Source organism: Chenopodium album, chromosome 12, assembly GCF_948465745.1.
Source record: "Chenopodium album chromosome 12, dcCheAlbu1.1, whole genome shotgun sequence".
In the NCBI taxonomy this organism is placed as follows: Eukaryota; Viridiplantae; Streptophyta; class Magnoliopsida; order Caryophyllales; family Amaranthaceae; genus Chenopodium; species Chenopodium album.
This window is the reverse complement of record NC_137845.1, coordinates 35,122,911-35,194,999: the sequence shown is the minus strand read 5'-3', so window position 1 is coordinate 35,194,999 and position 72,089 is coordinate 35,122,911. Positions and strand designations below refer to the sequence as shown.

Below are 72,089 nucleotides of genomic sequence, written 5' to 3'. Positions count from 1 at the left end.
TATTCTAAATTTCTATGGTTTTGATGTCTACTAACTAGGCAACTAGTACGGATGACTGGATGATGAGTAGGTGAGCCAAAGTTCTAATGCTAAGAGATTATGTCATGTGAATGGTCATTGTTATTAGTTCAAGTATCTTACTATCTTATATAATTTTCTTTAATTAAGTAAAAACCAACTGTTATAACTTATAAGGGATAAAGCTACAACATTATGGTGATTATTACGTCGTTTGACCCTTTGATTACATTTGTTCTTCTCATATTTCTCCTTCCCCTCCACATGAAAACAAAGTATAAAATATTTTTATTTTTATTTTAATTTTATAATTTTAATTATAAATTTTAATTACAGTAAGTGTTGTGTGTGGCTAGCTACACGGTATGCGCAATTTCTATGGTACCCTATGTACTCCAGGTTGCTAATGTCAGCAATTTAATTTTTTTTTTTTGGTTTATTATGATGTATTTCTTGTTTCGATTATAACTTTTAGTTTATTTTTGAATTAAATACATATGATATATTTTTACGAAGCTCTGAATTAACTCAAAGCGTCTAGTACAGAATATTTTATGGAAAATTAATATTTATTTTATATTTTTATAATTTTTAATTAAATTTGAATAACAACATACTCTATAAAAACTAAAAAAAATAAAAATAAAAAAAAAAACTATAAAAGGATTAATAATCTTCTTTATGTTATGAATATATTTATGGATGCCCATTATACCCTTGTATTATTCTAGAACTTTCTAGATTTTAGGGTTTATTATTCTCCAAGCAAAACCTATCAATTGTATTGTTTATATATATGTATACCTCCCTTATATGAAATATAAGTAGATACTCAGCTCATTTTATTCTCTCTCAATCTCTGATGTTTTCCCTGTATTTACAACACGTTATCAGCACCAGCCCTATCCGATTGAGCAAATGAAATTAGCATCATTAAGGTTAGTGTTTATTTTAATTTTTTTCTAATGAAATATAAGCAACAATCACATAATATATTACAGATCATATATTATTGTTTTGGGTCAAGGTGTTTCATCATTAGGTGATTATATATTATGGCTTGACTTGTTAATTGTGTGCGTGGGATCTAGATGATGGTCAATCGGTTGATTAATTTATTTATTTATTTTTGTGAATGTATTTTCATGAAATTGTACTACAGTAGACCATATCAATCCATAATACGGAGTATATATGCTTGTGATCATGCATGTGATTTTTCTACAATACTTCATACCGTTAGGTTCTTTATATTGGTTATTTCAAAGTCTTTCATTTAGTTTTTGTTCTACTTCTATTTATACTCTACATCAAACTTGTGCATCTGTTTTGTTTTTCTTTCACCATACTGAAATTAATTATTTACAACTTATCATGTTTTGGCAAGCGCTAATTTGTTTACACTTGGTTGGGTTTCCCACAATTAAATAAATTGGGTGTTTGAATTACATCCATTAATGAATATTATTATAATCTCTATTTTGTGATTTATTCTTTGTGAATTTGTTATGTCGTCTAGTATTTGATATTTATGTTTAGAACCCATTCCGTCAATATTACTATAGAATCTGTGGATCTAAATTTCAATTCCTAATCACTGCTATAGAGTATGTGCCAAGTTTATTTTTTTTAGGATCTGAATAACATATATTATTATTGAGTTATATGCTTCAATAGGCGTTGGTTAGTGGACTAATTAATTCCTTAAGTTTCTGAATTAGTTGTGAGGTTCTAGTATGAGTCAACAATAAGATAAATATTAGTGGGTTTATTTCTTTTAAGCATTTTTTTCTTATTTAGTGGAGTCATGCTCTTATTATTAAGTATTTAGTTGGCTTAATTTTAGCTATGTTTGTTTTGTGATATTGGCCTATATAAGGCATTGAGGTTAACTTAATTAAATATGAAGCATTATCCTTTTTCTACTATATCATACTTTGCTCTGCTACTCCGTTATTCCAACAATTATAATCAGGATTAAGCTTATTTCATTGAGTTAAATTAATACTATGCATTAACAAAGATACTTATCTTTTTTGAATTCATTATTAAATTGATTATTATGGATGTTATGTTATGATTTTGTATGACTATAATTTTATTATCTTACTAGAATATATAATATTCTCTTTTATAGCAATTTATGTTGAACCTGGAAAAACTTGAATTTGAGGTCCTTGATGTCACCGGAAAGAACTATTGTTTGATTATATTTAATGATTGCTAGCAATTTGAATCATATAATATACAATCTTAGTTTTTCATTTTACTTGGTATGAGGTACATATATTGCAGAAATATACTGCATATTTAGCTACTTGAAGAGGATAAATTTAATTAAAGTTTGTATACTAATTTTTAAATGACTAATTCAATTTTCTGGTGATTGTGATATTAGTTGTACAATTAGTGAATTTACGTATAAATGCATGATGTTATATTTTAATGATTACATGAATATTTATTGTTGATCACAAATCATGCTAGTTTTTATTTGGACGGTGAATTTAAACTATAGTCTGTATTGTGATGAGCTAACGATAATGACTATTACATGGATACTTATAACTTCGTATGATATAGGTAAGACAATAAAGTAGTGTACAACTATTAAATTACAGGTTAATGCTCTATAATGGCATGCATATTCGTCTCAAATTTTTTTTTGGTTTATAAGTTTCAAATATCATGTATATGTATTATAATTAATCTTAACTTGGTATCATGATCATATACTAATATCCTTATAAGTTGATAACATTATGAATCGTACTATGTAAATATATTATGTTGATTGATGTGTGATTAGAGTCAATTATTATATTATGTGACTACTTGAAAATTGGATTATGGGAATGAAAGTAAATTGAAAATGATGTGCGGACATGAAGTTGCTTAGATTTATAAAGAGTACTCACACTCATGGAGTCAAAGTTCCTTGAACTTATAAAGGGCCCAAAATCCTTAAAAATAATACAATGAAATGTGCATGATCTGCAAAGATAAAGCATGCTGCTTAGATATCCACTACATACTAACGTGATTCTATGAACACAATGTCATGAAATAATACTATAAAAGTTTAGAAAAGTTGACATAATATCTTTTAATTTGGTGGTTATTATAGATACCACACTTTGGGTGAGTATTAATGATTCATAGATTACTAGATTCTTATACTCGAAAAATGAATGAGAAATAATTATATGATTGAGATGATATATGCATGTTTTTGTGATGAATATAATTCATGCAAAAGTTATACGATTCGTGAGTTAAACATGATTGCACAATATCTATTTGAGCAAGAGAGAGATGACACTGTGGGAAACTTACTTGTAAAATATATTTATTATGCACATACTTATAAGAAATTAACATAATTGAGCAAAAGTTACGAGTAAGAGCAAGTTTATAAGAATAACTTTATTATGCTTGATACATGCATTGCTAAAAGAATTTATGCCTGAAAAGGTGGATGAGATTTAAAGGTTGTTGGATTTATTTCATGCCCCATGTGCAAAGATTAGGGGGAGATAATATTTCTTACATTATTTTATGTAATCTTTGCATTAGATAATAAGATACATTATGGTCAGTTTGACACATACATTAGCTTTAATATCAACGATATATTTCATAGAAGTGGCCACATGTTAATTAGGTATTTTAAAATGATACCATCCTGAAGATGGATATAAATAAATGTCATTGATCATATGTTATTTATAAATTCTCTAATTAAATTTGATGTCCCAAAAGAACAACATCGATTGTTGATGAACCTGTAGCTTGCCTCAAGCGTGATAGATCAATAGTATCTAAAGATAATTAAGTATTTTTGCAAAGGAAAGGAGCGGGCCATTATTGACAATGAAAAATTTGAGGAAGTGATAAACTACATTATGTTTCCAGAATAAATAATTTCAATGAAATTCTTATGTTCCATGATTATATACAAGACTTCAGAAGAGTATGAAATACCCAACAAGATTAGCATGTATCAAGTTTATAGTTAAAACTTCAGCAGAGTATGAGTAATTATTGAATAGAAAAATATTAGTTGATTGTCTTGTCAATTGTATAAAGAAATACATGTTGGTGTTTTAATATCACATCACATTCATGGCCATGTATAAAATAAGTTTAATAAAGTGATCACTAGTGTTGGAAAACTGACCAGAGTTCAAATTTAGAAAAGTGACTGAATGTGATAATTAAATTAGGCCATCCGGGTTTAATAATTACCCGTCATGAAAACTTGAAGTTTCACTTGATATGAAAGAAATAGTGTGCTGACACTCGCTTATGTTAGATATAAGAAATGAATTAAATGGCAAGACATAACGTTGAGATTAAGCTATATTTAGATTGTGATTTAATAGTTTGTTTGGAAGAATTTTCAAGAGATTATATGTTAGTTTTGAACAATTTACATGTGAACAAATAATAATAAGTGGCCAGAAGCTCACTAAAACAAGTTGTGTGTGTAGAGATTTTGAGTAACTAGATGCTCATTATTAAAGTATTTGGAGAATTAGAAGATCTTCATATATTGGCTTTACAATTTACATGCAAGTGATTAATCTCTTGATTGGGGCTATTTTATGTCAGTACATAAGAGATAGAATAAAAAAAATTATACAACTGCACAATTTATGACTCCCTATTAATATTGATCTCTAGAAGAGAACAAAATTTCATTATTCTCGAGAATAGATAGAAATTTGCTGAATATGATTATCCTGTGAGATGAAATTGTTGCAAGTGAAATAATATTCTAAGTTGGTGAAGAATTTCCCTAATATTTAAGACATTTTACCAACTTAGGGGGAGAAGAATTAAAGTAAGTTGGCAAAATCAAAATATTATAATTAGGTGATCCCTCTACTGATACTTTGTAAAGTTACCTTTTAACTTTTATATCAAGATATGTTGTACATTTATGATTTGATTTGTATTTTGTTATGACTCATGTTGCATAGCGTTGAAGATACATTTTGGTCATACTATGTGTATACATTGAGATAAAATCTTGCCAATTATATTTGACACCTGAAGTGTAGGTCGTATGATTGGTTCCAAAATAAAGATATGATATATGGCAAGATAGTGCAGTTAACACTTTTAATAGTGTGATAGTATACAAAAACCATAGTGTATGAAATACCCTAAAAGTGGTATAGATATCTGAATTATTACAATAGATGGCCTATTATGTAAGAAAAGTTATGATGATACTAATAAGAAATGTATTCAGATATCATTGTCAAAATAGCATGCAAATAAAAATTGTATCTTGAGGAATTATATGATGATACTGGTATATGATGGAACCGATAAATAATACGCATATGCTGAAGGAGTGGACTTGTGAATAAGGGATCATAAGTATATGTCCATTTTGATCAACATAAAATGATCAAAAGTTTCTTATGGACCAGAAGTCCAATGAAATATGGATTTTTAAATCAACACTGTACAGTGTTTGCACTTTTGAGTCTTTTAATTAATGTGCATGTTTGAGTTTTAGATTCATGCATTACTCATTATATGTATAGGATGTAGTTTGATGCATTACTCATCACATATATATTTTGTTTAATATTTTATCATGAATTCTACATTTCATATTGCATGCATTAGTTTCTTACAATAACTGTGATGCATGTGAATGTTCATTCAAAGTATAATAAGACATATTTACAACTTTGATGATAAATTAGAAAGAGATATTTATATTCCAATGGGCTTATAATTGTGATGAAATTATTGATGACACTGATTTAATTGCACGTTATGAATCATGTAAGAAGAGTTCCTTAAGAACTTACATACGACATATTTAAATATCCAGCCCTACAAAGTTTATATCTTGAATATTGCAATTATTGTCAAACTCTTGAAAAGTCTATGTAACTACATCATTGACATCTCAACTTGAAGTTTGAGAATATGAGAGTTAATGAGATTTACTATTTGTATTTGCAAGAGAGCTATCATGTCAATTATGAAACATCTAAAGAATATCAATGGAATACGTATGTGTGAGAATGTTTTCTTATGGTCTAGAAGAACCATGATTAGCGTATATAATTACATGTATTATATTATAATTCATGTGAGATTTAATAATATCAAGTTTTGTCATCAAATTATTATTAAGGAATGTTTGATCAAATAATAATCATAAATTTCTATTATTCACGACCTCTAGAAGAAGGTGTAACCGCATAAGTTTAACTATTAAAGTAACTTTATTCAAATAGAGGTCTGGAATGACATAGAGATAAATCCATACATGGTGAAATGAAGACACTTCATATGTTCACATGAAGACTTGAAGATGCAATTTAAGTTTAGGAGGATTGAAGATCAACAAGTGATATTTTACTACTTATGAGAAGATATCTAACATATTGGATTCATTGCTGCGACACTAGAAGATCTCAAGTTATATATTCATCAAGGGGAGAAAATACGCGCTACACTCTTTTTCCGTTAACCATGGTTTTGTCCCACATTGGGTTTTTCTGGTAATGTTTTTAATGAGGCAGCATCGCAAGCGTATTACAAAGAATGTTGTACTCTTTTTCTTTCATTAGGTTTTTATCCCATAGGGTTTTTCCTAATAAGTTTTTAACGAGGCATAGTCTTCGATAATGAACATCCGAGGGGGAGTGTTATGAAATATATTTATGGATGCCCATTATACCCTTGTATTATTCCAGAACTTTCTAGATTTTAGGGTTTATTATTCTCCAAGCAAACCCTATCAATTGTACTGTTTATATATATGTATACCTCCCTTATATGAAATATAAGTAGATACTCAACTCATTTTATTCTCTCTCAATCTCTGATGTTTTCCCTCTATTTACAGCACTTTATAATATCTATATTTATTAGAGTTATAATTACAAATGTGTATTTCATCATTTGGATTTGACAAAGCTGACGATTTTTTTTTAAAAAAAAAAGAGTTAATATAAAAAGAAATACACAAGTTAAAGCTAAATAACACAAGTAAAATAACAAAATGATTAATATATTAACACTAGATTTAAGCAAAATAACATAGTTTTCAATTGAAAATAACACTGTGTGTTCAAATTAAATAATAGCACATGATTAATACTTTGTATAAAAAAAAATAACACAATCTTTGGTTAAATATAATCCAAATATATATATTAGCAACATGAATGTCTAGATATCTGCTTAGAATTTAATGGAGACCTTTCTCTCTTAGATTGGATCCAAGATTATATCCGACTTTTTATTAGTCAGGATGGCCCTTCTAGTACTCGCTTAGGTACCTTCGTTGGTACACTTTGGAGTCTGTGGTTATGTTGGAAATCCAGAATCTTTAGGGATTCTCCTGCTTCCCGACCATTTGCTTCACAGTTTGCGGAGGTTATGGACACGCATATAGTCTTTATCAATAAAGATTCTTCTAAAAAAACCCCTATGCTACTGGGGGTGATGGTGGTGTCTCTCCTCTGCCTGGGTTTTACATTGCTTAGCTTGGTTTAGGAACCCAAGGGACACCTTTACTCTCTCTGGAAATAGATGGGTCTTGGTCTAAAGATTCTCAACAAGTAGGGATAGGATGGTGCTTTCATAATACTAACCCATTGGATGATTGGATCATGGGTGGAAGTAACTTCGGGGTTTGTACCTTAACATTAGATACGAAGGCTCTGGCATGCATGTATGGGTTATAGTGGGCTTTTGATCGAGGGTTTCATTCCCTCATGGTTTTTACGGATTCCTATAATCTTGTTGCTCTTCTTCGGGGGGATGGTCATGGTAACGTTGATTACCTTTAGCTCATTCGCAAGATTAAACAACTTGGCTCAACCTTTCAGTATTGTAGTATACACACGGCGGATCATCAATGCGTTCATCGAGCTCATCAAATAGCTGGAGAAGCTACGATTAATTTTATTTGCTTTAGCAATAATATGTAATCTATTTCTATCCGTTGTCAAAAAAAAATTAAATTAAATTAAAAAAACATTAGGAATTAGAAAAATAGCACAAGGCATACTTGTAGTGGCCACATATAAGAATTCGTGGGTTTCAAAATGATTTTTGGGAATTAATTTTGAAATTAAAAATTATTTTTTCAAAAATATAATAAATAATTTTAGAAAATACAAAATGTATTTAAAAAATAAGAAAAATGATTTTATTTTATTTATATTTATTTTTTGTTTTGGACAAAAAATAAATAAATAAAATACTACGTACGGTTAACCCTTGTCCCATAGTTCCTATATGTTTAGAAACATATAGGATGGCAAATCTGTTAATATGTAGAAGTTGGTGTAAGGAAGTGGGCCCAAAGATGCCAACATGTATAACGGTGCAAGAAGCTAATAACGAGAAACGAAATAAGGAGCGGGAAAACAAAAAAGTAAGTATTCATTTTTCTCTTTATTTCTTTTTTATTTTTTTGGTTTTTCTCGAAAAACTCTGAAAAAGAAATAGAGGGGGTGGAGTTGAAGGTACTGTACTTGGAGGAAGGCGAAAGCAGAATTTGATAAGCAATTATCGGCATTAATAAACTTGGAGTAAAATCGATGAATAATTAATTTGCAACTCCAACTGAGAAGATGCGAAATCAATTAGTGGATATATTGGGAGTGGATTTAGCTGAAGGCATGCGTGAAGTTAAGGAAGGTGGTCATGGTTGGGCAAGGGAGCTAAGGTTTGATAGTGAAAATGTAAGTATTCATAATTGCAGTTATTTATAATTGTTATCTACTATTAATTATCAATTGATTGAAGGAATTTATGGTTAGGGTTTGTCGAATGTTCATACTACTGTAGTTAAGTTGGTGGTTCTGTTGTTAATGAGTAATGGATGTTTTATTCTGCGATTGTGCGGTGAATGTAGCAGATGTAATATATTTAAGTGGTGTTAACATGATCAATTTTTATAAGTTGCTAGTAAAGAACAGTCACTTGGTGAAACATGTGTAAAATGCGAAGAAGTCTAGCTTAAAAGTATCCCAGATGTATAGTTGTTTTGCACGTGAGCGCAATGGAGTGGAGGAGATGGCCTTTACACAGAAGGACTTGGAGAATATAGTGGCGAACAAGAAGAAACTTCATCTTACGGAGCGCGATGCTAATGGGATGATTGAGTACTTTAACAAAATGAGTGCAGACAATCAAATTTTTTTTCATCTATGTAGGTTTGGGAAGGATGGTGCATTGCAGGATGTTGTATGGGTAGATGCGCGTAGTAGAGCATCATATGAGGAGTTTGGCGATATAGTGTGTTTTGATAGCACCTACTTGACAAATAAATTCCATCTTCCTTTTGCGGTATTCATTGGGGTCAACCACCATGGGCAAAGTATATTGTTTGGGTGTCTAAAGTACTTCATTTAGTGGTTGTTGTTCAAAGATGTATGTTAAATGAATTGTTGAAACATTGAAGGATGACTATGTTGTGGAGTTTTTGTTATTTTATTTTACTAGATTGCAGGTACTTCTCTCCCCTTCCCTTCCTATACACACACACTCACACACACACACACACACAGGTTTCTGCCCCTCCCCCCTGTCCCAATTCTTGTTGGTAATTTCCATTGCTATTTGTAGTTTCACAGTTTGTTGTCTTAATTTTCCAACATTTTGAGCTTGTAACTATGGTATTGGTGGTGATAGATTTGTGTGTATGAACACCACAGTATCAAGATTAGCAATTAATTCACACAAACTTATGATGTTGAGTTGTGTAGGAAATACACACAGACTGCACTTACTGCCTGACTCTCAGTGTACCTCCCCACACACGCAACATTGCAGGCACTGCCACAGTCCATTCTCACCTACATGATTTTATACTAAGATTGTACTTTACAGGTTTTTATATGTGACTGGATAGTTGGACAAATTGTTGTTTTGGAGAACAGGGCTGTATGAGGAAAGGCACATGTGGATCCCTGCGTATTTGAAGCATTTTTTTTTTGCGGGAATGAAAACAATGCAACGTTCGGAGAGTTTCAACCATTTTTTTTAAAGGATATGTTGACAAGAACACCACGTTGTCTGAGTTTGTGGTTCGGTATTGTGATGCTATGCAGATTAGAGCAGAAGCTGAAAGAATAGCTGACTCAAACACACTTCGTTATGTCAGGCATGTAGTGACTGATTTCCTAGCGGAGGCATTGTTCCAAAAGTGCTATACAGACGCCAAATTCAAAGAAGTGCAGCGGGAGTGCACAAAGATTTTGTATTTGCGTTGCTTAGATCAATTTGAAATAAGGGGTAATCTGATTGAGTTTGTTATTGAAGACCATGTTTGGATAAGGCCTAAAGTTGCAAGGAAAGAGAACGTGACTAAGGTACGGAGATGCTATAGGGTGTGTTTTGACAGGATCACATATGAAGCTGAATGTGATTGTAAACACTTTGAGTGTCATGGGATAATTTGTAGGCACATGATCCTCGTGTATGACCTTAGTGGGTCTCCATTGTTCCTAAGAAGTACGTTCTGCGTTGTTGGCGGAAGGACGTTCAACGGAAGCACACATGAGTAAAAGTCGCTTACCATGATCCATTGAAGACAGATGAAGTGAGGCAGTATCAAAAACTTATGGGTACTTATGAACCCATTTGCTCTTAGGCTTCTACTTGTAAGGAAGGTGTTGAGGCTGTGAAAGAGCTTTTGCAATTGATGGATGTGAGAGTTGATGAGGTTTTAGCAATGGTAGCCAAAAAGTGTGAACAATCGAAGAAGGAGAGTGATAACACTGCTGACGCTGAGACTGCACCTGGTATTGTTCGCACACCTTCTTCAGTTGGACAAAACAACAGACCTGATGACACAGATACACCTATGGTTCAAGGTTCAGGATTGCCAACACAACAGCACACCACGTAGTGCTTTGCAAGGCAGTTGTGAAAGTTCATCCCCCGGGAGGATTAAAGATCCACCCTTACCCAAAAAGAAGTCACATCGAACTACAAATGTACGGTATCCCTCTTGCACAGAGAAAAAAGGGAAAGAAAATGCTAACACAAGGGAAAAAAATGCAGCAAGGGCAAGGGCCAAGAAGGTGATCGAGGGTTAATAGGTCGTTAGGACTACTAACCTAAACCAAATTAGAAATTTAAAATACCTAAACTTACACCGAACTAGTTAGTGGTAAGTATAGGGTCGAACCACAAAGACTAAGTGTATCAATTTATGCTAATTAGACTAGTAGGATGGTCGAGATATAGAGAGAGGTACAACTAAATCACTACTTAAAGCAAACCACTAAAACTAGGGAAAGTGGAATCCAATTACATCAATGCATTCAACAACAACATTGCAATTAGATGAAAATGACCTCAACTAGGAACAATCAACACACTCAACTCACTCTCGCACAATTAAGTATGCTAATTATCCTACTAAACTAATTCACTCTCGTGCAACTAGCCTAGCATAGGTATGGAAGAATTTAGACTCTCAAACAACTCACTTTCACACAATTGATTTAAAGCACAATTAAAAACATAGAATAAATTAGCTAGAAAGGTTCTAATCCATATAAGCATCATCCATACTCAATAATCAAGAACCAATTGCATACTAATGATAATAAATTCTTCAATTCATCAACATAACCTTCATCCCTTTCCTTAGAATAAAATCAAAGGGCTAACATGATGAACAAAAGCATAGAAAACAAGGTAAATCAAGAATTAAAGCTAGAATCAAACTATTAAACTAATTAACAACTTTAATCAACAAAGAAATAAGCAAAAACAAGAATTAAAGGAAAGCAGTAAAGATGAAAAAAAGTTAGAAAGACTCATTGAATATATGAGAAGAAAAAATCCACAAATTGCTTCTTCAACCTCTCAAAACTCCATGAATAATCCAAGATTTCTCTCTCTAAAACTAATCCAAAAGTAGAGAGAGAATCCTAATCCAACCCTAAGAGAGAGAAAATAAAAGAGGCTAAACTAATCTAGGGTGAATTAAAAGTTAAGAGAGTATTAAACGCCCAAGGGTATTTATATTACAAGCTAAAATAAACAAGAAAATAGGAAAATTTGCTGAAAACCATCTTATAAAAACCAAATTTTGTTGAAAACCATCTTATAAATTTTTTTTGTCAAAACACACTTATTTTAAAAAAAAAATTTGTCAAGGTACACCTGTTTTAAAATTATTTTTGTTAAGCCCATCATTTCCCCGGCTTCCCACTAATTACTTACATTTTCGGCCTTGACTAACATATACACCTCACGTGACTCACTTAACTCCACTTTTCTTTTATTCCCCCCGCCCCCCTTTCCCTCGATTCATTCCCCTCTTCGTCACTCCTCTTCATCATAATTTGGTTTTTATAGCCTTTTATACAATTGCACGGAATATGTAAGTGACGAAGGGGGAATGAATGGAGGGAAAGGGGGGAAAAATAATAAAAAAAAAAAAAGTGGAGTTAAGTGGATTGAAAATTGGTAGCAACTTGGCATATGGCAAGGGAGTGAGGGAGTTCGACTTTGCTTGTTAGAACATTTGACCTTGGAATTTGGAATATGACTTTGATTATAACCAAGCCTCGACCCGAACGTTCCTACAAACAAAACCAAACACGAGGTTAGATCGACATATAAAATAAAAATAAAAATAAAGTAAAACAAAGTAAAAAATACTAAAACTAAAAGAAATAACAAAATCAAATGAAAATATAGAAAATAAAGAAAACAAGCTAGAAACTAAAAGAAAATAATGGAAGGAGAAAAGCGAGAAGATTATTATTAACAAGAACCAAGACTAAAACATAAGAGAATAAGAAACATAAATAAATTACGAAATTAAACTAAAAAAACACTAAAAATTATCAAAATACTCAAATTAAAAGACAAAAGACGAGAATAAGCAAATAAGTGAAATAAAGACTAAAAAGAGAGAAATTATTCAGAAAATAACTAGAAAACAACACTAAAAGGACCCCTAAAAGTGACATAAAAGTCACTTATCAGAAGGCCGTAGCTGCGGCTGCCCAAACAACTGTGTCATTGTTAAGTAATGAATACATTCGATCAGTTTGAGGAATTCAAATGAGAGATGTTGATGGTTCCTTAAGGTACTTCACTACTCGGAGTAGAAACTTTGGAGGAGTGTTTGCAAGTCTGCTAGGAGTAACTCCACCTTACAACAGTATGACTCCAGGTTCCCATCCCTTATAATGTAGCTTATAGATGATTAAAATATATATTTTTCACGATAATCTTGTACTAAGATTGTACCGCTTATTTTTTTATTCTTGTATTTGGTATTCTTCCTATTATGTAAAATGTACTATTTGCAGTCTGACATTTAACGGTTATTCAACTGTATTTTCCTTGCTTGTGTTGTTTAAAATTGGTTGCTAACACGGGCGTAATTCAGTGTTACTTTTGCGTTTCAATACTGTACTACACAGCCACAAATGGCACATTTTTTGTAGCACAAAGTACCTATTTATTGGTCCACCTATAGGATACTACTCTATATTAAATGGTATATTTTACCAACTATTTTGTACTACTGTGTTCATAACAATACATAATTCAATCATGCAGTAGGAGTCCTCATGTGGCCAACAGAAATGAAGGACCCTTTAAAATGCTGACAACTATCACTCATGTAGTGGTCGTTCGATGGTCGTATATCATACGGTTACTATGCACAAGCATTCATATCCCGGTTGTATTTATCTTCAAGTTGTAATGACAACTATTTGGAATATTGGTTTCCAAAGTAAATCAAGAAATTTGGAAATCAAGATACATGTTATTGTCCTATTGTGTAATCACCCATGTGGCACTTGTTTTGAGGTGTATTTCGATGATCTTATTATATCGAACTGTTATAAGTTTGCAGCATTCATCACCCACGACTATTTGTCTTCAATTTGTAATGACAACTAATGTGATTATTTGTTTCATAAGTAATTCTATTAATGTTTAAAGCAAAATACATGTTCTTGTCCTATTCTGCAGAATGTCACCTAGTGAGCACTTGTTCAACACATGTCCTTACTCGTATGATGTTATGTGCATTAATATTCATCAACAAGGGTTCATTTGATCAATTTCCATGTTATTATAACAAGGGAATGTATGAAGGTCCTATATGAGTGGTATTTTGTTTTTCAACATATGTACCACTACGTAACAAAAGGGACATTAATTCATTCGAAAATATACCACTTATAAGGTCACACTCAAGGGTACCACTACACCAAATTATTATACCTAAGGGTACCGCTTATTTCGTAACGGTACTTATTAGGCTACAGTGGTACATATATGTCTAAGTTATTGAAAATAGGTAAAACTAAGGAATTAGAAAACTGCATCGACTTCTAATGAAATTACGTAAAAAAGTATAAAAATTAGGAGTAAATTAATTTATTCAAGAAAAAATTGATAGGGAACATGACAAAGGGAAAATAAAAAAGAACAAACAAGAAAACATGAATAAAAACAAAAAACTACTCAACGTTTCAATTCGTTTTCATTTTCTTTCATATACTTTTCTAAGGCTAGATGTTGTGCCTTTTGTATGACACAGCTTTTTGCAGAACCTCTTGCTACACCGTGGGCATGTTCTACTAGAGTCCGGAAACTGTAATATTTGATTTCTTCCTCGGACAGAAGGGGCACCTCAAACCCGACGTCGATGACCGTATTTTGCACTTGCCGTCAACCAAATCTTTGCATGGTTTTTCTGAACACTCCTCTATCTCAGACTCACTGTAATCTGTTTCTTCACTAGAACTCCCCATTTTTTACTTAGTTTTTTCCTTGTAAGATACTCTCTAAATATGTGAATCTTTAGTCTTAACACATTGATTATTTATAGAAAGGTTAGGGAGGGTTGTTGCGATTAAGAGACAATGGAAAGTCATATGTGCATTAGTTGTCCCCAATGGTACAATGTATCATTTTCGGTGTAATTTTGTACCAATGTATCAATTTATGTTCCCACTGGAGGTGAAATGCATTGAACGGTACATCCTAGTTTTTTGTAATCCGCTGTTCACATACTCAAAATTTTAGGATCAAACCATGATTTTATGAATTCTCCTCTGTTCACACTCATATAGTCAATCGGGTACCATTAGACGTAATCTCATACCACCAAATTCGAGATGGTATATATGATTTGATTAATGTACCAAATTATGCACGCTGGTATAACAAATCTACAGTTCTATGTTCACACACGATGTCAAATTCATTGAACATAACATCCTTGTTTTTGGCAATCCGCTTTTCACACACTCAAATTCCATTGATTAGAATCAGCGGTGTAACCTGTTCACACACTCAAATTACATTAAGGGCCTAAGTCAATGGTAATTTTATGATACAAAAATGCACCACAGAAAAAGAAAATGGACATTAAAGAATGCAAAAATGTACCATTCTAAGGGTCACACTCAAGGAATACCACTGCAAGTCTTGGGTACCACTGAACAATCTTAAATCAATCGAAGTATGAAGGCAAAAACTTAGTAGTAATCCGCTGTTCTCAATAAATGTACCATTGAGATAGAAAGGGTACTACTGAATATATAATGGTATATTTTACCAACTATGTTTGTCTACTGTGTTCATGACGGTACATAATTCAAACATCAATTAGGAGTCCTCTTGTGGTCAATTGAAATGAAGGACCTATTAAAATGTTGATAACTATCACTGATGTATGGGTCATTCGATGCTCTTATATCATACCGTTACTACATACAAGCAGTCATAACCCGGTTGTAGTCTTCATCAAAATCAATTTACAAATACTCGGAATATTGGTTTCCTAACACTAGTACATAATTAACCTTAAGTAACACCCAAAAAGTGTTACAAAATGAGGTAAAAGTGTTATTAAAGACTATAGGTAACACTTTAGTGGGTGATACATCTGCTCATGTTACTTAAGGTCTTAGGTAGCACTTTGGGTAACTTATGGTAACACTTTTAAAAGTGTTACTACATCCCCTCATATGTAATACTTTTTTATATTATTAGTATCTTTTTTAAAGTGTTACTTTTTACTTCTTACTTCTTATGTAACACTTTCTTTTCTTTAGTAACATTTTTAATTATATAGTAGCACTTTATTTGACTTTGTGTATCACTTTTACGAACTAATGTAACACCTTTTTGGTTATTAAGTAACATTTTTCAATCATATTTTGACACATAGTAACACATAATTCGACATTATGTATCACTTTTTGCAAAGTAATGTAACACCTTATTAATTAATATTTAACATATTTATTATTATTATTATTATAAAAAAATCACAAATTTGGTACGAAATACTTCACCACAAGCTATATTCATTGTCAATAAAACTAAATTCAATCTTTAACTGATGAAGGTGGAGTCAGATACAAGAAAAAACAAAATGAATCAAAACTTAGTAGTACTCCATTACACTATTATTGTACAATTAAAAAGAAAAAAAAAACTGCAGAATAGCTCCAAGGAAAAACTAATGGAATCAAGTCTTTCTTTATCTTCTACTAATTGCTTGAAGGTTTACAAGTATCTTTGTCTTCAATTAATCTGCAAAATAAGCAAAAAATAAATAAATTACGCTCATATTACAACTAAATTAATCAAATAGTCTTGTGTTTGAAATATAACATCAATTGTTTACTCAATGGAATAAAAAATCAATTAAAGGAGCCAATATAATAGAAATACTATGAGAGTGAGACGAGGGACAAGATCATATTAAATGATAAACCTGCAAGTCGTAAATGGGGAACAATTTTCCTGTTCCGAGATAATACTGCCTCAAATCCATTACAAACTCTTTCATCAGAGTAGAAACTAAAGAAATCTTGATCATGTGTTGATGTTGTCAAAACATGATGCACCTTTTTGATTAAAAAAACAAGGAACTTATGACCAGAGCTCAAGATGGCACAAAAAAGAAAACAACAAAATGAAGAATTGCATATACCATCTCCAAATCCATATCATGCAATTAAATTACAATCATCAAAAGCAGCCAGTGACTTTCCTATTATAGATATTATATTGCTTAACATGTCCTTAAGGATTTAGTCCTCAACTTGATTAAAATCGACCCTTACAATTTGTTCACAACAGAAGTATAATTGAACCCTGTAAGGTCCTAGTTAGAGCTAGTGCTTAAAGATTGCTTAAGAACTGGTAAAATACAATTATAAAAAAAAAAAAAAGAGTGAAACCCATACGGCCATACTAATACTTGGGCAGGCGTATTGGCGATTGTTATGACAAGTTAATTCTAATTCTCAATTACTTTTTTACGGTCAATTAGTTAAAAATACATGAACAACAATTAGTTCCAAAGTTTTTAACTCACTTGAAATTTTAGCTTGGTTAATTTACCAATTCCAGGTCTCAATGTATATATATAGATGAGGTGTAAAATTGAAACTTATAATTCCCCTAAAACCTATAGGTATCTTAACGTACTCCTTAATGAAAGTATGAATGTTAAAATTAGCAAGCAATTACTGGCAAGCTTCATAAAAAATTAAACCAAAACAGAAACCAAATTGACAAATAAATAGATTTAACTACACTAATGATATGCGAAAGAAATAAGCAACGAATAAAGAGGGGAAAGAAATAGGAGAATACTTACGAAATCGGCGTATAAAACTGGCTCATGGCCGGAGACTGAAGTTTGCTAGTGAGGTTGATTAACAAGGTGATTTGAGGTCTGAAAAATGAAGAAGGTGGTTCCCTTTAGATCAATACATTAATTACATGATACAATATACAACTCCTAATTCACCTATTTGTCCTACAACTTGTAGGTTCCCTATTGGCATTATCATCCACTTGCCAATAGTTTAAATCAGTCATGTAACCTAACAACTGAGCGCTTGACTAGAACTTATTATACAGCATGCTAAACTCATCATACAACTAAAAATAAAAAAAAATACACAAAAAAGATCAAGCAAAATCATGAAATTATAGGTAAATTGCAAAATATTTGCCAATTGATCATCTTAACCCCACAAATTTAACCGTGGAAAATGTGGCAGCCAATGCAATTATCACAAATTTCTTACAAAAGTAACAAATAATCAGGAAAAGTATAAAATAATCGAGATAATGAAAAATAAAAACCCAATTCCATAATTAGAGATTAATATTAGTAAGAAAAAAAAAGCAAATCTTGCCAGGATTGTTGAATTTGGCAATAGCAGGAATAGCAGCAGTAGCTTAATTATCAAACACCATTTCTCCGATTATAACTTGTATTGCCTTGGATTTCTACATCTCTTTCGCCCACAAGTACTTGGATTCGACAAGCTTATAATGAGGAATCAATTCAGAAAAAAGATTAATTAAATTAAAAATTAGTCAAGTTAGTCAACAAAGATAAAATCATAAGGTAAAACAAATCAGCAGTAATTGAAATAAAGAAAAAAAAAAACAAATATCCCAAACTCAGCTAATTAGCTCAACCAATTCAGATGCATGCAAAATTTAGTATGAAAATAGTGAAATTAAACATATTAATAGGCAATGAAATTAAGAAATAATCAATAAGATTAGAGAGAGGGAATTGAAACCCTAATTTTAGCTAAATCAAATTCTTGTTGATAACGGAAGGGATAGGGAACTGAACTCCCTAACTTAAACTTTGATGTGGAAGCCGCCAATCGAGGAGGGAGGCTAGGAGGATGACAATCGTTGTCTTTAGGGGTGGCAATAGTTGTCTCCTCAACTTTGAGGTGGAGCGAGATGAAGGGTGTAGTGGGCGGGGCCTACAGTGGAGCACCGGGAGCGAGATGGGGGTAGCGGTGGATTGGAAGCCGAGGAAAGCTTGAGGGAGGAATACGAGGGAGGAAGAAAGTTGGGAGGTTGTGAGGGTCGATTTTAATTAGGTTGAGGGAGGAAGAAAGGGTGTGATTTATATATTTTTTTAATCAGGGTGCAGTTTTGATGGGAAAAAAACGGAGTATTTGATTAAAAAAAGAATTTGTCATATGAAATGAAGTGTTACAACCAAGTGTTACCTATTATCAAAGTGTTACAATCAAGTGTTACCTATTATCAAAGTGTTACAAAAAATGTTACCTATTATCAAAGTGTTACAAAAGTGTTACGTAAAAATCAATCAATCATGAAATTTTTAAAGTGTTACCAATAGATGTTACTTAAACCTAATTTTGTAGTAGTGTAAGTCAATCAAGAAATGTTGAAAGCAAGATACATGTTCTTGTTCTATTGTCAAAGCACCCAAGTAGCACTTCTTTCGTAGGTGTATTTTGATGATCTTATTATATCGAACCATTATAAGATTTCATCATTCATTAGCCACTGACTATTTGTCTTTAATTTGTATTGACAACTATTGGGATTATTCGTTGCGTAAATACTTCTGTTAATGTTTCAAGCAAAATACATGTTCTTGTCTTATTACGCATACCGTTACCCAGTGACCACTTGTTTAGGATATGTACTTACTCATATGCGTTTGTATGTACTAAACTTCATCAACAACGGATTCACAATAATCTTTTGATTAATTTCCAAGTTATCATAATAATCGCATATTTGAAGGCCCTAATTCAGTAGTACTTTGTTTCTTAATAAATGTACCAATGTGTTAGAAAAGGGACATTAAACAATTCTAAAACGTACCTTTATTAAGGTCATACTCTAGGGTAACACTGCACCAGATGATTATAATTAAGGGTATCGCTGACTTTGTAACGGTACTTATCAGGTTACAGTGGTACATGTATGTCTACGTTATTTGAGGACGAGAAATTCATTCGGTTTTGCAAATACTAGGCCCCTTGAAAAAATCTGGCGCGTAAAGGCACTAACTTTCCCTCCATCAACAAACACTACCCTCCCTTATATATACCCCCACTAAGAGGGAAAGAGGGGTAGTAATTATCAAGCTCCTTGCAAATTACCAACTAAATTAGAAACCTCAATGTCAACTATGTCCTTAGCCTCTACGGGAAGCCCATTAATTCGTCGTCTGTGTGCTTCTTCGGATATCTCATAGATATTAGCCAAAATTTGCAATTGCTTGGGAGATGACTCAACCCCCGAGGAGTTTCGGATCTCAATGTCGGAGATGAATCCAAAGAGGTCGTATTACAAATGTCGCCACTACGGGTACTGGGAATGGGCTCTAGAATCAAACCTCGTCAAGGACGATCCACCAAACAACATTAGTGGCATTGTCCATAGGGTGGAGATGTTAGAGAAACAACACGTAAACATCGTTAAAATTTGGCTTACAATCTTACTAATTGTTGTGTTCTTTTGTTTGAAATTTTAATTATATCGAACACTTTACGTTAAACGAGTGCCACTGGTAGTACGTATGTATGCTTATTCACAATATTGTAAAATTTATGAAATATTTAATTATCTACTTAATGGTCGCACATTTGTTAGTTTAAATACAATATGAAACATATACTTAGTTCCATATTAACAACAGAACAGGACTTTTGCATTAGTACATTTATACAGAGGTAAATGTGCCACTACACACAAAATAGTAATAACATTAAAAACAGTGCTTCGGTTATGTACCACCTTATATTGGATGGTACATTAAACTTTGATACCTGAATAACACCGAACTACAAGTTTAAAGACAAACTAAATAATCAACTAGCCATAGAACTTAGTAATAAAAAGAAGTAACATTAAATTCAAAAGGAGGAAGACGCAAAACAGTAGTGCATAACTAGTAAATGCATGACATATCAGCAATCAGTCGTCGTCCAACCCGAAATCATGGTATCCTTCCCACGGATCCACGTATGGGTCACCGTAATCAGGCTCATGTCCGTCCTATAGGTCTCCGAAATCTGGATTGCTCTTGTTATCAAACCTTTGCTTCACCGCGGTCAACCGATTGACATACCATGGTGGGTAGTCGTCATATTGAAATGGCTCCCTGGTAATGAGATCCAAGTGTTGCATCTCATCGTACCTATTTTCAGCCAACTAAATACATGCATTGCTCCTCACTGGAATGGATCATATCAAAAGGATCCTCATGGGAGAAATTCATCCACTCTACAGTGACATGAACCACGTCTTTGTCGTAGTCCGACGTGAAATCATGGCCAAGTAGTAGAAGACCGAATTTCTCACCTTCCTTACAATGGTTGTTAAGCATGTACTCCACATTTGCACACCAGTCATAGTAAGACATAAATAGCTCCCAAAACCTAAGCCAATGCCTACAGTAGTACGAACTTCGCAAGCAATCTACCATTCTTTAATGGAAGTCTCGAAGGTGAACACTAACCGCTATCTTGTGTGCATCAACAAGGTAGTGCATGAAACAATATGCCTCCTTGCAAAAGTATCCGAAACCTCCTATTTTAAACGGCGTAAGGAATGGGTACTCGGGGTGGAAATTAATCCCGATTATGGGATTTTCAAGCCCACCACGAGCTATCGTCGATGATTGGTGTGAGAACATCATCTCTTTACCTCTTTCTAGGTAGGTAAAAGTCTCGAATGACGCCATTTGGATCGTGATACCCATTGTTTTTCATAAACTCCAACCGCTTCATAAGTCCCCTTGGGGTCTTATGAGGCACCACTTTGTTTTCATCCACCACTCTCTTTCCTACCACAACCCTCTTGCTTCCATGGCTCCCCATTTTTTTCTGATAACTACTATTGTTTACAATGAGTTAACAAGGCATGTATGAAGTAAATAGACCAATATCAACGTTTCTTACACTAAAGAGAAGCAATAAATTATCTCCTAACTACTTTATGTTTGTGTCGGTTTTCTATCTTCCCCAGTGGTAGATTAAATGTACCATTAGGATAGAAACAGAGGGAAATGGTACAAATAGTGTACTATTTGATTCTATACAGTGTTCAACCACACAATTACTTGTTTCCTTTTTTTTAACAAAGGGGTAAGTCATAATTAGGTAGTTGGAATTTTAGTCACATTATAATATAGGAATAGATTTGTTGCATACTTTTGTAGTTGAACTTTACAATTCCTTTGGTGTATATAATATTTGGGGTGGTACATATTTATACCGTTAGGGACTGCTTGTGTTTGTTATGACAAGACATCTTTGTCCCCTAGTGTTAGTAGCTGAACCTTTACTACGTAGGGGTGGGTGAAAAGGTGACCGTAATTCGAGGTGAATAAAAACGGGTAAAAACATACTGGGGTTGGCCACGGTAAACATTAGTTAAACTAAATAGTATACAAGTGGTACATATGTATACTATTTTGTTTAACTAATGTTTCAGTAGTACATATATATACCATTGAATTGTAAGTATGTTTGTTTTGACAAGACAGCACCTGGAAGTCTATTTCTGCTACGTATGGGTGAAACTTCAGCACGGTTAATCACTGTAAATTAAAGGTTTTCAAAATTTAAGTTTTCCCTCCACTTATTGTCTTCACCTTCCTTCCTCAAAGTTTAGGATATCATATTTGACTAAGTCCCCTACATAGCTACCTTCAACCCCTAGCTCTCCAAAATCGCCTATACTACAATGGCCACCTTCCGAGTTCCTATCACAAACCACCAGATAATTGTCCACCCAGACCAAACTATTATGTATTTTCAGAAAGTAGTGAGGGATTTCAATGATATTAACCTCAATCTAGTCAAATACTTCAAGACCACCGAGCATTTATTGAATGAAGTCTACCACCACGTGTCAAACCTTAAAGCTAGACTTCTGCAAGCTATGTGGGCCCCAACTGATTTCATGGAGCTAGAAGACAGTAGCCCTGCTCTAGCTCATGTACCACTCGTAGAGGATTTGGTAGGTTGCTATAATGAGGGGGCAGTGGTGGCCATTTTTTGGGTGCTACAAGCATTCTACTCATCTTCGTCCGGGGATACGATACCAACCGAATTGGCTGAGTAACTTAACATGAAGCCCACTCTCAACTACGACTCGGCCCCAATCTATAGTTTTCCTATGAGTTGGCGCTTCATCTTTGTTAGTTCGTATACAGACACCCTCCACCTAATGAGGGTATGTGATCCTCATACCAATATTAGTCTGCAAGTGTCGGGTCGCACTATGACATCGAAGGTGGATCAGTTACTCCCTGTTCGTAAACAGTACCACATTGTGAGTTACAGAGGGCGGTATCTGATTAGTGGCCGTGACTATAAAGTGATCGACCAAGGCACGAGCGTGATATGTTGGAAAGCCAGAGGATGCACAAGGGATTCATTTGTTGATCACTTCACTACTCTGTATCAGATTTATAAGCCCCTTTTTATTGACATATTAGAAGCTCGTGTCCGGAGCAACATTGCGAAAAATTGGCTTCTCCGTGATCTTCCAGGGGAATACCATTTAGAGTTTGCTGGTCCGGATGGAAACCCTAGAGGTATGTTATTGTTTTGGAAAGCTAATGCTATCACGCTCGACTTCTTGTACAGGGCTAATGTCCGCAACAGAATGGTTTTGGATGTTGTATTTAAGGTTTGTAGGTGTCTTACATTTATGTAATTGATTGTAATTTGTTATTCCATCAAGTAACACCATGTTTTATTTTTGTTATAATGAAGGCAACAGTTCACCAAGAAGCGACAGTCCCAATCCCGCAGTAACATGAGCTCAACAATGACCCATGCAGCTCGGACGAGGAGCCTGACCCTAACAACTTCTACTTCAACTCACGACTGGCTTTCGACGACTAAAACCACCACATTGGACTTGGGAAGGACCTTTGATGGTCAACCAGCAGCGAGTACTCAGAAATGAAGAGGGGGTTCGCGTTAGTATCTCACTAATTCTATGTTCTATGTTCTATTTCTAGCTTGCTTAACATTTCTGTCCCTAAGACTTCTATTTAATATCTTAAGTTTATTTTAAATTTAAGCGTTTTAAGTATCATTGTATTACATTGCACTTCTTTGACATTCGGGTAGTAACATTTAATTTGGTTTTCCACATATGCATACTTTACAAGCTAATACTTTCTTCACTTGAACTGATTTCATAAAATTAAAGTAACATTACCTATTATTACATTTAGACCTGTAAGTTTTTGTTAAATTGTATCGCACTTTCACGAAGTTTAATCAAAGCAGCTACACAATCCCTGAGCATTTACTGAGAATTTTCAAAAGGTATATAGGTCATAAGTGGTAAATTGACAATTACCATAACTGTTTTATGTACCACTGAAGTACACATTTGTAAACCAAAATCCAGTGGTACATTTTTTCACATCATATTATCCCTGAAATGTACCACTTGATTCTGTAATGTGATTAACCCAAAACATTCAGCAAAGTAGTCCCCAAAATAACATGTTTTCTTCACCTAAATTAGTTAAATCATCTACCAACTTCCTTAGGAACAACCTAATTAGTTCACTCAAAGCAACTAATTGTGGCGAGTCTTCCGTACAGCAGGTATGAGTTCTTCAAGCTTTTCTTTGAGGTCGTTCGCCTCACATAGTGCATCATGTAGGTACAAATTTTTTCTTGCATGATGAATCTTGCCCTGGAATGAATCAAATGTAATATTTTAAACACCACTAAAATAACATATGGCAGCAACCAAATAAACCAAAACCACAACAGTTTTGTCCTCTCCACACTGAAACGAGTCGTGAATCTCCTTGCACAGTACTTGATAGCTTCAAGCATGAAAATACCACAGTAGGAGCTACAATAAAGCAAAGCCACATAAATTAACTCAAGGTTTTCCAATTGCTTATGTGCTATAAATGTAAAAAATGTAAGTATACAGATTATTCTAAAACAATACTCACGCATTACTAGGGCCTATCGACTCAAGCGAGCATTTTCTCCAGCTACTGATTTCACCACATTTCCAGGACGGATCACTCAATTTAAACAGCACATCGATGCCACTTAACTGAGTACAAAACACAAATAAGGTTAATCATTACGTGAAACATTCAACACATGAAACATCTAATTCCTTCACCATAAACTTACCAAAACACCAAGCACTTCCTCATGCTTATGGAAAGGATCAGGGTATAAGGAATCTATCATGCACAATCTCCTCGCCTTAAGATCAATTGTAATGCACCACCAATGTGCATCGTTTGGTAATTTAGGAGGGACTTCAAGAATGTGCAAACAACATAAACACCCGAGTCATGTGCAAACAACATAAACACGATTCCCAATCATTCTCACATCAGAAACACAATAAACAAGTTACCTGACATCTCATATCCCAACTACTTACTATTTTGATCTCTGCCAGACTGTGGCTTACAAGCACTTTGTCGTACTTCTTCGCTATATGCTCTTCCTTGTTCTTCTCTTTCAACAACAAAAAATGCTGCACCAAAGACATGAACTTAAGCCCCTCTGCCAGAAACAAAATATAAGCCAACAAAAGTTAATAGACCAAACGGCATAACACAATAAAAAAAAAAACTTTCTTACTACAAAGTTGGGATCCAACATGATACGCTTGCTATACTTTACAAATCCCTTAGTTGCCCACAACTTTGTATATAACTTGCTAGCCACCCTCACATACTGATCCCCAACCCTTCCTTTGGGATGCACAACAGTAAAGCAGTCGCGCTGAGTGGCTGTGTTGTCTCCACACGATATTAACACAATTCCAGGACTGCCAACCAAAACAAAAACAAACAATTACTATCCAAAAAATTTGTTTTATCGTATTCATCTACAAACATAGATGAGATCACAGTGCTCCAATATTCAAAGGCATCTCTTCCATTTACTGAGCATTTTCAAAAGGTAAACCAAGTGTTAGAATTTTACCATAATGAATCATTTAGCTCCTTCCACTGACGAACGTACTGTAGCATCCGAGTCTCGAAGGTAGTATGTCTTCTGGTGTCCGAAGCCTTGGTGTACATACTGGAGCATGCTGCTAGAGTTGGCTTAACAACCCTCTTATCCGCAATCCCATCCCCATCCATAATTTCCTCTCCTTCTGTTTCCTCATCAAATGATGAGTAACTGGTCTCACTTCTGTCCACAAAAACTCTTGTGCCCCTAGTACCTAACAATCCAAGCACAACATCTCTAACTACTTCATCTACCTGCATTTCCTCCCCGTCATCGGAACTCAAACCACCTGTATCCTCAATCATACCATTTTCTACATTAACATCCACCTCATAGTCACCCATTCCTGTGCCACCCAAACCCTCTGGGTCAACACATAAGTCCCCATTTCCCCCATCTCCCAAACCCTCTGCCTCAACACTTGGGCAAATATTAGAAACATTTCCACCATCTTCCACCTGATTAATCCCAGCAGATTGGTCCTTACACATTGCATCAGTACCATCCTACATTGCTTGCTTAACTGTTTCTTCATCAACTTTACCTCCCTATACAGCACCAACAACCAAACTCTGTTCAGGCACCCCTACATCCTCAACAACAGTGTTCATTTTAATGTTACCACCATCAGTAGCACTCTTACTTCCAGTAGCATCTGAACACCTACAATCTGACTGCATCTCTCAACCGGTTTTCTATTTAATTTGGCAGTAGCAATGATTGATGACAACATATCATGAACCGACTTCAACAGACATGATACTTTGATGTCCATGGCAGACATCAAGTATGGAGTTACTCGTTCTATCACCCATTCCACCACCTACAAAGCACACAACTAAACTAAATCAAATACGCAATGACCACAACAGTGTCAAGGAAACAAGAACTAACCTTAGGCTAACCAATTCAAAACACCAAATTAACTAATAAATTTACTACCTTATTTGTAACCTCCTCCACATCGACTACAGGCTTAACCCTTGAAACTACAGGATCAACATTTGGAACTACAAGATCAGCCTTTGCAATGACAGTTTCTGATGCAGCACTCTCTGCTACTCCACTTTTTGATAAATCATCAATTTTTAGCAACTCCCGAGGCACTAAGGGATGGTCCTCCCCATAGGCGATATCCAAAGACTGCACAACGTGAACACAACATCAAACCAATACATCATATGCACAAACACAAACCAACAACATAAGTTTAAGAAACTCACCCGAAGTCGACCATAATCACTGGAATCATATTTGTCATCAACTACAACTTTGTTAATTTCCTCTTTGAACCATGCCTTCAGCCTCGGTGTCAAGCCCCAAGACATAGGAATGCGAGACAGATGATCAATATAAAAGATCTACAAAAACATAAAGATCTAATATATGAGGCCACTTACAACAACACAAAACCACCATAAATTCAATAACACATACTTACTTCAAGCACTTACCAAAACAAACAAAATACATCCACCAGACCCCGCAACGAACCCCTTCTCTGCAAACTTCTTCTGGAACCTCCTTGCTGCAGTGCATATCCACTTATGCACCAAAGTGCACCGATCATAGTTCGCAGCATCATCATACACCAGCAGAGCAGGAGCCAAGGCAGCTGCCAAATTTGTTGTGTTTGTAGTCGCACACAAAAGTTATCCCAATGCAACTACCAGAAATCCAACCTTGAATTCAGACTTCTCCCTCTTCGTCAATAAAGGAAACACCTTCCCACTAAAGTCAGAACGAACCAACACACCAGCTGCAACTACCAAATTTATCTTATCCCCCTTGGTAAACAATGCCTTAATTCTTCTCGACTCAGCTTGCTTCTCCGCATCGCCTTCCGGAATTGACGATGGCACTTCCTTCGAACCCCTAGGTATACCTAGAACATACTCCACCTGGACAACAGTCAAAGGTAACACATAATCATCACCAAAAACGAAGGAGCCATCTGATTCAACCCTTGACAGAAGCCGGTAGGAAAATTTCTGAGGTAAATACGATAGCGGTATACTCAGCAAACCTCCAAAGCCCATTTCTTCGACCAACATTTTCCTTCCCTTGTCAAACTTTTTAACCAAGCTACTAAACACCTTGACACCATTCAAGTTTGGTGCCTACAACAACACCAAAAAAAAAAAACGATAACTTTACAATCTCTTGCACAAAAGCCATGCCAACAACAACATAAAAACCATGACAAAAATTTTGTTCTATTATAAGGTACTTCAAATATCTTAATATACATATAATATCACGATAATTGACGCAAACTTTTCACCTTCTTACTAAAAGGTTCCCCCCCCCCCCCACCAAAGCACATGTCTGCATTTCTCATATACTACTCAATTCATTCATGAAAATTCTACACATGCAGGCATTAGTTATTCATACAAAAATCACAAAATGAAGTACTAAACCAATCACCATTTTCAACACCAATGCAAGTTAAAATTTGATAATTATTGGCATTGATAAACCTGGAGTGATGAAAACCCAAATAAAAGGTAACAAAAATACTGAAAACCTAAGCATGATGATGCTACTCACATAATCAACCCCAGAAAATTCCCACAATTGAATTGCACCGCTATTATCAAAATAACAAAAAACCCAACACTTGTTCCAATTATTCCAAACCATACACCTCATCACAATTGAAATAACATACCTTTTGAGTTCTTCTAGACTGGGTTTTAACTACCATCCCTTTCTCTTTAACCTTCTCCCCCTGTGTCTTCTTAGCTTCAACCTGGGATATACATACCAAGTTTAACACCAACTTCAAAATCAATAAAATCAATATACACAAATAACAACCACACCAAATAGTTACCTTTGCCCCGCTTTGCTTTACTTTTTCCAGATTTACCACCCTTCCTCTTCCCAGTATTAATACCATCTTGCTACAACTTCACTACCAGTTCCTTCCAGATCTGTTCACACCATCAACTTCTGCATCGCTTTCAGATTCCTCCTCCTTCCCACCTTCGCTTGCGTCTGATGCCACATTCTCTGAATCCTGATCCTCAGACCCATTATCCCTCTCATCAATGGAATCCTCCCATTCCTCATGGTCAAACACAGGGTCGGGTTTTGATTTCCTCTTTACTTTGCTTTTACCACCATCATTCATCATATCCCTCCTTACACCACCACTACCTAAAGCTTCAGAACAATTCTTCTTTCTAGTCATTACTCTGTTGTGACATTTCAAATAAAATTAGCATTTTCACTGCACAAATCATTTACTCTTTTCCAATTACACCAAATCTACATCCCCAAATTACCCACACCATAATTCAATTACAAATATTAATTTACCAGAGATAATCACATCCAATTCCACACCTAAAATTTACAAAAATTCTCAAACAGAATCTTATACAATTATATCAACTTATATACGCACCAAGCACTAACACAAAACAAACACTAACGAAACTCAATTTTTAATTTTCGAATTGCCTAATAAACCCTAAATTCACGAATTGTAAAACTATTAACTTTCACGAATTGTAAAACAAATGCTACATAACACCACAAAAATCAAAACCTTTCACGAATAAACCAAAAATAACACATTAACCATGAAAACAAAGTTGTATAAAAACACAGTTGTGCAAATTTTTAGCGAATTAAACTGTACCTTTAGGGTCAACGAAACAACGACGACAAACCACCGCCTGGAACAATCCCGCTTCAGTGGAATGGCAGATAAGCCCACAAACGACGGAGGACGACTGAAGTTAAATAGGGACACAACTAATGAAGAAGGAGAAGAAGAAAGGGCTAAGTGAGAAGAGAGAGAAAGAAATGACGAAATATTGAATCCTCAAAGAATAAAATGCCTTTTCAATTGACTTTCTTCGTAGCAATTCAAAATATAACGGGTCAATGTCAGGTCAAACAACTAAATTAAACAAAATGAAAAAAGAGTAATATGAGTCAGCCAGCAGAATTACCTTACTGCCCTCCTATATACGAATTTCGCACATAGGAACTATGCGCTGAGTATTAGGCCCCGTTCTTTAGAGCTACTCTGCTCTGTTGAAATCTGCTCTACTCTGCTTGAATCTGCCCTGCTCTACCCTGCCCTGCTCTGCTTAAAAATAATACTTTATTGAATTATTAAAATAATAATTAATATTTAATAATAATAATTAATATTTAATATTTAATATTTAATAATAATAATATTTAATATTTAATAATAATAATATTAAAATTACTCCCTCCGTCCCAAATTACTCGCAACGTTTTGACTTTTTGCACTATTCACACATCTCACTTTGACCATCTTTTTTAGTTATTATATGAAAGCCAATGTAATCATGTAAGATGTTGTTGGATCTATTTTAATGTATAGTTTCTTAATATAAACTTTTTATAACTTTTATAAATATATAATAAAAGGTATGGACGGTCAAACATGTACATCGGTAAGCATGTCCAGTCAAAATGTTGCAAGTAAAATGGGACATAGGGAGTAATATTTAATGATAACAATAATAAATAATTAATATTTAATAATAATAATAAATAAATAAATAATATTTAATAATAAGTATATTATTAAAATTAATATTTAATAATAATAATAAATAATTAATATTTAATATTTAATATTTAATACTTAAAATAATAATTAATATTGAATTATAATAATAATAAATAATTAATATTTAATAACTATAATATTAATAATAATAATTAATATTTAATAATTATAATATTAATAATAATAATTATATTTAATAATAATAATAGTAGTAATAATAATAGTAATACTTCCTCCGTTAATGGTTAATTGCAACATATACTAAAAATGGATGCTAAACATTAATTGCAACATATCCAAAATTTTCCATTTATAGTAAATTTTTTCAAATAAAATTACAAAAACACCCTTACTTAAAATTTTATAACCTCAATTACCTACTTAAATCATGATTAATTAAAAACTAATCTAATCTAATTTAAGATCTAAACTTTAACAAATTATCTAATTTCTCTCTCCTCCTCCAACATCTTACCCACATCATCTTCCCAGATGTCCCTCATCATCTTCCTCCTCCTCCATCACCACCATAGGTCTTTCTCTCTCCTCCTTCATCACCACCATAGGTCTTTCTGTCTTCTCCATCATCTTCCCAATGATCTTTCTCTCTCCTCCATAGATAAAATTGAACGGATTTTTGTTTGGATCGGAGTAGTTTAGTTAAATTGGGGTGGGTTCTTGGAGGTTTTTGTTGGTGGTTTCGGGGTGAGTTGTTGGGTTGTTCGTAAAATCATGGGTTGGGATCTTGGATGATTCGTGGGTGGTTTTGGGGTGGGTTCTTAATTGGATGTTTATCGGGGTGGTTCGTGATTGGTGGTTAGTGGGATTTGGTGGTTCGTCGGTGATTTTGGTGGTTCATGTATGGGGGTGGTTTTGGTGGTTCATGGATGATTTCGGTGGTTTTAGTGGTTCATGGATGATTTCGGTGGCTTTGGTGGTGGTTGTTTAGGGTTTGGTGGTGGTGGTTCTGGGTAGCTGAATAATTATGTTTTTTTTTGTTTAATTAATACTTAAGTACATACCCTTAGTTTTTAATAATCAAGCTTAAAAGTTTTGCCTTGGAGTCTGCGCGCAACCCATTTGTTGCAATTAACCATTAACGGAGGAAGTAATAATAATGATATATTTTATCAAAAAAAAATAATGATAATAATAGTAATAATAATACTTATTATTATTATTAATTAATTTTTAATAATAATAATAATAACAATAAAATAATATTTAATAATTATTATAATAATATTTAATGATTAGAATAGTAATGTGATAATATTAATAATAGTTGTAGTAGTAGTACTAATAATAATAATAATAATAGTAGTAGTAGTGTAGTAATCATAATAGGAAAAATTGCAATAAATAATAGAACCTTTGGACGGTTTTTTTTTTTTTAATAATACAACCTTTGGATTATACCTGAATATTACAATCTTTAGGGGGTCTTTATTTTAAACAAGACATAATCGGTTGGTAACCTGTTTTTACAGGTTACCGTGACACATGGCGTTGTTTTATTGGTTTTGTCAATTTAATTAATTATTTTTTAATAATAAGGTTAATTATTATTATTATTAAAAAAAAAAAAAAAAACCCACCAGCCACCACTTCAATTCCCTCACCACCCAGCATCCACCTTCTCTCCCATCTTTCCCATATGCAGTGACCTCCATAAGCACCACCCACCGACCAAAATCCCGTCAACTGACACCCCCAATCCCTCCTTCCACCTTCGGCCTACAATCCCTCCTACCAGCAAAATCAGACCCCACGACCTTTCCGTTTGATTTTTTTTTGGTGATATTGAAGTTTAATTGAAGAATTTTTTGTTTAATTTGAATTTTTTTTATTGTTTTTGGCTCAATATTGATTGGAAAAAGAAACTGATTCAATTAATTTTTGGTTTGTAGGAGTTCAACATTTTTAAAATGATTGATTTAATTTGGTTTTATAGGGTCTAACATTTTGGGGCTAAAAATATGGGGTGCGGCTGCTCTATTCTTCGAATTGGTGGTTGTCGAAGCTATTAACGCGTGGTCGAGGGCGGCGCAACTGGGATTGTGCGTGTGAGAGGAGATGTGTAGGGAAGAAGATGAATTATTGTTGTAAGATGTTGCTGTGGGTGTGTGTGAGGAGGTGGAGTTGTGTGAGTGCAGAGGCAGTTTGGAGTTGTTGCTATTATTGATGTGGTGGTTGTGAATTGGCGTCAAATGGGGTGGCGAGGTGGCTAAAATGCGCAGTGGCAGTAGCGAACTGGTAGTTTATTGGGTTGCTCTGCTGAGCGGTGCTAACTGTTGGGGTGGTGCGATGGGGGAACGGTGACGTCGGGGGAAGGGGGAGGTCAAGGTAAGGGGGCAAGGAGTGGGTGGGTAAGCCGGCGTTGGGCCGAGGGAGTTGGGCATCGACCGCACTGTCTCCGGGAAGTGCTTTGTGTGGGGGAGGGTGGAGAAGGTGGATGTATGGTGGGGAAAGTGGTGGCTGGGTGGTGGATTGGTTTTTAATTTTTTTTTAATTTGTTAAAAAATAAATCATAATTAATGTTTTTTTTGTTTTAGGAAAATCATAATTAATGACTTAATTAGAAGTTAATTGAATGTTAAATAATTTTATCAAAAAGTAAAAATCTAAAATTATTTATTTTCTTAAAAATTTAATAATTAGAGCAATTGTATAACGACACGTGTAATGGGTAACCTATTTAACGGTTACACGTTTTTTGTCTTGTTTAAAATAGAGACCCCCTAAAAGTTGTAATATTTAGGTATAATTCAAAGGTTGTATTATTAAAAAAAATAAATGAAAAAGAAAAATCCAACCTTTGCACTTTTTTCTCCTAAAAATCTAACCTTTATTTTATTCCACAAAAATCCAATCTTTATACCTTACCTCATCTAACAGATCCATTCGACCTAGAACATATTTAACAGGTTAAATTTTTTTTTAATTTTCTCAATTTCCCTTCTCACTCCTCCTCTTTCTCTCTCCTCTCTCCTCAAAAACGGAAACAACCAACCCACCCACCAATTCCTCCACCATAAAATCGGAAACAACCACAACAACCCACCACTTTAAAAATCGCAGCCACTGCTCGCCTCCCTGCCTCCCCAACCCACCACTTCAAAAATGGCGATTTCTTCCATGATCCACAACAGTATCGCGCCCAATTCGGGTATTCCTCTCTACAAAGCTCGGCTAAATGTTTACCAGTAGCGACTCCGATTCGAGCCGAAAGCAGCTGAATCAAAAGCCCCATTGCCGTAGGCCGTAGCCCAAAGCAATAACCACAACAAATGAATACCCAGCAATAGCTCCTGCTTGTAGATCGCCTTCTAGATTACCCGAATCTAAAAATGCTATACTCATCAAAAATCCTGGCCCTGTAAATCGCCATAGTTTCTTCCATGAAAAGGGTCCTGGAGTTGTGTAATCACTTAATGATTCGACATCGAAATCTTCTATGCATATTTTCTCGCCGGATTCGTACGCAACTTCTGAATCATCCTCAAGTTCTTCGAATAATTCGATTGGTTTTCTGGGGTTATGGGGTAAAAGTTGATTGGATTCTGTCAATTTAGAGAGAATAGAGAGAATAGAGACTTGTATCTCGTATTAGCATGTACATGAGTATATATATACAATCCTAAGAGATTAGGGCTGGAAACTATATCACGGCCCATTAGCTACATCATACATATACGGCCTAACACCCCCCCTCAAGTTGGAGCATGCAAATCACAAATGCCCAACTTGCCAAGTAAATACAAAAATTGTTGTTTGTTCAATGCCTTAGTGAAAATATCCGCAAGTTGATCCGTCGTTCTCACATACGACGGACTAATAATACCATCCTGAATTGCATCCCGTACATAATAGCAATCAACCTCAATGTGTTTAGTACGCTCATGAAAGACCGGATTCCGAGCAATATACAAAGCAGACTGGCTATCACAAAACAAACTCATGGCGCGGGGATGCGCGACTCCCAAACTCAAAAGTAATGCCTTCAACCATTTCAACTCATCAGTGGTTTTAGACATTGAACGAAACTCGGCCTCTGCAGAGGACTTAGCCACAGTATCCTGCTTCTTAGTCTTCCAAGAGATGGGGGAAGCACCAAGAAACACCAACCAACCAGAAATAGATCGCCTCGTTAAAGGACAACTAGCCCAATCCGAGTCACACCAACCTGTAATATGCAGATCACAATCAGAGCTCAGAAGGATTCCCTGGCCCGGACATCCTTTCAAGTAACGCACCGTACGAAGAGCAGCCTCCCAGTGATCCTGACGCGGTTGTTGCATAAATTGAGACAAAATATGTACCGCATATGCTAAGTCAGGTCTGGTGAAAGATAAATAGATCAAACGGCCCACAAGTCGACGATACATTTCAGGGTCAGAAAAGAAAGGAGACTCCGATTTAGCCAGAGTATGATTTTGCTCAATAGGAGTACCTGCAGGACGTGCTCCTAGCAAACCGGACTCTGCAATAATATCCAGAGTATACTTCCGTTGACATAAAAATATGCCCTCCGGACTACGTGCAACCTCAATACCAAGAAAGTATTTCAACACACCCAAATCCTTCATATGAAAACAGTGGCTAAGATATGATTTAAATGACGAGATTGCAGAAGAATCATTACCGGATACTATCAAATCGTCCACATACACCAGAACACTAAGTTGAACATTTCCAGATTGCAGAGTAAAAAGGGAGTAATCGGAGTACGACTGGATAAAACCGTACCGTTTCAGAGAAGAGGCCAACTTGGAGAACCAACAACGAGGTGCTTGTCGTAACCCATACAAGGACTTTTGAAGACGAAAAACCATCCCTGGTTTAGAGCCATGAAAACCCGGGGGAGGTTTCATGTAAACCTCCTCATCAAGATCCCCATGCAAGAACGCATTATGAACATCCATTTGGTGCAATTCCCAATTTTTTGCAGAAGCAACAGCGAGAAAAGCACGAACAGTAACCATTTTTGCCACGGGGGCAAAAGTCTCGTTATAATCGACACCCTCAACCTGATGATTGCCAAAAATAACAAGACGAGCCTTCAATCGTTCTAGAGTGCCATCGGATTTAAGCTTGACCTTGTACACCCAACGACAACCCAATGCTTTCTTGCCCGGAGGTAATTCGGCCATAACCCAGGTTTCATTATTTGCAAGAGCATCAATCTCCTTTTGCATAGCCTCTCGCCAACCCTCATGCTTCATTGCCTCGTTAAAATTACGAGGTTCAACCATAGTGTCCACAGCTGCAATAAACACACGGTGTGGCATAGAAAATTTATCACAATTCACAAAATGTGCTAAGGGATAAGGAGTACCTGAGGAGCTCGGAGTAGCCAGTGAACAAGGAGAGATAGATGGACTCGGAAGAGACAAAGTATGTGCGACATAATCTCGATGCCAACCCGGTGGGTGCCTGTCTCTTTGACCACGACCCAAGTCAGCAGAGGAAGAAGAAGAAGGGTGGCTCGGATCAGCCATAGAGCTGCTGTCCGAGCCACTGTCCGTGGCTGTGTGCGTGGCAGCAGAGGCCGCGGAGGGGCTGCGGGCAGAGCTGGAGGCCGCGGGTGGGGTGCGGACCAGCCTGCCAGTGGCGGCGCCACCCTCCGAGGCAGAAACAGAAGTAGCAGGGGCAGCAGTGTCGGGCATAGCAGAAGCAGCAGTATGGGGCGCAGGTATGGCAGCATCAGGGGAAGGAACAATAGGGGGGGTAAGTGAAGAAGTGTCATGTGTAAGAGATGTCTCACCCAACTCCAAAATGTGCTCCAAATCCTCTAAAAAATCAACATCAACTCCAACATTGTCATGAGACACAACCCCCACAGTATCGCCATTAACCCCATCATCACACACAAACGGAAATTCATGCTCAGAGAATTTGACATCTCGGGACACAAAAATATCACCCGTTTCCAAGTCATACACCTTCCAACCCTTTTTACCATGAGGATAACCCACAAACACACACTTCCTACTTCTAGGAGCAAATTTGTCACCTTTAGCCTTTTGATTGTGAGCAAAACATAAACAACCAAACACCCTCAAAACATCAAAATCGGGTTCTTTGTGAAAGAGAATTTCATATGGAGTTTTATTAGCTAATAAAGGAGAAGGAGTACGATTAATCAAATATACCGCCCCCAAAACACACTCCCCCCAAAAACCAATCGGAAGGTTCCCTTGGAACATTAAGGCTCTACTCACATTTAATATATGTTGATGTTTTCTTTCCACTCTACCATTTTGTTGTGGGGTACCAACACAAGAAGTTTGGAATAAAATGTCATTCTCATTAAAATAGGGAATTAGGGTTTTGAATTCGGTTCCATTGTCACTCCGCACACATTTGACAGTAACATCAAATTGACATTTAACCATAGCAAAAAGTGAGAGAAAAGAAGAGTAAACTTCGGTTTTATCATTCAATAAATAAACCCAAACACCTCTTGAAAAATCATCAACAATAGTCAAAAAATAGTGAGCACCACAAGTAGACGGTGTCTTATATGACCCCCACAAATCACAATGTATTAATTCAAAAACACGGCTAGCCCGACTATCACTATTGGGAAAACTATCCCGAGTTTGTTTTGCTTGTGGACAAATATCACATGCTTTATTCAAGAATTTGCTACTAGAGCTAGTACTAATAGCAGGAACTAACTTGACAATCTTATCCGACGGATGACCCATACGACGATGCCAGAGCTCGAATTTTGAAACTGTCGGATCCGTCACCGCACATACTTTGGGAAGACGCCGGAAATAGTAGAGTCCATCTAATCGTTCACCGCCTCCAATCAGGCTCCCCGAGAGTTGGTCCTGTATAGCACATAAAGAATTAGTGAATTGAACAACACAGTGAGAATCATCAATCAATTTAGAGACCGAAATTAAATTGCAATTTAATTTCGGAACGTATAAAACGTTAGTAAGAATTAATCCGTCATCCAAGTACACTCGGCCCTCCTTTGTTGCCATGGCTTGAGAACCATCCGGAAGACCGACGGGGCAAGGAGATATGAATGTGACATCCAAGAGACATGACTCGGCACCGGTAACATGATGGGAAGCGTCGGTGTCGATGATCCAAGATAGCGAAGGAGACTCACCCGTCATCTTATCTTGTTGTCGATTAGTAGCCATAGTTAAGAGAAGACGAACGTGCTCTGGTTGAAGCTCGGCCAAAGCCGAGAGAGTGTCCTGTGAGGGAATAGAGGCAGCAGCAGCAAGAGAGGTGCCCACGGCATTAGCTCGAGCCGTGGGCTTGCCTTGATCAGACGAGGCAGCAGCATGGGAAGGGGCAGCCACGGCAGCAGGTCTGCCAGAAACAGAGGACCCCTGCTGTCCCCCCTTTCTACCATACTTCTCGACCCACCATTCGGGGTATCCATGAAGCATAAAGCACCCCGAATGGTCATGGCCAGTGCGTTTACAGTGATGACAGTAGAGCTTTGTTTTGTCCACCCGTTGAGAAGAGCGACGATCAGAGGGCAAAGCAAAAACATGAGCCTCACCCGTTTCAGAGTGAGCATGGCTATGAGAAATCGAACGAGAACGCTCCTCCTGCAGAAAAGCTTGGTAAGCCCGGTCAAGAGTCGCCGGAGGTTGTTGCGATAATAGATTAGTTCGAACCACCGCATATTTTTTATCATCAATACCAATCAGAAATTGGTGCAATTTTTCTTCCTCCCTATCCAATTCGTATTTGGCAGCAACATTACAAGAACAATTCCCACATTCACAACCATGAGGGGGTTTGAGACGAATAAGATCATCGAAAAAATTCATTAGAGTTGTAACACCCCAATAATTCTCCCTTTTTCAAACCACTTACTTTAAATAAAATAGTGGAGAACCATTGACATGTTACCGCCACGTATTAAAACGTTAAGGCTTTATCAAAGTATCGCAGCGGAAAAACAAACTTAAGTATTTAAATAACACAATTTAGAAAACGAATAAGTCAAAGCTTACAAATTGGAACCATATAAGGCCCTTATTTAAAACCAAACCAATATTAAAAATCCAAAACATAAATGAAATTGCAAAGCATAAATAATTTCAAAGAACGAATACACTCAATCACACCATCCCTTGACAATGCGATTGTCAAATCCCGAACTGCACATCATCAAGCTAACCTGTGCAATACTGCTCCCCAATAATACAAGTGTAATAATTGGATCATCACAGGGTCATTGAAAGGCGAAGGCCATGACCAAAAGAAAACACACACAAAAGCACGCAATCAGCAAAGCTGAGTACATACAAGCTACAACATACCAAACCTAGCATGCTCAATTAATTAAAGTAAATAAACATACAACACGAATTCATTAATCAAGACTCCACACTTAGACAATTTAATTGACTCAACATACTTACTAAATTCCAAACACTTGACTCATCATATTCAATTTAATTAATTTAATTTAGTTTGGAGTAAGCAATAGACCAGGTTGTCCAATCCAGGTCCCAAATGACCATTTGAAATAAAAGTTTAGCGCGATGCAAGAATGGGCGCGACTCCATTCTCACAAAGTTAGTCTAGGATCCCATCTAACTTTCATTATAAAATAAAATGTAAATACCAAAAGAGAAGAGGACATGTTGATCAAACAAGCCTCGAAAAGCCACGGGCTACCACCGTGTACCCCAACCCATAATTGTCAATACTCTAGAAGTGCACGCTTTCCAGAGTTTTATTGCTCATCCATGTTTCACTTTACGTGATTACAATTTTAATTAATAGCCAACTCAATCAAGAAGACCATACATAACAATCATACATCAATTCGTTTTTAATCTTATTTAGGACAATGGTGATCACATCACAAATTAACCTTTAATTCTATTAAACTTCCAAATTATCCAAAATTGTTGAACATAGTCAATCACCTAGCCATTTCGGCTTAATCCGCCTTTACTCAACATACTAACAAGTTATGATTGAGTAATAAATAAATAATAATAACCTTGTGGAATAATTAATAACTTCATTCCACTTAAACCATTCGATTCCAATCCTTTAATCATCCAAATGTGGTTAACAAACCAATCCAATAGAATATGTTTGTATCAAAATTCCATACAAACAATTAATCCAATCTAACTCAACATGTTTTCATCCATAATTCCATACAAACATAATCAATTCACCAAAACATATCTCATAAACATAAGCACATGAATTAAATCAAGGTGTAACCAAACAATTTCCATCCAAGTGTTCACTAATCATAAAACTAAGTTCTTTCCTTTTGGTACCTAAACATGATACTACTTATAACGAAGTAGACATGTACGTACCTCATACAAACAATCCTTTTGAGCCACTTTTAATCACTTAAAATTCTCCTAGGGAATAATCACTTCCTAGAAAACAACCAACAATTAATATTACTATCCCAAGTAATTTCCAACAATATAATATGATGAAAAACTTATTAAAATAAATAAAACATATTTATATGCTTAATTAACTTTAAACATAATTAATTTTATTAATCAAAATCAAGGATAAAATTTTAAGCATAAAAAAACTTCGTTAAAAATGAAAAACTGCCCGAAAATCATATTTAGAGGCAGAATTTGGCCACGATAGGGTGGTGCTCACTACCATAGGTAGTGAGTCTTTCTTAAAACATCATTTCTACATGGAAAACACTACTTTTTTGTCAAAATCGGATGAGTTCAGAACCTAACCGGGATTAAAACGGGATTAATATTAACGAACCGAAATCTAAACATTAAAACACGAATTTACGTGTTCAAAATAATCTGGAAACTAATTAGTAATATAATCACCAAAATTTCAAAACATCATTACTATAAAAGCCCTAAATCAATTGTTCATAAAAACCCTAAAATCATGATTTTCAATAAATTGAAACCCTAGGTTTATAATTCATAAAATATGAAATTTATAACATAAATATAATCTGGAATTTATAATCTTTATACCATTAAAATATAATTTAATACTAAAAATATAATCTTTATACTAAAATCAAAACCCAAAACAATTAAAATAACATTAAGCAAAATAATGAAACAAAGGAGGATGAAAATAAGACTAACCTTTTTGTGTGGGAAATTTTGGGGATGTATGGGGTATTTATAGGAGAGAGAGTGGTGTAGGGTTAGTTTTAAGATTGGGCCTCATAAAATTAATGGGCCAATTAAGAAAAGAAAGTGGGTTTGGTTTGTTTGCTGGATATAAATTAGTGAAGAAAGGTTCATAAAAAGTTCTTTGTAATAAAATCGTTCATCAAACCCAAAAATAATTTGAAACTTTTGAAATTAAATCCGAAAAAAATACAAATAAATATTATGAATAAAATATAATTTCATTAATAATATATTTAAAAATACGGGGGATTACAAGAGTAGTGTAGTACTCCTCAACCGTCATAGTGGAGGTTTGTCTGCAAGAAGTAATTGAGGCTCGCAATTGCTGAAGACGAAGACCACTCGCTTCACAAAATCGAGTCTCCAAATAGTCCCAAAGTTTCTTCACCTCCTCGAAATAGGGTATAGAGGCCGCAAGCTTAGGATCAACAGCACGCAGGAGCCATGAAATTAACATGGAATTAACAGTATCCCAGTCAAGAAGCTTTTTCTTCTCGGTGGGTTTTGAAATTGTGCCATCAATGAAGCCAAATTTGCGGCGAGATTTTAGAGACAGAGTGATCGCCCGAGACCAAGCAAGGTAATTATCAGATTTCAATACCACATGGGTGATTAAATTCCCTGGTTGGTCACCAGCACCAAGATAGAACGGAGAAGATGGATCAATTTTGCCTTCGTCTCCCATGTCGATCAATCAAGCAGTAGAAAAAAAAATATAGGAATTAGAGAAATTGCAGAGTTTAGGGTTAGAGTTTAGAGAGTAGCGTATAATAGCTCCGATACCATGTCAATTTAGAGAGAATAGAGACTTGTATCTCGTATTAGCATGTACATGAGTATATATATACAATCCTAAGAGATTAGGGCTGGAAACTATATCACGGCCCATTAGCTACATCATACATATACGGCCTAACAGATTCTGAAAATTTATCATCGTCATTGAATTTAGCTGTTGATTCCATCATCATTCAGTAGTTAAATGGATTTTGAAAATGGACAAAATTAACTGACCAGAAATTGAGCTATATGGTGATAAAGATTAACTAGTAGATGATGAAGCACATGTATTTTGATTGGGGAGGCAAGGAGGATGGTCGGAAAGGGAGGTGGTGAGGAATGGTGGCCGATTTAATGGAGGATGGAGAAAATTGGAAAAAAAAATCATAGAGGTTGGTCAGATGGGGGAGGGGAAGAGGTGGCTGCCGGAAATTTTTGGGGCTGCCGGATAGTTTAGAGGAAGAGGGTGGGTTTTCCGGTGGCCGGTGGGGATGGGGTGGTCAAGGAAGGAGGGTCGCTAGGTTTTCTTTTTTGTTTTTTTTTTTGGAAAATTTGCAAATTGCAGCCATTTAAAGTTCGTATTTTGCAAATTGTAGTCATTTAAAAAAAAAATTGCAAATTGCATCCCAAAAGTTCGTATAAATTGTAAATTCTAGCCCAATTCAACTTTTTCATCGGTTTACATGTCGAAAAATTTTCGGTTAAGGTTTTAGGGGTCATTTCAGCCCTTAGGGGCCCGAATTGAGCTCATAATTAGCAAAAAAATAACGCAAATGCCTACTACGTACATAGATCACAAAAATAATCACAAAAAATAATAACAGGGCCTTACTCTGCTACGTACATAGATATATAAAAAAAAAAAAAAAAAAAAAAAGGCGCTAGTCAATCATAAAACTCTGTATATTTAACGTTTTGATAATCAATTTTGAGAAAACTACTGTAGTTTTCTTATTAACATCGGAGTAATTGATGATTCAGCACAAAAGAACACAATCAAGAATTCAAAGAATTGCTGATGTTAGATTTAGGCACATTAGCTTTTCAATCCAATCTATCCAATGAAAAAGAACATTAATAAAGTATTAATTTTCAATCGTTGACGTTAAGATTTATTCCCTTGCTACTTCGTTCATAATTTTTTCTACTCTAAACATGGTGCTTTGATTTAATTTCGAAATCGTCAATGCTTATTATGTGACTATAAAAGTCAATAAGGCATACATGCTGGTTGACTCCTAACTTGTCCAATTTCAATATTTTTTAGTTTTTAATTTTAATTATAATTCTAGTAGATTAACTGGAAATTGCTCGACTTTATAAGGCTGTAGGGAACTTTCTTCTGTCTAGCATTTTACAAGTTGAGGATCCCCAATTTATTTACATGATAAAAAAATAAAAAATAAAAAATAAAAAAATAAAAACCGCTTATCTAATGGTAATTCTATAAGTAAATTAAATATAAATCCCAGTCAATATGACATTTTTGTAAAAATAAATCAATATTAATAGGGTCCACATTTAATGAAAGTTTTTTACTACCTCCGTTTCATATTATTTGTAATGATTAGACATTTTACACTCACATTTTATGTCAAATCGTTGCAAATAATATGTAACGAATGTAATTTTTATTTTCAGAAATTGTCACCGGATAAACAATTTTTTGTTTATCATAAAGATAAACTTGTATTTTCTCCATTATAAGGATGTTTGGTGCTCTCTTACGGTAGCTTGGCTAATAGGATGTTGGAAAACAAGACTGTTTCGAGATGAGCATTCAACATTGAGCAGCATTTCAATTAGTTTAGGTTGTAATCTTGCTTTTTTTTTATAGTACTCTTTGTCAAAAAAAAAAAAAAAAAAAAAAAAAAAAAAAAAAAAAAAAATCCATTGTGCAGCGGACACTAGGATCAGCAAAGCTAGGATCGTCTTGAACTAAGGCTGTTGCTTTTGTTGAGAAGTTCCATAGGGGAGTGAAGCACTTGCTATCAGAATTGCTGTAAATGTCTTAATGCCTTTTCTTACAGGGCTTTGGAACTGTCGCGATGTTACAAATATAAACTATGAACAAGCTTCTTAATTTGCTAAAAGGTTATAGATCATTTTTACATGAACACAGTAGCCAAAGCTCAAATAATTAATGTACAAGTCTTGATGAGTTATGTCACCAGTGTTCATGAATAAGCAGAGATAGGAATGAACCTAGAATATTTGGTTGCCACTAAGATCACTAGTAAAAGTAATACGAAGTAATAATCACAGAAATAAAATTGAAACATAAAAGGTATCAAAAATGAACCAAGGACAGTTATGTATAATTGAAACCCAAGACAAACCTAACAAGTGATAGAGAGTTGCAGCATTCCAAGCCAGTCAAATTCCTGATTTGCTCAGGATCGACTTTAGAGGACAGGGGGCAAGGAAAGACACAGCACACCAATGATCAAGAATGAGCGCGTTGAAGCTTACGTATACAGCTTTATAAATAAATATAATTAAATTAAAGGAGAAAAAAGAGATAAAAATGGAAGGAATTGAAGCAATAATGTAAAGCAACAATAGTATCAATAATGGAGCCAGAATCTCCAGTTTTTGATGCCATAATAATAACACCTTTACACCTGAATTAGCCGACAAATTTGATGCACACAAACTAATTAAGGCTTATCATAACTCAATTATTCTATTAACTCAGCACATAAAACCAAGCAGTGAACAACATTAGAAAAAGAAGTTAAACAACCATCCTCAGCCTGTCAATCATACCATAATACTGCTAACTCACCAGCTGATGATTTACCTGGGTTTCCTCTGGATGGGTGTTGGTAATTAATTTGAACCACCAGTAGGGGGAAGCTAGTTAGCAATATAAACCAGAGCATCTTCGTCTATAGATTCATCATCCAAGAATGTGATTGAACTTAATTTTTATACGTTGGCAAATTATGCAACTCTGTGGCATAGGCATAAAGACCAATCCACCAGAACCTTAGTTTCACTGTCAAGGATAATATTTATCACACATTGTAAGAAGGGAGTGAAAAAGGCCAAAGGATTAACTTCAGCACCAGCTGGTTTCTACCTCTTTTATCATTTTGTAAAATTTTGAAGAGATTTGGAGCAAAGCCTTCAGGAGATAATAAGACCTTGGATTAACCAGGAAATGATTTACAAGGCTTACTCTGTCGGTGAAAATAACCTCACATAATCAAATTTACTGAATCCGAGAGATATTGGTGGTGTCCATTATGAATATTTTCCCACGGAAATTGGTTAAAGATCCTATCAACTAAAACATACGCTAACACAATAGCTCAAAATAGCTATCTCTCTAACAATTTATAATATTTCATCCAAAATCCAACATTTAAGCTGGAATGGAGAAGATAGAACTTAAAAATTAAAAATTTTCTTATGATGGCACTATTATTATCCCAAAAAGAGTTAAACTCATGAGATGGTTCCTTCAGCACAAGATCTTCGACACAGGCTTCTACAAAGCCTATATAGCATGACAGAACATTAATTATTGATGTGTAGAGACACACTATAAAATAAAAGTCGGAAGAAAGAACATATTTGATTAAACGATGTAATAGACAAATGAATCACCCACTATGATTCTAGAGGGTGTCATCGATGCGCAATCAAGTACCTTAAAACTGGGAATCTTAACTTCCATTAAGCTATGCAGTTAGAAAGCACAAATAATACTAAAGGTCATAGATAGAAAATTCTTAAAAAGATATTACATTATAAAGTTATCTTCCTAGCTGTACCCTTAGCTTAGCAACCTACAGAGATGAAAGAAATGAACATACTTTGTAGAATTACCTAATTACAAGTTGACAGCAATGTGGCTAGAATATCTAGATGGATTACCTTAGTGTTCAGTCTTTCCTTCTACGTTTAGCTTCAATGGAAGGAGATTTGCGTGGAGATGGGGCATAGTTAAGCCGATAACAAACAAGTGAAGGTCCGAAGATTTCAAACTTCCCTGAACTACTGAAGGCTGTTTCAGCATCTGAACGTCTCTTGAATACCACCCTGGCACAAAGTTTTTTGGCCAATACTTCAGTTTCTGATTCCTTCAAAGAACCATAGTGACTGAAAATTTTAATTAATTTGGCTTCCGTAGGAATAGAATCCATGTCAGCGAATTTCAAAGTTAAGGCTGTTGGTGAATCTTCCAGCTGCTTTTTCACATCAAATAGCCCCCCTTCTGATGTACCATTTTCAGATCCAAAATGCTGAGGAGGTGATGAAACTGTAGACTCCATCTCCTGCGAACTGACAGAACTTCCATCTACCTCAGAATGTTCAGGCTTAATAACAATCTCACTCAAGAAAGTTTGTTGCTCAAAGAGTTCGATGGTTTGGTTCGTGCAACAAGCATCCTCTACACCTTCGACGACTGATGTTGTCGTAATTTCAGATTCAGATGCCTTTGATTTAGGCTTCGTACCAGAAATACACCCCACTGCATCTATTTCAGCAGGTCCTGACCCAGAGAGTACTTCATTAGGACTGTCACTTGTATCTTCCTCCCCAGACTTTTCATGCTTCTGCAAGAGCTCAATGTCAGGAACAATTGAATTTCTAAAAACGGAAATGAAAGTGACCATCTTACTCAACAAACTGTATTGTTTGAGGGGTTCAATAGCAGCCAAGTGTAGTTCTGAAAGAATTACATCAATAGAGGCATACTCAGAAGTGAGTTTGCTGCATTGCTTGTTGTTACCTTCATCTTTGCTAGTTTTCGTATGCGAGGACACATCAAGTTTGAGTAAAGGCGATGACTGGCTCAGTTGACCTGCAACTCTTAGAATGCTTTCTCCTACTCTAAAAGACGGCTTTGTGTCTTTCACTTGCATAGTTGTTCCCAGAGGACTGCATTCCTTAGTTCTTGAGGGAGTTGAGTCATTAGGAAACGATTTGACCTCTTTTTGTCTCCTGGCAGAAGATGAGATGGATTTACTGCCTAATTTTCCTTTAGTCCCCTTGCCATCTTCCTCTTGTACGCTCTTCTTACCTATCAAGTCAGACAAGCACCTGACCTTTTTTGTCGCATGACCACTATCATTAGATGTTTTCTTCCTTTTTTGAGGCCTGTTATCATCCTCTTTAATGGTTACTTGTGGAGGATTGCCACCAACAATCCCTTCAGAATTCTCTTTTTCAGCAACGACTGGAGCATCAGCCTCATTATTCACATACCCTATCAACAATCCAAATTTGGCCAGATGATAAATAGCCTTCCATCTATAAAAGGCTGCCGTTTGAGCTCGAGCTACCACATGTTCTAGTCGGTCAACATCACCATGTGGCTCTTGTGCCAAATCTTTTACATAATGAAGAAAATTCAATGGCTCAAAAGATGCTGCAGTATAAAATCTGTCACCTCCTTCTCGAATTCTTGATTGTTCACGGATTCCATCATTTTCAACAACCTGAGTTTTTAATTCGTTGTACACATCGTCAACAATACAATGACAAGAGAGACCAAATTCCACCCGTCTAGAGGTCTCAACCAAAACACAATCCACAGCATGTCGAAAAGATTCCGTTTGAGTCTGTTTTACCATCTGGGAGAAATTTGGGGCAAAAGGTTTCAACTTTGCCTCATCATTCCAAGCAAAAGTTTGATCCCCAAAGTAACCCACAAAATAACCTTTCGACTTGAAATGTTTCCTAGCCTTCTCCGACGCATCCCCAGGTTCAAATATCTGAGCTGGCCACCAAGGATGGCTCTTAACTTTGCCCCAAACTATATCAGATGCACAAAACCCACCTTTGTTTTTACCCTTTTCCTTATTTCTTCCAACACACACATCCAAATCTACAACAAGACTCACTCCCTTATGTTCCGAAAAATCTCCTCCTTCCACCTTATCACTGGTGGCAGCCTGACTTTTGACCACCCCTGATTGAATCTCTACAGATTTCCTCGTCTCCACTTCCTTACCCCTTCTGCCAACATCAACAGGATTCGGATTCGGAAATAACTGCTGAGCAAAAGAATTGAAATTCGCCTTAATAGGGATCTCTTGATTAATTACACCCTCAGTAGCAACTAAATCTTTACTTTCTTTTTCAACACAAGCATCATTCAAAGAACCCAATTCACCCTTTAAACTACTAGCCTCTCCTTTATCATTCAAATGCTCACCAACATTATCAACCTCCATACCCTCAGATTCTTGCTCTCTCCTCAAACCCTCTTCTTCAAATAGGGTTTCAAGAACACAACCACTCAATTCAGCATTAACAGCATTTTCTGAACAAGGGTCTTTAAAAACGACGTCGGATTGCATTTATACAGCTCAATCAGTAAGACTATGAAGCAAAAAATAAGCAATAGTTCAATGTTGAGAAATGTTAATTAAATGCACAAAAAATAAAATCAAAGTAATAAGAAATAGAAATAAGCAAGGTTATGATAAAGAAGTGAAAGAAAAATGTAAAGGAAAGTGATTTATGCCATTAAAGAAGAAGGTAGAAAGATGAGAGCTTACCTTGACGATGGATGAGTGTATTTTCGCAGCTTCAAGATTTGGGAATCAGCAAGGGAAATGAAGGTGTTTGGACCCCCCTATGGGCCCACGTTTACAGAAATTACCGAAATGCCTTTGAACATTCCACAATCATGCACAACACACATCCCGAGAAATCCTAATATAGCCCAACAGGGCCTAATATGGCCCAGAACAGTCAGAAACCCTAATCCTAATCTTAACCCTAATCAAGTTAGTTAATCCTCTCCTATAAATACTAATTTTCACAGATTAGCGAGGTAATGAATTTTCTCCACTCTCTCTCTCTCTACAAACTTTCTCTCTAAACACAGTTGACTGACTTGACCGTCGGAGGGGCTTTCTCGGGAACACCTCCCAAGACAGTTGACTTTTGTTGTTTTGCAGGATTCGGTTTGACCAGGCGAGCAGGCTCCCCCATAACTAAGATTCTGTAATTCTTTTGCAGAAACAGAAGGAAAGAGGAAGACTCTAACTCCAGTGTGTCTCAGCCCAAATCCTACCATAGGGACACTTTGGTAATTTCGTAATTTTTTAAAAAACAAATTTACAAAGGAGAAATTGTCTAGATTAATCCCACTTTTGGGGCGTCCGCCCAAAATAATCCCACCTTCGGGTTATTTTTAAATAATCCGACCTTTACACCCAATCCACTCTAAATGGTCCCAACCGGTAATGAAATCTGTTATAACAAGCTACCTGATACGTGGCGGCCCGTAATTAGTCAAAAAAATAAAAACAAAAAAAATAAATAAAATTTTTAAAAAAAGTTACTCCCTCCATCCCCATTTGATTGTCACTTTTGCAATTTCAAATGCCCCATAAATGTTTGTCACATTTCACATTTTTAGATTAAATAATACACATTAGATTACAATTTTAACCTCATAATTTTTTGACCTTATTATGAGGGCTTTCTATTTTACCCTCATATTTTTTGCCCTCTTTAATTGTTGGTCCCCTTTGGAATTTGTAAATATGATTACTTTCTTTCTCTATCAAACATTTTTAGCTTAGTCATCAATATGTGTAATGTAATTCTATGAGGCCTTCCAAAGGGAGGTTTGTGATGTATGAGTAAATACATAACGAGGGGTATTGGGGTCATTTCACGTAAATGCATTTCTGAATTTAGAGTAGTACCATTGGGTTATCAATTGTATCACTGGATGATCAAATAGTATTATTGAACATTCAGTGGTACTATGTATATATGTAGTGGTATTATATATTCATTCAGCGGTACTCACTACGTGTAGAAATAATATCACTACAGAGTCAATGATATTATCTAAGCTTTCAATGGTACATTTAAAAGTGGCCCCACTTACCCATCTCTCTCCTCCTTTCTCTCACCCCCATATGCTGGATTTATTGTGTACCACTGGGTGATTAATAGTATCACTAGATGATCAAATAGTATCATTGAACATTCAGTGGTACTATATTTTCATTCAATGGTACTGTATATTCTTTCAGTGGTACTAATTACGTGTAGAAATAGTATCACTACATAGTCAATGATATTATATAAGCTTTCAGTGGTACATTTAAAACTAGTCCCACGTGCCCATCTCTCTCTTCCTTTCTCTCACCCCCATGTGCTTTACAATATTTTTCAATATTTTAAAGTTTGACATGTATTTGCAAATACATATCAAACCTACATTAGTACTTCCTCGTAATTGTATTGGGTGATGTAATTATTCTAATGTAATTGGTTAAAAATAAATCACATGGATATCTAATGTGGTCTTTGGTTTTCATTGGTTGTTTAATAAATCACATGGATTACTTTCTCTCTCTTCTTTCTTTTTTTTAAATGATTGGGTTTTAGTTTCCATGTACTTCCTTAATTTCTCCTTAACTCCAGTAATTTTTTTATCAAAAGTGACAATCAAATGGGGACGGAGGGGGTAGATTTTTTAAAAGAAAAAATAAATAAAAAAATTTAAAAACCACCCACAACCCACCAGTTGCGTGCCCGTTCCCTCCCACGGCTCCGGCCGCTCAATTCCTAACCACAACACTTGCGTCGGTATCGCGACAGATCCCTTCCCCTGAACCACCAACCCCCTCCCTCCCTCTCTCACGTGGCATCCCTCTACCCTCAAAAACCCCTTTCCCGTCCCAATCCCAGCCCCTTCCCTGTCCCTCGTCCCTTAACAAGCCACGCCAACTTTCCTGTCCCCCATTCTGAACGCGTCGTCCTCCCCCGACGTCGATTCTGGCCGCGTTGACCTCCCCAACCGATTTCATGGGGTCAGGTTTGGTGGGTTTTTGATTTTTCGAAAGGGGTTTTGGGGTTGGCTTGGTCGGGGCCTGGTTTGGTGGTGGTGGTTCCTAACTTTCAGGGTCTGGTTTCGGGTTTGGTGTGGTGGCGATGGTTCCTGGGTTGGTTGGGGTCTATTTTGGTGGCAGTGGTGGTTCTAGGGTCTGGGTTTGGGTGGTGGTGGGGATGGTGGTGGCTGAAACTTAGATGGTGGAGGTTTTTTTTGTTATTTGATTTAACTTTTTATTTTTTTATTTTGGACAAATCAAATTGTGATATGTGTATATTAAATTTTTTTAAAAAAAAAAATTTACCTCTTCAACCGGTTACTGGTCACTCGAGACCATTTAGAGCGGATTGGTTAAAAAGGTCGATTATTTAAAAATAACTCATAGGTAGGATTATTTTTAGTGGACACCCCAAAGGTGGGATTATTCCGAGCAATTTTTCCATTATTTACAAATGCAAAACCAAACTCTCTCTTCGTATTAAATTACTTGCTAATATCGTTGCTCACCGTATGGCTAGGTGGCCTGGGAAACATAATTAAACAAGGAGATGTTTGTATTGGTGTGTTCCCGCAAGGTATTTTTAGCCTTGCGGATCTTGATCTTGTTTAATAAAAGCTCTTGCTATGTGTTTAGGGTAAAAAATTCCCTAGACACGTGAACTAATCATATCGTGACACATGTCACCCTAGGAGGTGCCCAAAATGGACCAACCAAGACATGACACGTGACACAACAATCGTAAGGGAAAATGGCGGCCTTCATGGGCTCAAATCGTAAAGGTGTAGCTCAATTACCTAAGTTAAATGACCTAGGTTAGGGCACTAATTCTCCTGCCCTATAAATAGGGACATTTATTACCTTGGAAAGGGGGAGCTTTATCTGATTATTTCATCAATCATTTAATACACTTTTCTCTTACAACAAAAAAATCACATGATCTCTGGATCCGAGAAGATCTACTTTACTTTTCGCATTTTTCTCCACTTTGACATGTACTTACTTGATCGTCGAAGGTGGAACTCCAAACAACAGGAGCTTCCGTTCATTGCAGGTACATGTGCACGAGGATCCAGTCTTGGTGACGTACCTCTCCCACAGGACACATCAAGAAATTCTGAAACATTTGGCGCCGTTTGTGGGGAGAGTTCCTCTAAGATGGCCTCTTAAGAACTTGTACCGCCTCCGGAGAACAAATGTCCAGAAGGAGCAGAGGTCCACTCAGACCATGACATTGAATCGGAATTAGAGGTCGAAGTACATACGGCCGCAGCAGATGGTTCCCTCATCGCTGAACGCATCCATTCCAAAGATAAGAAGAGCATAATGCCAACAAAGATAGTGCGATCATGTAACCCACGTATTTTTAAATAATTTATAAATGAAATTCTTTTATTTATTTGTATTTTCCTGAATTTATTCTACAAGTTTCATATTATTTTTGGGTTGGTAAACGATTTTATTACAAATGAATTTTTATGAAGTATATTCTACACTTCATGACCATCAAAACAAAATCTATTTCATTAATTAAGTGGCCCATTATTTATTTGGAAAATTTGTCAAAAAAACACCTTTTAAAACACTTTTGTTGTGAAAAACCACCTTATAATTTTATTTATTTATTTTTATTTTTTTTTGTAAAAACACACCTAAAACCAGATTATTTTAGTGAGATAACACCTTAGGTTAGTTTCATGGGATTGACCCTCATGTGAGGGTCACATGCTCGCTTAGAATCAAAACCCACCTTTTATTTTTTCTTTCTCTCTCCTCAAAGACACCAAGACCACCGCCTAGCCAACCCCAACTGCCATCACAACCACCTAAAAAAAATCTATCCTCCATCACCACCCTCTTGAAAAAACCCTTTCCTTTCTTTTTCCCCCCTTTTTCCCTCTAATTAAACTTTCTTTCTCCTTTGTTTTTCCAAGAAACACCCTCGAATTCTATCAGTTGAAGGGGCAAACTTCATTGTTTTGCTGAAATTGCTGCAAAGAACCTCAATTAACCTAATTTTAAAGTAGGTAAGTTGTTAAAATTAACGAAATTCTTTGTTAATTTCGTCGGTTTTTTATTTACCTTAGTTTAGGGTTTTCAATTGGAGGTATGAAAGGGGGAAAAACCGTTATCAACCCTCTTCTCTCTCTATTGGTTTATTTTAGGGTGTTAAGGGTTTTTGTCTAGATGTTTGGGGTTGTTTATGAGGTGATTATGGGTGTTTATGAAGTTGCTTAGAATTTTTTTTTTTGGGTAGTTTTCATGGTGGGTGTTTTGGGGTTTTTTCGTGTCCTGCGGCATAGTTACAACTCCAAGACTAGGACTAGCTTCCTGTACCTACAAAATAACGGAGACTCCGGGTGGTAGGAGCTCCACCTCCGACGATCAAGTTAGAGCGTGTTCGGAGAAAAGTAAAGAGTGCGGAAAAGGTAAAAGTGAGATGTTCTCGGATTTCGAGATCAGGTGATTTCTCTGGTAAGAGAATTAAGGTATGCTGTAATAAATGAACGTATCCCGAACATGGGGGAAATCTCCCTATTTATAGGATCTTTGGGATTTGTGCCCCTGCCTAGGTTACGCAAACCTAAGACTGAGGGGCTGTGCCATTTAACAGCTTTCTCGGGAGTTGGGCCATGAAGGCCGCCTTTTTACCAAATAACTGGGAAGGACACGTGTCAAAGGGAGATTGGTCCAATTGGGACGGACACGTGTTGCACTCTAATAGAGCCACGTGGCATGGGTATTTTAACCTAAAACATTTTCCACTTACAAATGTGACGTAGCGTGCCACGTGGGCATCTGTGATACTTGTCACTCAATTACTGGTGAATCAGTTTTAACTGTTCACCTTCTGGGGAAATTACAGGAGAGCCCTTGAATTTACCCCTCTATATATTGAATTTTTACCCCCCTTTTTGGACATTTCCAAAAAGTCATAAGACAAAGAAAATTTCTTTTAGAGAGAGAAACTCTGCTAACCGCCTGTGTTTTTCACAAACAGCTGTTGGATTTCTACCTGCTTGATTCAGCCGGTCAGCGCTTATGTTACACCCCCAAATCTCCCTCTACGGTATTAATAGAAAAATACATATAATTATACCATAGAGATAGATTTAGGCGTATTACCGCCGCGTGATTATGCAAGGCCACCAAACTTACTAAATAAAACCAATACTTTACAGCGAAAACTCAATACTCTTTTATTAAATAAACCATAATAGTAATAACCATTGTCATGAGTACTCATAAATAAAACAAGAACCGACATTTCTAATCTAGATGAAGACATTCCCGGGACTCCAAATGCTCACATATTGACTTCACCTGAAATTAATCAACACTGCTTACCATTAAGGTAAACAGGGTGAATCAAAACAAATAGAAAATACGAATTAGCAAAATATGCTAAGTACGATAAGTGCAAGATAATTAAATTCAATTTAGTAGCAAACATGCTTTTAAAACCAATTCCAATACTTAAACCAATAATTCCAGTCCATGATTCAAAACCAATTCCAATATTTCAACCATTCCAATAATAATAAAACCAATTCCTTTAAAATCAATTCCATTAAATATCCAAATTCCTCACCCACGTGTGCACACCCCCCAAGCTAGTCTCCTTATATTACAAGGCTATTCTTGAGGAAAGAGTCGGTCATACAAAGTCCAAAGTCTTATCAAATAAACCAAATACGCATAGTGGGATTACTAATAACATGCTTATAAAGCTTTAATAATAATTATTCAATAATTCAAACAATCCTTTTTAATAATTCCAATATAAATTCCAAACTCCTTTTTATTAAATTCCACATGCTTTCAAAATCAAACCTTTTAAACATGATTAATAATTTAATTAATCAAGACATGATATAAAATTAACCTTTAATTTATTTATTAAAAACAATCCTTTAATCATACTTTTTATTTCATAAACCCTAGTTCAATAAAATCATCATATCAAGATCAATTTATTAAAAACACATTAAAATCATACTTTACCTCATAAATCATTATTCAAGTCAATTTAATTCAATCACCAATAAAATCATATAAAACATGCTATTCAAACCAATCACTTTTGAAGGTATCTAACCACCTAAACGTACCTCGATCCTTGCTTAGCAAATCACACAAAAGAACTCAAGAACCTTGATTGAACACACCCTATATTTAAATATAACCTTAATTAATATAAGGTTAACAAATAATCACAATAATTTAATTAAAAACCCCTAACTAAATGTACATGAACCTTTTAAAGTATTTTCTCCTAAACATCATTAAAAATCTGATTTTATTTAATTAAAACTTGTTGTAATAATTTTTATAAATCCCCCATAATAATTATAATTAATTAAATAAGAAAAGAGAAGAAGAAAAGATAGAAAACCAAGGAGAAAGAGGAGGAGAGTGGCGGCAAGGGTGGCTGCCGGCGGCGACAAGGGTATCGGAGGTGGCTGGCGGCGGCAGAGGGTGTCGGAGTGGTGGTGGTGTACGGTGGAGGTATTGGTGCGCAAGGAGGAGAAAGAAAAAGAGAGAAATAAGAAAGAGAATAAGAGAGAATTATGAGAATTGGTGTAAGTGTTTGGTCATGAAATGGAGGGGTATTTATAGGCTAGTATTGGCATGAATTATGGTAGGAAAATGTAGGAAAAATTATGGCAAGAAGAGTTATGGAAATACTTGGAGAAGTGAACAAGTAATTATGGAAAGTTTTGATATTAAGGTGATTGTGCATAATAAAAATATGGAAGGTGTGTTGTCATGAAAAATAATATGGCAAGGAAGATTGCTTGGGGAATAATCAAGAGAAATAAAAGGTAGGAAAATATGATGATCAAACATTAAGAAGATGAAAAAATGGAATTAAGGAAAATAAAATATTTTTGGGAGATAATTAAAAATACAATTTACCAAAATAATTTCCCCTAAAATTACACAAGAGGGCCAAAAATCTTAAGCTTCCCATAGCTCAGATTTTCGGACCTCCTTAGTAATATTTAGGAAGATTTTTGCTCGGTTTTAAGGAATAAATAATTGTGTAAATAGTATAGAATAATTAATTAATTAATTAATTAAATATCAATTATTCACCAATAAATAACTAAGAAAAATAAGATTTTCTACACATAGAAAATCCGAAATTCTTAGCTAAATAAATGGGAATTTTTGGACTTCTTAATTAATTAATAAAATATAATTTTGCTTTAATTAAAAATATCCGAAATATATAAATAATCCGGTTTTTAAAATAAAATAAAAAAATGGATAATAAATCTTATCCAAAATCTAAAAATAATAATTAGGTTTTAAAGTATTTTTGGCACCATAATTCAAATATCATTTTGGCACCAAAATTCAAATAATAAGTTAATTTACTAAAATAGCCTTTTTATGAAATAATAATTAATTATTTAATTAGGAAAATACGTATGAAAATACGGGGTATTACACCTTGTCTTCCTCTTTCAGAAATTTTTTAAGGTACCGACTCTACCCCTCTTAGCTCTTTCTTATTTTTTCCGTTTGTACATTTTTATTCAATAAATGGACTCATCACCAACACACACGGCACAACCTAGGTCAGTAGTCTGCCGGTCTCCTAGTACGGATGAATCTAGGACTGGGGGTGCCGGCTCTAGGTGTATGGAGCAGCCTTGTACATCTCCGAATCCGACCGTCTCTGTGTCTTTGTAGAACATAATGGCTAGAGTTAAACAAACTGCCCGAAGACGACAAAGGAGAGATGGTGCATTGGAAGTGCCGTCTAACGAGGTCACACTGGTCGAGGGGGATGATATGCCGGTTGACCAAGAAGTGGACTTCCCTCCTGGTACCCCTAGCACCCCAAGTGATGGGATCCTTGCTGAGTTCGAAGAGGGAGACAGTGAAGAGGTCGTCTCTAACGCTAGCTTTCAAGAGAGGGAGCTCGAAAATGAAGGTGGCGAAGAGACCGCCTTTGCCTCTTGCTCTGATGATAAGGAAGAGGTCTCTTAGGAGAGGGACGGGGGGAACACCGTCTCTTGGTCTAGCTCTGAGGCTAGCAATGATGTCCCCCTTTCTCCACTTGAGGATAGCAAGGCTGAAGAGAGGAAAAAATGGAAAAGTGAAGGGGATCCTCTCCGGATCCATGTCTCGGCCAGAGACAGAGAGAGTATGAATAAGGGCCTTGATGACTTTAAGCTCAAACGGTCCCTTGGGGGTGGATATAAGATCCGGGTGCCGCCTAAACAAGGCACCATTGCCTGGAAGGACGACTAACAAAATGCCAACGAATATTTTGGTTGCTACGAGGCGGCGTTTTTGGCTGGTCTTCGGTTCCCCCTTCACGATGCTGTGAAAGCTATTCTGCGGGGGTATGACTTAGGCGTCTGGCAGTTTTCCCCAAACTCCTAGGTCAACATTCTAGTCTACATTGCCGCTTGCGAAATGCAGGCCTGCACCCCGGCTAGGAGGCATTTGCTCACATGCACTATCTTAACCGTAACCCAGGAGGCTGAGGGCGTGGTACACCTTGACCACTTACCCCAAATATCAAGTGACCTTAGACAAACAGTCTAAGTGGGATAATTGGAAGAACTAGTTCTATCTGGTTTCTGCCCCCAAAACGACGGGAGAATTATGAGTTCCGCCAGTATAATAAAAAACCTGACCTTCTGGGTCAAAAGTGCAAGTTCCCTGCAATCCCGGTTGAGAATTATGAGAAGATCATAGAGTCGGGGTTCTTTAAACTTACTACTGACATCCTCTCAACCGGAGAAGTAATAAGTGTACCCGAGAATTGAATACCCAAGCATGAATGGTTGAGGGATGAGGCGTTCTTGTCCGCGTGTGGCTTGAGAACTAGGTTTGACAAACGTAGGTCTATCATGCATCCGGCAATTTTTATGCCGTCTATATTGTTGCATTGCTTAATGACATTGCATTAATCTGAACTAACAGGCGTGCTTTTTTTGCAGCAATCGCCTAAAGTATGCTCTCAAACGACTAGACTCCAGGCGGTCTACAGCTCAAATCTGCAAGGATAATGTGGAGGCAAAAAGAAGATAAAGGCCAAGGTGAAAAACCGTTTGCCCCTCTTTTTGTGAATACTTGAATTTGTTTATTTATGGAGACGGTTTCTATCAGCTGTAGGCTTAATGACCAACTTTCTTTGCAGGGTGGAGACAAGGAGCCTCCTAGGTCCTTCATCAAGCTGATCAAACGGACTCCGAGATGACGATGTCTCCAGCTTTGTAAAATCTCAAAGAGTATCATCTACTTAGACGGCTCCTGATCTTTCGTCTGGGCCGGGCCTCCTAAGCATCAACTTAAAGGGCTTTGGCCTAGGTTTTGATCTAGGGAAGAAGCCGGGTGCCCAAGCGGTACCGAAGGGTGGCAAGCCACCTAAGACTGTAGCCGGTTTTGCAGCAACTATATGCGATGATAGCCTGCAGATTCTCGAAGGAATGGCTAACCCTTTCGATACTTCGTCTAAGCTTGGCTAGCCTCTATGGTGAAATCACACTCTTAGCAAAGGTCTGAAGGATCGTCGGGCAGCCGTCAGCAGATAGGTGCCGCCTATATAACTCACTCACCCAATCTTGCTTATGGTGTAGATCAATCCCCCCGATGGCCGGATGTACAACAATATATACTCCAAGTCCATGCTGAGGGCCATCCCAAAGGAGAAGAAGGAGGCTCTCCCTGGGATCCAGACGTTCAATGTTGAACGTATTCTCTCCCTTCTGTCTGAGGTAGAGTAACTCTTCGCAAAATCTTAGTTTTTATTCAAACTGTATTTCTAACACACCGTTTTTGTCATGTAGGCTTTGCTGAGAGTTATGGCGGAAGAAGTAGTATGCCCGCAAGCAGGAAGAGGTAAAGCGGGCCAATAAAGCGGCAAAAGATTCTGCAAACATTGCCCAATACAAAAATACAATAAATGATCTTGAGTTTATAACATTCGAACTGGTGTAGGCGGACAACATCAGGCGTCTGACGGTTGGTCTGGAGACTGCCAACAAAAGGCTACTAACTTTGAGGCTACTCTCAAGAATGCCTAGGTGGACCTCAAAGCCTTGGAAGGCGTCGACAAGGAGAACACAACTCTGCGAGCAGACGTTGACTGGCTAAAGAATGAGATGGCTGTGGCTTAGAATAACTTCAAGACAACCCTGAGAGCTGAGCAGGACCGTCTCATTGAGGAGAATGAGTCAGACTGTGCCGAGCGTATGAAGATGGTCTGGGATGTTTTACATCTGGGAAAGGAGTATGGCATCTGGTCCTTGGCTTATTAATATGCTGATGAGGTCTTGGCGGCTAGGGAAGAGGGCAAGCCAGAGCTGGAATCGTTTGACGCCTGGGCAAATAGGGAGATTGAGGAGGAAGAGCCGGCTCAGGATGCAGGAGGAGGAGGAGAAGAACAAGAGCAAGAAGAGAACATTCTAAAGAACTCTGCTCTACCTCCGCTGGAGAAGGATGGTCTGGGTGCCCGGTTGAGCCTAAGCAAACCTAGCTTTAATTTCTCCAATTTGGCTTTAGGCCGTCTGCACTTCCAACCTGTGTGTCGTGTATTCTTGATGAAAACCAACAATTTCTCTATTTTTCCGGATGTGGATCTAGTGTGACAATTACTCCCCCGGCCATTTAGTCGGGTTCATTTCATGAAGAATACCGACTAAGTCGGTTTGGCTCAATTTTGCCTTAATTTTTTCGTTAATTTTTGCAATTTTTGATTTGTTTCATATATTCATGAATTTTGTTCAACTTATTAATTGCATGCAGCAACTAATAAACCGGCTGACCTTTTTGCCTTTAGGCAGCTGTGTGGTTGGTTTCAAACCTTGATTGATTGACTTGGGAACTTTTGATACTTCAAAGAGTATGATATGTTCCTAAGTCAATCAATCACAGTAATAATTGCCCCAAACCAAGTACACAGCCGTCCAACCTACAGGCGGGTAGGCCACTAGCCCAAGCGGTTTAAGTAGTTTCAAAGAACTGTTTCTCCCACCGTTTGGAGTATTTGTAATCCAATTATATACTTGATGGCCTTTTGCCCCATTGGGAGGAGTTTTTAGGGGTACATAATTTCAAGATATAATCTAAGTAAGAACTTTGCTTAAACACTGGCTGTGCCTTTACACACACGGTTTCATTATAAGCCCGATTGCGTTCATTTTAGATTACTTAGGTTAGAGAGCTATGTGTTGGCTAAATAGATCAATAAATTTTTTCCGTCTGTAATTGTTTATAGAACAATGTGCCACCCAAATGGGTGATGCTCTCTGTGACGAATTCACCCAGATGGGTGTCGCCGGACACGTACTCATGTTGGAGCAGACGGACTGTAAACTTTATGTCATCCGGCCATTGGCCTCATTTTGTCATTTAGCCGCTAAAATTCTTAGCTTACTCATTCATTTGGCTGCCTACACTTTGCACAAGCGGTATTCCCATTGAGGGACGTTTGTACTTAAAGCAAATAAATACACAATTAAAAATAAGAACCGACTTTTCATTGATAGCTCTCTATTTACAAAAAATTACAAATCTTAGAAGTAGTAATTTTTTAAGCTGTCTACATTCCGAGTTCTGGATAGTTGCCTGCCATCTGGGGTCTCCAGGCGGTAGGTGCCGCCTCTTACTTCTTCATAAATCCGGCAGGGGGCTTCCCAATTAGGAGTCAGCTTGCCTTGCTCATTGGCCCTACCGATTGCCTCCATTTTTTGTAACACAAAGTCCCCTACTTTCAAGGGTCGTTTGTGTACTTTCTTATTGTAGGCTCTAGTCATTCTCAAACGTTAGATCTCATGACGCAAGGCGACATTGCCCTTGCGTTCTGGAAGAGAATCCAATGCTAGCCGCATGGCCTCCCAGTTTGCCTCCTCATCATATAACATGACTCGAAGGGTTGGTTCATAGTGCTCAATAGGCAAGACGGCCTTTGCACCATACACCATGAGAAATGGGGTTTTTCTGGTTGCCCCTTTTTCCATTGTTCTGATGGCCACAGGACATGAATTAATTCCTCTTCCCATAAGCCGCCGGCCCTTTCTATTTTCTTCTTGATTCCGCCTGAGATTAGTTTGTTGAAGGCTTTAACTTGGCCGTTTGTTGCTTGGGGTTGGCAGATTGATGCAAAACAATGTGAGATCCCTTGATCTCCCAACCAATTTTTGAGCCGAGGCATCTCAAACTGAGGGACATTGTCAAACACCATAGACATAAGTACCCCAAATCAGGTGATGATATTCTTCCAAATGAAGGAGATGACATCCTTTTTCTTGATGTTTTTGACTACCTCTACCTTCACCCACTTGGTGAAGTAATCAACAGCAACGAGGATATACCGCTTCCCGCTAGGTGTAGGTGTATATGGACCTAGAATGTCCATGCCTCACTTTGCAGACGGAACCGGGCTATAGATAGTTGTCAGGTCAGTGGCCGAACGAATTTGGGTTAAAACCCGGGGATATTGCACGATATCAAGGGAAAAACATCCCTTGGCGAGCCGAGCTACATAGCAGCCTGCATGTGGCTTCCATGAGGTGGTGCAGCCTGTGCGTGGCTGCTGCCCGTGGCCAGCAAGCACGGCGCGCCAGCCAAGCAGCAGCAATAGTGTGGCGCGGCAGCAGCGCCGGTAATGCGGGCTGTTGTGCGTAGGCTCGGCTGTCTGTGGCTCGCTTGCGTGTGCTCGAGTCTTTTGGTGCGGGGCATGCTATATATGTATGTATGCATGTTGGTGCTTGATAGAGGTTAGTGTGCGTGGACATTGCTTGTGAAACAATGTGGTGCAATGAGCATTCCAAGTCTTGGTGCTAGGCACTTAGACATTTTGGATTATGCATTTTTTGTGTTCGTTTGCCATTTAAATTATTTGAATTAATTATTTTGGTTTTAATTATTTTAATTAAATTTTGAGGCTAGGCCTCGGTTTTGAGCGGCATTGGCAAAATCTTGGGTTTTACCGACTTAATTAATTGGATTAATTAAGTTGGATGCGGAATTTAGTGGGAGCTTCACTTTTAATTGCGCTAAATTACATAATCGGTTAAACAACTTTAACTAGTTTTAATTAGGCGTGTTAATTGGATTAACGACCTAAATTAGTTACTAGTTTTCGCGTGTTTGTGCATTGTTACTTGTTTATCGTTGTTAAATGCATGGGCCATTCACAAATAGTGAATGGATGAATGGAATGTATATTCTCCCGCAGGTTTTATAAAATGACAACTAGTGGGGCCTGATTAGGATAGAAAATACGGACTGCGATCCGTGATGTATTTCTGTAAATCTAAATATGGTCTGCGAACCGTTGAGTGTTTTTGTACCTTAATATTTAGATTAGTCCTAATCGTAGATACTACTATTTGCATAATTATGGTCATGTCTTGAAGATGGAGGTTCTTGGAAGACGAAGCCATGAAGTTGCAAAAGCCGTCCCTTGAAGACTTGAAGACTCAAGGGGTCATGCTATTTGCCAAATGCATCTTTATTTATGTTTTCGATATATATATTTATGATTATATATATGTGTGATTTATATGTTAGATGCATGTTTAGGATTTTGAAGTTAGGATGATTAATTAAGTTCACTTAAATCAACCAACTTAGAAACCCTAGGTCCCTAAAATATTGAGTAAAACTTGCCATTCCAAAACAACACTTATCGACCTATTGAGAGTAGTGATGGGCTACGCCAAAGCGAGGCATCACTATTACTCTCTAGGATACGTAAGGCATACCGGGTATGCAAGTTGGTTTTGGTTATACTCAACAATATGAGTGATGGAGTCCTAACATGTCGTGGCAAAGTGGATAAGTTGTTGAGAGAGCATTAGATGCGATGATTTATCCAACCAAGAGTGGCTTGGAGCCATTAGCAAAGAGTTGCTTACCTTAGAAGATTGAGTGTTAAGACAAGCCAAAGCATGCTTAACCACTCTTTGTTTCTTTGGATCTAGGAATCGCCTTATTTTTGCCAAATGAGGACAAATTTAATGCGTGGATAAGACGCTTAATAAGATTGAAAATTTGCATGAATGCTTTTAAATTTCAAACTTATTATGTTATTTTCTTGATAAATGGTTATACTTTGCACATATATTTGTAATATTCCAAATCAAACTATATTATTTTCCATGATTGGTAAAGGAAATCTTTGAGAATAGTTCTCAAAGAAAGGAAAGGCATTTCTAAAATACAATTCTCATAAATGACTTTTATAAGTCCAAAAGGACGGTTGGACATCATGTATTCAAAATACTAGATAGTTTGGATAAACATGAAGTATTGAGTTGGAAACTCAAAATTGTCAATGCTTGACAACCAACATATCTTTTCGCTTTATACGCTGGTGAGTACAACTCATTGATGTATTAATTCAAGTACGAATTAAAGGAAAAGATGGAAGTTTGTTATACGGAGCATTAGATGCTTAATTATTCCTAACAAAGTATAAAAGTCAAAGACACTTAAAGAAATGATTCTGAAAGATTATGAGATAAAGTATGATAAGAATTATAGGAAACGAGGAACAAAGAAAAGGAATAAGATTCCATTTATGCGAAAGAGTTCATGTTATTCTAATTAACTTAGCAAGTTATTATCTTCACAAGTATCAGATACTGCTTGAGTATTACACTTTGAAAGTGACCTCAAACTATTGAAGATAAGCTAAGTTATCGACTTACAAGCTTAGAATGAAGCAAGTGGTGCTACATTAGTTGTAAGGTCGTATGCTTTGTTTAAAGACCTTTAAAGCTAAGCCAAATAAAATTCTGTTCCATAATCTGCAAACAATCCGTTAACACACGGAAAGACTCACATTCAAAGTAAAGAGCAATAGTTGCGAATTTATTTGAATGGCATGGTTGTCTAAACCATGAGTCAAGAATTCTTGATTATAAACAAACATTTCCCTAACATGAAAACTCACAAAGTTCAAATCACAGACATGATTTGTGTTCCGGACATCTTTAGCAATGTCACATTAACAAGAACATACTCAAGGCTATATAGGCTCTTGACAGTTGATCGATTTAGAATCGTTCTAAGACAAGCAAGTCTTACTTGTTAAAAACTGACAAAGTAAATAGCTATTGTTCTTGATATAGAAAATTGACTCCGAAAGCTAAAGTGGATTCAATTACTTCAACGTTTCACGAAGAATTTGAAAGAATATGGCTATATTCATCAAATGTGAACAAACTTAACCTTGAATAGTTCAAGAGTTCAATGAAGTACAGAGTCAACTTGGCAAGATATCAAAACGTCTAGATTAGATCGAGCGATGTTTGCTTGAGCAAAGTGACCATCACAAAGTTATGAAATTGAAATTTTCAAAAATAACTCCACAAAGAACATGGTGTGTCTTCACGGAGACCTCGTTGCCATTTAAAAATGACTCGAACAATGATGGATCACATCCCTTCCTATAAAACTCTTAAAGATTTGCACAAATGACTAACGTTACACTAAAAAAAATGTCGGAGCTAAGAAAGGACACCATATTCAGTTATGGATAGAATTAACTTCTAAACGTCTTTTCAAGTATATGTCTAAAACTCTTAGCCTCAGTGGGAGCACACTAGCTCAGAGGGAGCTAAGTGACTCAATGGGAGTTCACCAGCTTAGAAAGAGCTTGGTGGCTTAGTGGGAGCTTAATGGCTCATTAAAGGCTAAGATAGCTCAAGTGGGAGCTAACTATTTGTTTCACAACGAACTTTTACCCAAAGGTAATATACATGTCTCTTTGTAAGCATTCAAGTGAGACTACGGGCATTACCTCCACAACCTAAATGATAACATAATATTTGTTGCTCTAAGTGGTGTATTTCTGGAAAGTAACACATTTCCAAAATGACAAGTGGGAGGAAAATGAACTCAATGACCATCGAGATTAGCAACAAACTAGAACTGAGAATATCGGAAGACCTTAAAAGGGCTTCGTAAGAATACTTGATCAAGAATACTCAAAAGGACTTTACAAGTGCCTTAAAAGAGAATTCATTACTCACAAAACTACTGATAAGTTGGAGTAAGATCAAGATAATCAAAGGGCTTTGGAAGCGCCTTAAAACTCAGTGTTTGATGCAATAACCCGTATAGGTATAGAATTCACCAAAGTTTTGGATTGAATCCTATAAATTTTCTATTAAGTTAGAAATAAACCTAAGACTTACAAGCATACTATTTACTATTAGATAGTAAGGGAATAATGCCTTGTAAGATAGCTACGACAAATCCAAATTCCAAATTCCAAATAATGGTTAGAGGCCATAAGCTTAGAAATAGACTCCATGTTTGAAAATCATGTTTAAAACTTGATTAATTTGCATGAGGGGTGAAAGACCCATCGATCGCAAATAAGTTTTCAAGGAGAAAACTAACAAATGTGGAAATGTATATGCATACATAGCTAGATTGGTTGAAAAGGATATAATTAAATTCACGGAGTTAATTTTAATAAAAACATATTCACCAATCGGAACACTCAAGTCTTTTCGTGGTTATTCTAGAAAAATTGCACATATGAAATGGCAAAATAGATACCAAAACCGCCTTCCTAAAATAGGATTTTGGAAGTGACTATGAAAATAGTCTAAGGGTTTTGAAAATCTAAATAATGCTAGATTTGAAAGCAAGCTCAAGAAATCCATCATGGGATTGAAGGAAGCATTGCATAAAGGAATTGGAATGTGTTTTCTCATAAAGTTAATAAATGGATTGACTTATGAAGAAACATAGAAATTCTTATGAATAAGAAGTTTAGTGGGAGCAAGAGTCAATCTTGTAAGGTCCAACAAGAAGTTTACGAACTCTGTTGTAAATTAACTATCAAATGTTAAATGCTTAGATTTGAAAGTATTTTCGACAATGGACTAAGCAAAAGACGGTACTTAGTACATATTGGGAATTAAGATCTATTGTATAGACTTAATGAAATATTTGAACGTGTAAAGAAATTTACCGTGTTAAACATGAATTGAAGGACTTTGAAAGACTTTCGACCCGTATGTATAAAACTAAGTAAATGTTTGAACTAATTATGAGCTAAGCTAAATACTAAGTCAAACAAGAAAGACTCTAGTAGAGACTTTCAACCATATCTCATAGCAAACAGTTTAGCAAGACTCAGTGAGACTGGATGAGCTAAAGTGTAACATGGATGGAAAATGATTAAGAATCATTCTATAATTAAATCCATCATGTACGCTACGATATGGTATCGTCACATGACTTACCTGCTTAGAACATGTGAAGTATGTATATAGTACCAATCAACCTGAATCTATGTAATAGATCGTTAGATTATGGCCAAGAACATCCAAAGTACTTGGATACGTAACATAATGAGTTCTTGACTTGTGGAAGAAAATACAATTTGAGAATTGATGTTGCAAGCACAAACCTTAACAAGGATTAGATTCTTAACAAGGAATCCGTTTATAAGCACGAGCTAACAATGAGTCGTGGCTTGAGAATGTTAACATGGACATGCATCCATGTGTAATGTGCGAGAATTTAAGGTAAATTTCCATGGTCACAAGTGATTAGGGTATCCCAAGTCATTGTGAGCCATTTGGAGTGAAACCCAAGCAAAGCATTATCAGGAAGTCTACTAAAATATATGTTGAGAATATTGTTGCCTTAAAGGCAATAATAAAGAAGATGTTCTATGGAAAGTTCGTTGTTGAACGTTAATGATTATAGGTTATCAAGTTGATGGTCTCAATCATGAAGATGAGTGGGATCCATCACTTGGACAATAAATCCTAAATCACATATAATCCATGACACTCTCAAATTTTATCATCTTATTATGAAAGTGATCAGTGATGAAGATGCTAAGATTAGCAAAGTAATTATAACTAAACCTATGCAATACGTGAACGACAACATTCACAATTGCACAAAAGAAATCAAGCATATTAGATATGGGTGTGATTTCTATAAATGTTTTATAAAGAGTGTTACTCTTAAAACATTCGGAAAAACCATTTATCATAAGATGAACCATTCAGGTTTTGGAGTGATCTAAAATTTCATGCAATTTATCACTCCGTTTGCTATTTAATTATGGTTTAGGATTAAATAATGAGTCCATTCGATTATGAGAATATTCAAAATAGGGTATCAAGACCAATATTGATAAGGAAACACCTATTAAGTGAAAATTAAATATTATAATCGAGAATTATCCCTAATCGAGGTCATTTAAACGATGGACGATTAATTACCACTTGAGATTAGTGTGTAGTTTGATTTATAGCACCGTTTCTTGTGCTACAAGGACATAATTGTCATAAATCATTTGCACAGGTATTGCTTTGGAACCATACTGGATTGACCTATGAGAATACTTTAAGAGATTTAAAAATCGTCATAAGTATACTTCTCATTATGGCTATCGGAACCTATTTCCTCGACCATGAGTATTGTGAGTTCTCTTGTTTGAGTACTAGTCTATTTTGATGTCGTCAAACGCCTGCCGTAAAAGGGGATTATAACGGCAACACTCGGGCGGCTAGGTCCTCTCAGTAAGAGAAGCTACATTACAAGACTGGGAATGTCCCCCTACTAAAATAGGGAAAACGTCTTTGTTGTTTACAAGGCCTCTCGAATAGCGAGACTGTGAAAATGCATGGCCGTGCTCGGATGGATTTTAGAAATCATCTGTTTATTGACAGTCGGACTTGAGATCGAGAAACACTTCTGGACACAATAAGGATGACTAATAAATCTTACCTTATATTTCATGAAGAGACATAAGCGACATAGAAAAAGGCTATACACTAAAAGCGCACTTGTCCGGAAGGACAAGTGGGAGATTGATAGGAATGGTGTCCTTCGAACAAGTGTATTATTTCGATAGAGGGCTCGGAATTATTAGAAAGCTAATTATTCAGTGAGGTCAAGTGATCGGAATGCCTAGGTGGAGGTCGCTTCCGATAAGTAATATTAATGAGTAATTAATATTACAGCTTAATCTCGACTGAACCCTTCGGGTCACACCCAAGCAACTAACGATCCGACGCGACGAATTAATCCGAAAGGAATTAATATGTCACTCGAGTATTGTGAACAAAGATGTCGGATTCCGAGCTTAGAGCGTTGGAACCAAATCTTAAAATTCGAGCCAAAATTTAGGAATTGGCGAGACGGGAAAATGCTTCAAGTAACAAGTAAAAACCTTAGCCACGCGAAGGCTAGGGAAGCGCGCCATGTGGGAGCACACGTGGCATCCCACGTGGCAGCGTGCCACGTTGGCAATGCCATGTGGCAACGTGCGTGGACCCGGGTGACGGGTCATGGACGCGGGGCCCAAAAGTGGCGGCCCAACCGAACCCAACTTAGGGCTCAAGGTTAGGTGGCACATGGTTAGCTCACAATGTATGTGAGTTGCCTTGGGGAGCAAGTGAGGAAGTGGTCCTCACCTAACCATGTGACACTTTTTACTTTGTTATTCCTTGGTTTATTTAACTAAGGATTGAATTCAACATTCTTTCTATGTGGGATCTTTTGGTGAAAAAGTCTCACATTGAAAGATGAATGGAATTCACAAGGAAGCACTCCTTATAAATAGCCAAGGCATACCTTGGGATTGTTCACTTGAGTAAGGTGTTAGAAAAGGCATCTCCATTGAGAAAACCTTTAAACACATATAATTACTCGAGTATTAGGTCGGGCTTAGCTAACCTCTATGGTCCATCGACCTTGTAGGGGTCGAGTTGCGGGTGGATTTCCGTAGGAGGTCTTCGCGCGAGCGAGACTAAAAGCTTTCCCAAGTAAGAGCTCGGGTTACGAGCAAAGCACGCGTCAAAGGTATTAATCTTTCCTTAATTCTTGTTAATTAAGTTAATTATGTCTTGTGATTATATTAATTGTGAGTGTGGTCTTGGCTCGGGTTTTCTTCCGTGGTGAGCTGGACTCATCGAAACCCAACATGTTAGTTAGAAAGCGCACATGAATATGAGATGAATAAAGTAGAGGCCTATTTAGGGCAGGTTCAATCTCTTTTAGGTTGGATTTGTACCTTTATCCCCGAATATCTAGTCATGGTTCAGGACCACTATGGAGTTAGCGATCTCATGGATCGTGAAGGGGTGTAACCTTCACCCTGTGAACGGTTTACATGTTCCTAAAACTTGTTGGGGACTCTTTTGCTCTAGCTTCCTTCCCTTTGGACGCCACCATACTTAAGTGTATGATCACAGTGGGGCTCAAGTGTGGAATGCTTGAAATATTCCCTACACCGCCTGACCTCATCTGAAGAGGGTCGGCTATATATAAGGCGGGGTATATTGCCCGTATGGCATCTGAGGCACATACGGGGTTGATCCAATCATCTGAGGGCCTGTGTGAACGGTATTACCACCTGTATGGCTCTCATGTAATGACTGGGAACATCTTACCGAGGTGTTCCTGAAGCTGTCTAGGAAGCTTGACGTAGAAGCCGAGTCTGACAACACCTGATTTTTCTTTTGCTTGATAATATGTCGAGCATTAGAAAAAGATTTTTTTTGCTGCCATCCGGTTGAATTTGCCGGATGACTTTCCTTGTGCCCGTTTGAGGCAGAAGGACCTTGGACAAGTCAATCGCAGTCGCGACTGTTTACACAAATTTCGAGTCTAAATAAATAAAGACGGGAAATAAAGTAACAAATGAATTTATATTAATATATGAATTCTGGGTACAATCTCTGTATAAAAGTTTATAATAAAATAAATTAAGTCCTCTGATTCTGTTCCGCAGCTTGACGATGACACGTGTGTGACACCTGTAGGGTGACGTTTGATGACGTCGACTTGAGTTTGAACGCAGGGTGACGTTTGATGATGACAACCTGTATTCAAGGGCTTTGTTTGAATACACCTGAACGAGGGCTTATAAAGCTTAATCCCGTTCAAGTGTGTTTGAGTGTATCTGAACAAATTAAGTCGGCACGAGGTTGATGTGCTTGTTGACTTACTTCAGAGAGAATTCCATTAGAGTTTTATGAGTTCTTGGAATAATGATTTCTGGATCTCTTCAACTGATGAAGGAATGGTGTATTTATAGGAGATGAAAACCCCTTGAGTGGACTTAGTAGGTTTGGGCCTAGCCCATTTTATGACTTAGAAGTCTTTTAACCTGGTCCATTTAATTTATTTTATAACCCGAATTGTATTTGATTAATTCAGATTATTTATTTGGGTGGGCCAAAAAATAATTAAAATGGATCATTCATATGATTTTAACCCAAATTAATTTATTTAATTTAATGTATAACACTCATAAAAGTTTCGTGTCTACAAATTGCCCCCTCGAGACTGAGTCACATACACGATTTGAAGTGTTTGGCGTGACAAGGTCTCGACTCTTTTACTTGACTTGGAAGTCATTAGTACTTAATATTTTTTTTATTTTTATTTTTTTAAGTGTTGGGTTTGATTTATGGGAATTCTTGAGCCCCAAGGTTAGACTCCCAATTGCACTAGGTTTTAGTCTCCTAAAAAATAATTGTCAACCGAAACCTATAAAAACAAGGAATTTGACCCCTCTATATTACATTACTAGATGTAAGCCCGTGCGATGCACGGTTTTTAAATATTTTATTTTTGTATATATATATATTTTTTTTTTGTAATTTCTTAATATTTTTTGTTTTTATTTTCTATTCTATTATTTTAACATTAATTTAAGATAAAATATTTTGTTAAGTTTTAAATTATTCTTATTCAAATTTACGTATATAGAACTTGAATTTATAAATTGAAATAAATATTATCTCATTCATCGGATAGTTAGATAAATCATTAAATCAAAATACATTTTTTAATTTCTAATTATTTGTTAAAATAATATAAATCCTAATGTAAAAGATAATATAATAGATAATTTTTTTTTTCATTATTTAAATCTTAAATTACTATTTTTTGTTTTCAATTCTCAAATTTCATTTGTTAATTTTTTCTTAAATGGCGACTGAAAATATAAATTCTAATTTAATACATAAATCTAATTTTTCATTGGTCGAAATATTACTTTTGTTTATGTGGCGTGCGATATCTATTTTTTCATTGGTCGAAATATTACATTTTTTTTGGCGATATCTTAATTGTTTTCTTGCATTATAAGTTTTAAAAATTTTGTATGAAAATATCATATCGTCAGATATTTACATAAAACCATTAACATCAAATGATAATTCTATTTTTTAAATATCAAAATATAATTTTTAGTTTTTTAAATAATATAAATCCTAATATCTAAAGATAATTTTTAGTTTTGTAACAAATAAAAATGATAAAATTTAGTGTTCTTAAATAATTAAAATCCTAATAAATTACTATTCGTCGTTTTTACCTACGTGGCAAAAATTTAAAATTTCATTCGTCACTTTTGTTTAGGTGGCGAATGATTTTTTTAATTCTAAAATAAAATAGAAATCTAATTTTTAATTGGTCGAAAATATACCCTTTTCTTATGTGGCGCTCCCAATGCTCTCCAAAAATGCCTACTTTATTTATTTATATTAGATTAAGGACTTACGGTAGACATACTTTGACGAACAAGGTAGCTGACTTTCCCCTGCAACTGCTTTTTATTTGTTCTTCTTGAATTTGCAGCCGCAAAGGCAATTAATACCGAACTTTTCCTCTTTTCTTTTATATATATATATATATATATAGGACATTGCCCATCTGGCCTCTTTGCTTTGTCAATTTGCAGCCTTAAATTGGAGTCAATTTTGTCTATCGTCGACTTCTTTAATCTTGACTGTAATTGCTTCGGATTAACACTGCAGCAAGTAACGAAGGGTACGTGTAATTGATACCCAACCTTTACTTCACCTTTTTTAATTAATCAATTCCCATTAATTTGGATCAACCATGAATAATAGTCCATGAATTTGCAGCAATAAAAGCATAATAATTTGGAGCTTTCTGACTTTGCATTAATTGGGTTTTCAAGAAACCAAGCACGATCACATCAGTAAGTTTGCTTGCTTTTATTTTTTAATTGCAACTTTATCTCCTATTTTGAGTTTGTGACACTGCCGACGATCCAAGTAGTAGTCACTACAATGTGATGTGCCACTTTGTATATTATGATCAGGAATCTTGACTTCTTGATATACTAATTACACCCTGCCACTAAATACTAGATGACCTGTTGCAATTTGATCCGATTATCCTAGTGTAGCAATTGTCATTCAATATTTCAGAGTACACGAATGAATTATGTTTATTTTGTGCTACTTTAATTCATGATTTGTATGGTGTTGCACATAAATATCATACGCAAATTTTTATTTTTTTATTTTATTTTATTTTATTTTATTTATTTATTTAATTTTATTTTATTTTATTTTTTTTTGTATGTGTATATGCATATGTGTTTGTTCTTTGTACCGTTTGTGCTTATAACAGATTCACAAGGTAACCATACGTTGCCGTCCATGTCGCGATGGGTTAGGACTCTTTGTTATGAACCCATCGGGGATGTCAAGTCATGTATGTTAGTCGTTATGAACTTGACATCTTAAGACTGGCCGGATAACTTGAAGATTTGAAGTCGCCCTTGTCGCGATGAGTCATGACCCTTTGTTATGAACTCATCGGAGACGTCAAGTCATGTATGCTAGTCGTTATGATCTTGACGTCTTTAAGACAGGTCTGATAACTTGAAGATTTGAAGTCGCCCTTGTCGCGATGAGTCAGGACCCTTTGTTATGAACTCATCGGAGACGTCAAGTCATGTATGCCAGTCGTTATGATCTTGACGTCTTTAAGACAGGTCTGATAACTTGAAGATTTGAGTTGCCCATGTCGCGATGGGTCAGGACTCTTTGTTATGAACCCATCAGAGATGTCAAATCATGTATGCCAGTCGTTATGAACTTGAAATCTTAAGACTGGCCTACTCGACATTCCAATACAAGATTGACTT

At 36.1% G+C, this 72,089-nt stretch overlaps 2 protein-coding genes across 2 annotated transcripts; both read right to left on the bottom strand.

Annotated features, from left to right (window-relative positions):
- Window positions 1-28,767: 28,767 nt before the first annotated feature.
- On the bottom strand, window positions 28,768-41,250 carry LOC145571129 (uncharacterized). Its single transcript, XM_081630211.1, has 11 exons — window positions 40,835-41,250; window positions 37,359-38,124; window positions 37,043-37,253; window positions 35,750-36,529; window positions 34,988-35,677; window positions 34,668-34,894; window positions 34,256-34,502; window positions 33,694-33,974; window positions 33,433-33,646; window positions 29,141-29,201; window positions 28,768-29,050 (listed from the first exon to the last, which is right to left on the bottom strand). Exons 1-11 carry the CDS (start codon window positions 41,248-41,250, stop codon window positions 28,768-28,770), a joined length of 4,176 nt encoding a protein of 1,391 aa, XP_081486337.1.
- A 3,806-nt stretch (window positions 41,251-45,056) lies between these two features.
- LOC145572328 (PWWP domain-containing protein 5-like) lies at window positions 45,057-47,983 on the bottom strand. Its single transcript, XM_081631312.1, has 2 exons — window positions 47,864-47,983; window positions 45,057-47,684 (listed from the first exon to the last, which is right to left on the bottom strand). Exon 2 carries the CDS (start codon window positions 47,660-47,662, stop codon window positions 45,239-45,241), a length of 2,424 nt encoding a protein of 807 aa, XP_081487438.1. The 5' UTR covers window positions 47,663-47,684; window positions 47,864-47,983; the 3' UTR covers window positions 45,057-45,238.
- Window positions 47,984-72,089: the final 24,106 nt, after the last annotated feature.

Coding starts and splice junctions, on each gene's coding strand:
- LOC145571129 (XM_081630211.1), bottom strand. CDS start 41,250: ATGGGAGACGAAGGCAAAATTGATCCATCTTCTCCGTTCTATCTTGGT. Junction 38,125..40,834: donor TCCACTATGACGGTTGAGGA/GTACTACACTAC, acceptor CGAATTGGATAG/GGAGGAAGAAAAATTGCACC. Junction 29,202..33,432: donor ATTTTATGGTGGAGGAATTG/GTGGGTGGGTTG, acceptor TGTAAATTTTAG/GTGTGGAATTGGATGTGATT.
- LOC145572328 (XM_081631312.1), bottom strand. CDS start 47,662: ATGCAATCCGACGTCGTTTTTAAAGACCCTTGTTCAGAAAATGCTGTT.